Genomic DNA, 72,089 nt, shown 5'->3' on the forward strand with positions numbered 1-72,089 from the left:
CCTCCCAGTTTAAGTTGTGGATACCTGGGATGTAATCCAAAGGGATCTTACAGCATGGGGAAGACAGACAGTAAATGAACATGGAAACAGGAAAGAAAAATTGGCTTACCTTTCAATTGGTCTAACACTACTTTCATTCATACTCCCAAATTCTCCCACTACACAGATTGTTATAGGGGGATACATTGTTCCTTAATGTGCAAAGTTAGTGCTTGTTTGCACACAATGAATTAGCTCCAAAAGGGAAAAGTGACCAGAAACTATTTCATTTTCTCTATGCATCTCTGTTAATAAGAAGGTGTAATTCCTTAGAAAAAACATTGGTGAAAGAGAGTTCTGCTGCTGTGTTTGTGGCCCCCAATCAGGATAACAGTTGGAAACTGAAGCAGATAGTCTTAGAGTGAAATGCAAATCAAACACATGAATATACCCACATATATTCCCATACTATTTTCATCATTGATTAACCAGCCACATGACCTTTTCAGTAAGAGAAATAATTGGCAGTTTTAACAGACGAAAAATTGATCCCATTACTCAGGATAGAATTTTCCACCTTTTTCAAAAGAGATGCTTATTAAAGAGGTCAGGTTTTCTTTTTCCCCCTCAGGATCATGCATATGTAAGTAAGCATAGCTATTATGTGCCATCTATGAGAATGGACGGGTGAGCCATAAACACAAACATTCACATACAGCCAGGTCTCCATCGTTCCTGTTCACCAATTACAGTAATGCTGATGACATATCTAGTTTAATGCATATGGCATTAAAGTAGTCCCCCCTTTTCTAGGAAAATCTAATTACACCAAACCCAAGCACTCAATCAAACCTGTTATTCTGTGGCTAAACAGCCTGGCGTTAATGCAATTTGAGGAGATACAGGCCGTGACTAGAGACGTCATGTATTAACAATATCTAATGGGAGCTCCCGTAGGTAAATGAATATGCTAACAAGCAAGATCACTGCTAAATCTAATATCTTTAAGCTGTTTAATTCCAAACAGTCCCTTAATAAATCAATTGACCGGGAGAGCTGATGCCCCTATCAATTATTCAAGAGGGCAAATAAATATTTCAGATGATTTGATAGGAAGGCTGGTGCTGGTCTTATAGAAAGCTTTGCATTTCATTAGCCTCTTGCTAAAAGTTTTATAATGAGCAGAACACAGGTGGCATCCCCACTGCAGAAATGGAAAAGGGGGAAATAAGAGATTGGAGATCAAGACTTCCTTCATCTCTGCATTATTCTATTATCCAAACTTTTCTTTTGTAATGTGAAAATTGGAGTCAAGTCCCCCAAAGAATTATCATTCTCTGCAATCACAAAGGAAATTAAAATGATCAAAAGTATGTCATATTGCAAGAGTCTTAATTGTAATTCCTATTGGAAATGCAATTATCAGATACCAATATCATGAATATAATTTATGCGGTTCCACATCCAAATAGCCCTTCACCAAATATTTAATATTATCAATTCCATTTTCCAGAAGAAAAAACTGAGTTCCCCTAGTCATTTAGAAAGTGCTGACTAGGTCACCTGTGTTTGAAAGCAGGCACTTTTTTTATTCTTTGGAGACCATTATTCATATTGAAAGCATACATCCCTGTTTAACATGATATCTGTCTTATGAATAATCCACATTTAGGTTGTGATCCTTTGTACCAAGAAATAAAAGAAACGGAAAAGCATTAAAGTGATTGACATCATTTTTCTTAATGTGCATGTGAATGTTTGTGTGTTTCAAATGGACTTAGTAGAGAAAGATTCAAGAGGAAAAAATGAATGCAACTAAGTCACTTATCCCTGGAATGGTGGACACAAACAGTAACATTATTGCTTCTTGTTTCATACTGTGGAGGTGGTGAACCAGATGCTACTGGAAATGCTTGAAAACTACTGATGCCTTAAATAAGCATTTCCATATTATCTGTGAAAGAAAAGTATTTGTCTATTTTTTTCTTAAGCTCAGTTATTGATCAAACAACAACTTTATCAAATTTTGAGATTGCAGGCTGTGAAACAAAAACAGCGTGTCATCTCTTAACAGCATTTTACAGTTTACAAATGTACAATCTCTCCTAAATTACTGTAAGCATTATTGTTATGAGAAGTACTGTAGAAGATAAAAAGAATTTAGATTATCTGAAAAATAAAACTTAATTGTCAGAATGTTTGCATGTAAAAGCAGTTGACGACTATTTTTCTAAATAAAAAGATCCACATAAAAATCAGTGAATGAGTATTTTCTGTGCAGGCAGTTATACTCTACAAAATGCTCAATGAGCTATGAAAAAGACATCTCAGCTACAGAAAATCTAATTTAAATGTTAGGTTTGTTCATTTTCAGCTTCATGAATCAATAGAGTAAATCCTTTATATTATTCTGTAAGTAAAATCTGGTCATGTTTAAAATCAGATTTTGGGACTTCTACTCATCAGAAGTACCTTTTCATGGAGCCATTTAATTAAGTGTTTATTTCTTTAATATTCTCAACCCCACAGAAACCATCAAGAATTTAAACAAGATGACAGATGTAACATATCTGGCAATGTCCTCCTCCTCCCCTGCCTCAAATACCTAGTGATTACAGAAATTTATTGTTAAACTTATTTTACCTGAAAAAAAAAGAAATTCATATTGAATCAGAAATTTAAAAGATATACCTTAAAGACGGAAGGCATGTTAAATTGGACTTAAGAAGGGGACAAGAGCCAGAAATCTATCAGGAGAGAACTTTTATGGAAGGTAGAATTGTGTCCTGGGGTGCTCCAAAGAGACCTAGCAGAAAGGGCACCCCATGGGATGACACTTTGGATGCCATATCTGGAGGGTCTAAGCAACCAAGCCCTTTACAACTCTAAACTTTCTGAAGGGATCAGGAAACAGAGTATGGTGATACCCAGGCTGGAAATAAAGCTTTCATACTTAAAAGGTATTTTCTCTTCATCGCTGAGAAAGGCCTCTGTAATTAGATGCATAAACTAGTGCATATGAACAAGAAACACACACAATTGGACAAAGACAAGAAAGATCCCTATCTCCACAACTTTGGGAAACAGAGCAAACAGATCAATATATTAAAATAAGCACAGTTGGCCAGTCGCAGTGGCTCACGCCTGTAATCCCAGCACTTCGGGAGGCCGAGGCCAGTTGATCACCTGAGGTCAGGCATTTGAGACCAGCCGGGGCAACATGGTGAAACCCTGTCTCTACTAAATTGCAAAAATAACCCGAGGCATGCTGGCGCACACCTGTAGTCCCAGCTACTCAGGAGGCTGAGGCAAGAGAATTGCTTGAACTGAGGAGGCGGAGGTTTCAGTGAGCCGAGATCACACCACCGCACTCCAGCCTGGGCGACTGAGATAGACTCTGTCTCATAAATAAATACCACAGTTAAAACCCCAAAAGAGATGTAAGAAGCTAAGCAGTCCACTGCAAAGGCAATTACAGAGTTCAGAAATAAAATTATGGTTATAAAAATATTATTGATTATAATACTGATAAAAATGGTAATAAAATTTCAATCCAGTGAATGAATAGTGCAGTAAGCACAACTGAAGAATGCATTTAGTAAGCTGGAAGACTATCTAACATTTGTAGACTCCTGTCTGAATATTCAACAAGAAATTGATCTTACATTCACTCCTGCTGAAGACCGGCTTGAGACAGGAAATATTTCAGCGTGGTGGATGGAGGCACAAATTAGTCATCTCTCCTCCCCTCTAAGAACCCAAAGTTTTATCTTCAGATTAAAGTAAATCATCAAACCACAATTACCAGGGCAATAAAATCTTAACTTTTCAAAGCAATGTCTTCTTTGAGTTGAGATTTAACATTATATTCTCAGCCTTCATAGGAAGGTATTACAAGACCTTTCGAAGAATGTTCTGTATTTTCAGAAGATCAGAGTTGAAGACATTGCCCATCATATTACCTAATGTCCCATAGATGACGATCTATATGACACTGTTTGTGCTAGAAGTTTAGTACCAGAAAAATTATTTTTTCCCAGGAGGTTTCCTTTATATGATATAAAATCTATATTTCAATGTGTATCTCTTTTGTTTTGTTTGCCAGGAAGCCCCTAGCTAAATATATTAATTAACTAAATGATTCCAGATATGTGAAACATACATTTGTATATTCTTTATGTGGTTTTAAACCTGTCTTATTTTTTACATTTGACCTTAGGCTTTTATAGAAATAGGCAATTAAAATAAATAAAATTGACATTTTAAACTGCCTAAAGTGTTTTATAAACATCTACATTTATGTAATAAATAAATAATAAAACATAAATTGAGTAGGGTTCCACAGTTCATCTAGGAGAATGGCCTCTAAATAATGTTTGGAAACCTAAAGCACATTAGATTGAGTTCTGGCTTACTAAAATCAAAGCAACAGCTTCTAAACTCCAATTACCATCAAAACTATCCAAATCTTACCTTCAAACTTAACAACTCTTGAAGACTTTTCCCTCTTTCCTCTAACACATACACCACATTAACTTCCTTCTCCTCTAAAGTGGATGACATCATATCCGCCTTCTCAGAACAGTAAGCTTTACAAAGAAATGTTATCTTTGCCCCACTGCCAATCATACAAACCCACATACATCTTCCATCCCTATTCTTTCACGAATTGAGTTTGAAAGAATGGGGATGTGGCAGGGTATGTGGAATTGAATTGTATTTTTATTTTCTTATATTTTATACTAGCAATGCATAACAGAAAAGAGAACTTGAACAACACTATAAACAAATTAGATTTAACAGACAAATATACCCAACAAGAGCAGAATGCATATTTTTCTCAAGTACATATGGAATAGTCTCCAGTGTAGACCGTATCTTAGGCTACAAAACAAGTCTTAATCAATTTTAAAAGACTGAAATTATACAACTTTTTTAATCACTATGGAATGAAACTAAAAATAACAGAAGAAAAAATGGAAAATTCACACATATGTGATAAGAGAGAGAGCATTTCTCCATGATAACAGGAAGAACAAGGGATGGATAAGGATGAAAATGTAGGTAGATTTACATGATTGGCAGTAGGGAAGAGGACAGTTATTGATAGTGAAGTATAGAAGTCTCCAACTATTGTTGTAGAACTATTTCTCCTTACAGTTCTACCAATGTTTGCTTGATTGATGTTGGGGCTCTGTTACTTGGTGCATATATCTTTACAATTGGTGTCTTCATATTACCTTATCATTTTATCAATATATGATTTTCTTCTTTGTCTCTTAGAATAGTTTTTGACTTAAAATCTATTTTATCTGATAGTATCGCCCCCTCAGCTCTCCTCTGGTTACTATTTATGTGAAGTGTGTTTTTTCATTCTTCCAATTTTATCCTATTTATTCCTTTAGGTCTAAAGTGAGTATTTTGTAGGCAGCATATAGTTGGATAATGGTTTGTTTAATTGTGTTGTTATCCATTTTACCTATCTCTGCCTTTTGATTGGATAGTTTAACCCATTTATATTTAAGGTAATTCCTGATAATGGAAGACTTTTGCCTTTTTGTTATTTGCCATAATTTCCTCCATTACTGGCTTATTTTGTGTTCAGTTGAAATTTTGTGTGTGTAATGACATGTTTTGCTTCTCTTCTCATTTTCTTTTGTATATAGACTATAGATATTTCATTTGCAGTTACCCTGGGAATTATATATAACATCTTAAAATTAGTACACTCTCATTTCAACTGATGCCAAATTAACTATTATTGCAAGTATTAACTCTACAACTTTACTCTTTCTGCTCTCTTTTATGTTTCTGATGTCACAAAGTATATCTTTACACATTATGTGACCAATAATATTGATTTATAATAATTAATGTATTTGTCTTTTAAATCCTATAGTAAATACAAAGTAGAATTACAAACCAAAATTACTATAACAGTGGCTGTTTTTCTGTTTCTCCATGATATATTTACATTTATTGGAGATCGCTCTATGTTCATGAAGTTTTGAGTTACTGTGTAGCCTTTTTAAATGTCAACCTTAAAGACTCCCTTTGGCATTTCTTGTAGGGCAGGTCTAGTAGTAGTAAACCCCCACAAATTTAGCATATTATGGAATATCTTAATTTCTCCCCAAATCCTGAAGGACAGATTTTCTGGATCTGGTATGTGAAGGAGTCACATCTCTCTTGCTGCTTTCAAGATTCTTTGTCTTTTACAAGTTTGATTATAATGTATCTCTATGTGGGCTTATGAAGTTTACCTACTTGGAGTTTATTGAAATTCTTAGATTTGTAGATTCATTAATTTTATAAAGTTTGAGAAATATTCAGCCATTATTTCTTCAAATAATCTTTTTTTTTGTTCTTTTATTTCTCTCTTCCCCTTCTCAGAATCCCAAAATGCATATGTTGATCAGCTTGTGGGTGTCTTACAAGTCCATTAAGTTCTGTTCACTTTTCTTGATTTCTTTGTGTTTCTGCTCCTAAGACACAATAATTTTAGTTTTTCTCTTTTCAGACTCACAAGTTCTTTCTCTTCCTGTTCAAATCTGCTATTGTACTTCTGCAGTAAATTTTTACATTTCAACTATTGAACTTTTCAGCTCCAGATTTTTTGTTTCGTTAAAACAGTATGTTCTATCTTTTTGTTGACATTCTCATTTTGTTCATATTCCCTTTTTTTCATTAATTTTATTACCCGTGTCCATGCCTTCCTTTAACTCTTTGAACATACTGTAGACAATTGTTTAAAACACTTTGTCTAGTAATTTCAGTGTCTGGACTTCCTAGAAGATGATTTCTGTCAGTTAATTTTGTTTCTTGGAATGGGCCAAGTTTTTGTATTTCTTTGTATATCTTATGAATTTTGTTGTTGAAAATTAGAAATTTGATTATTATACCATGGTAACTCTAGAGACCAAAATCTCCTTTTCCCTAGGATTTTCCCTGCTTTGTTTGTTTATTTGTTTTTAATGGTTGGAGGCTATAATGGTCTATTTGTTTTGAGAATTTTCCAAATTATTTTTGCAAAGGCTCTTCCTTGTTGCATGTGATGATGGAAGTCTCTGTTCTTTTGGCTTGTGTTCAGCTTGTATTTTGATAAAATTTTCTTCAATTTCAGGAGCTTTCCCAGTCTTTGCAAACTGGTTCTGTTCTGGAAGAGCCAACACTTTAACAAAGGCCTATTCTGAGCCTAGAGATCAGCCTGAGGTGAAAGAGTAAGTTTTCACAGGATTTTTTTGAGCATACCTCTACCTGAACAGGTTCTTGGCCTTCTAAACGTCCCTGTAAATATGGCTGCTTCTGAACGTCCTAATTTTCCAAAGAGCCTCAGCCTGGTTTCTTCTCCAGAGTTTAGTTGGTCTATTGTATGTTCTACCTATAAACTCTTGGCCCAGGTGGCTGCAGGTCTGTAGTCACCTTGCACATTTTATGAGCAGTATCTGCCACTTTTCCACCTGAGTTGTGAATTAGACAAAACAAAGATGAGCACTTTGTGTCAATCCTTCGTGCATTTACCAGGCAGGTTAAAACAGATGGGCACAGTAATTTTCAGATAAGGTCTGCTCTGCTTCCTCTAGTTGAAGGGAAGGAACTGGAAACCAGGCTGCTGCTATCTCAAACTGAAGACCACTGTCATGCCCGGGAGAGGCAGGAGGAGGGTGATTTCAAACGCCACAAAATTTTTCTATTCTTTTAAGATGGGTTTTTCTTGATTGGGTGTTCACTTATTTGCTATAAACCTTTTGTTGTTTTCCAGCGCTCTGAAAATGTTGGTTTAGTTTCTGCATTTTTAAAAAATAATTCTTTTTGAACTATAAAAGTTTGGCAAGCCTTAGTCTACCATTTTGTTCTTTATATGCATTTTCAGATTGCCAAATTGCTGAAAACCTTAGAAATATTGGTGGAATAGCCAAAACATTAAATCAAATAAAACAAAAACAAGTTATAGTAGTTTGAAAGGGTGTTCAGATTTGAAAATGAAATCAATAGATTTTACTCAGGCTCAATTTAAGCAATTTGAGACTGACAAGCTTTCCTGTTGATGTGCCTCCATGTTTTTATTAAACGGAGTGTCTATATTTCTGTAATTAAAGATATTAGGGATAAAACAGGCATGAGCAACTAAAGGTACGTGAAGTTGATGGGAAGGTAAAGGCTTACTCATTTTTAGTTTTTTAAATGATTTCTAAAACTGTATGCAGCAACTTTTGCTTAGAGATAGTTTTCGGTAGATATTAGAGACAGATTATGTGAAAGATAGCTGAAAGTTGTCCATTTCAGGAAGTCAGGTTTATCTTCAGAAAAGACAAGGTGAACTTAATGCCAGCTGATATCACAGCAGAAGTTAAAGGTAATATCAGTATCCACTAACGGTGCTGATTATTAACATGTCATGGCAATAAGAGAAACGTCCTAGTACATCTAAATACACTACAATAAACAGCTGTTTGATGCCATAGCCCAATCTGATAGTCTTTAAATTATGCTGCAGATCCAGTGCTCAATCTCTCCCCACTTCCTCCCGGAATATTTCTCTCTCTTTTCTCTCTCTCTCTGATCTATGACTGGCTAGTTTATATTTAACAGAAACCCACCTGCAGCTTTATCCCATTGACCTTTACAGGCCTTCATGTTTAGGATGGTGTTCATCTGCCTTTCCCTTGAGTCTTCTCCAAGCCTGAGGGTAAATATGATATATTCCATGGTGGGCTGATATAAAGGAGGAATAAAATAATCTGTAACAAATGCTTAACACAGATCTGATACCTAATTAATAGTGATTGCTACTGATGTTCTCCTTCCTCTTTTCTAATGTTCTAGTTTATCTTTCTTCCTACCAAAAACTGGTACCCAGAGCTGTACAAGATATTTCCAGCTTTGCCTGATCACTTTGTAGTCCAGTGGGAGCATTTCAGATATAATCCTTTGTCGAGTCCTGAAAAAATGGTACCATTTGTATAATTTCACCTGTCTGAAGACTTAAATTTTTACTTTTAATTTAACTCATAAGGCATTTTTCTCTTTTACCTATAGAAAAAATGATAGATAGACATATAGATATACTTACTATTGCTAAACCATATTTTTCCCAACCTATTTTTCAGAATTTGGATTTCAAAAATCCAAATACAAGGCCTTACACTTTGAAATGTCCTCTTCTTAGACTTCATTCATTTTGGATATCAATTCAGCTATTGAATTTTTAATATCATTTAACTTCATGCATCAGAAAACTCAATGTGTTCTTTATCTTCCTACGTTATCGATAAAAATATTAAGAGAGATAACTATGTCTAGAGAGTCCTGCGGCATGCCAAAAATACTCCCCCAGCTAGAATCTGCCATTTAACACGTATTTACACAACATCGTGACATGGAAACAAAAGCTACCTTTGAGAAATTGTATAATTCGGTTTACAAACATTAACTCTTTCAAGCATTACAGAGATCTTGAAAATTGGATATCATCATCCCTATTTGTCTCCTAAGAAAACTGAGTCACAGAGAGGTCCACAAATATTCCCATGATCACTCAGATATCTCCCTTTTCTCTAACCCAGTGGGATTTGTTGCTAGGACCAAAATATCACTAAGCATCAGATGATAAATAAAGCAACCAAATGAGGCTGCCCTTAAGAGAATCACTTGCCATTTCTTACTCTCCACATTTTCAGTCTGGCATCATATTTTGAAAATTATAAAAAATTCAAAGCAGTTTAATAGAATAGTCTAAAATCAAAGTATAAATAATATCCTCTTCTAATTAGAAGTACCTATTTCCATGTGTTCAGTTTTTCACCATTTACCAAGATGACTTTCTGAGATTGTGTGATTTGCACGGTGGGTTTTGGAAAGACCGTCAAAGTTATTGGGTTTCCTCATTGATACATCAATGTAGGTGCATCAGAAGCACACCACACTCCATTCAACTTAAAACCCAATGATAATTTTACACATAATAGGGTGAGAGGTGTCATACAGATATTATTTTTATCAATATTTAGTATTTTAGAAATAATTTCTAAATGATATTTGAGGGAGTCCGGGAAGGAGATGTGAGAAATTTAATATATTTTAACTCGTGTCTTATTTCAGACATTGAGCCTCTTAGGAGATGAGTTAGTTATTTATCTACACATGCTTTTCTTCTCTTTTCATTAATTTAATTTAATTCCATTTATATGTAACCTGAGAGTACCATTCCCCTGCAGTATGCCCACTCCATTTGTAAACTGAATTGAAGTCATCATGCCTGCTTTAATGGCTGTGAAGGACTTAGAAATTAATAGCTCTCTCTTGAATTAGCAAATTATATTTTTCCAAAGAGAGAAAAGTGCCTCATAAAAATAAGTGACTAGAGTCACTTTTATTTTACTTTTATAACAAGTCTTTTTATGCTATAGTTTTAAACCCCCTTTACAATAACATCTTACATTTATATCATACTTTATACTTTTCAGAGCACTAGCATGCACATTATCCTATTTTTATCTCCACAACAACCTTCAGACTGAAGTAGAGAAGATGTCAGAGAAGGCCCGTGCTATAAACTGAAGCAGCAACACATTAAATGACTATTCACAAGTGAGTTCATGGGCCAATGCTAGGCCTCCTGGCTGCTAGTACTGGAATACTCAGTGTTACTCTAGGCAGATAGAAAAAGGGCTAATGGAGAAAGAGTTTCTTTTGCTTTTTCCCAGATAATTTATTTTTTATTCATGCCAGAATCTACAAGTCTACAAAGTCTAAGTTTCCCCAAATATATGATTATTCAATTCACCCACAAGTCTTTTTTCCATTTTTTCAAAAATACAATAATATTATTATTAGCTATAGTCACCATGTTGCACAATATCTCTCTTAAACTTACCCCTTCTGTGTAATGAAAAAATTGTACCTTTTGACTAATATCTCTTTAACAAGAAAGACTCTCTTGCTAGGATGCTTATACAATGATTAAAAAATAACAATAATATACTGCCAAATGTAGAAGGTTGAGAATAATAAAATAAGAATTGGAAGTAAATTTGTAAAAACATTTTTGGCCGAATTGAAGAAAATAATGTATACTTCACATTTTAAAATCTTTGTATGCATGCACACACACAAATATATATATTTCTTAATAGTATGAATAATGAAACAATCTTCCAATTTGAATAAGTAAGTCTAATTCAAAAAGTTAATTTTTTCAGACTCTATATTTTTAATTTTTTAGTTTTCTTAGAAAAAGAGCAGAAAACCCTAATCTATCTTATTGTCATCAGAAAACTTATTAAAAATGTATCCCTCCATTTTCAATAAATACTATATTTGCTGGTTATGTTGAACACCATATGCCATATATAGTTCTTAACATATATATGCTACTTCAAAATAATATACATTTATATATAGAGTTCAAGAAATCTCACATACACATAAATGAACTCCCAGTGATATTGCTGAGTTCAGTCATATAGAAACATATTTTGATGTTTTTGAGCACTTATTATGTCCCAGGCACCAACCTAAGTAATCGGGTTAAAAGGACAAATAGTACACAGACTGCCCAGTCTCTGACCTTGGGAGGGAAACACTTTAACCACTAACAAAAACATAATATATTATAAGGCAATATATAAAGTGCAGTGTGAGTACAAATAAGAAAATTGTCAATTCTTCCTGAATGATTTGGAAGACGTTGCAGAGGAGGGATTATTGAGTTTGAACTTGAGTAGGAGACTAACTGGAAGCTCTGGGAGCAGGCAATGTAGGTGTTTGAAAGAGTTGAGCAAAGGCAGAGATGCTGGAGCCCAAAAAGGAGGGTGAGAGAGGACTTGGGGTTGGTGTGTTCTTGAGTTGGGGAATAATGGATCTGAAAGAAGAGTCGAGAAGATGCTAGGGTTTTGCAACGTTTGTTAGAAAGTTATCAAACAAGAAAAAAAAAAGGCACCAAAGTTAAATTAAAATAGCAAAGTATTACCAATATGTTTTAAGACATTTCATTTGTATAAAGAATAGAAACTAACTTAAATTGACATAAATCTCATGACCTTTCTTCAAACACACACACGCACACACACATGCACACATATATCCAGGTCACAAATTTTTCCTACGGACCCAGGGCATGAAGCTGTCAGGAAGACTCACAAGCATCAAGGGAGAGAGCCTGGGAGGCTCTCAGGAACTGGGAGATTCCTGTTCCTTTCTCTCTTAGGAGCCTTTTGGATCTCTGTTCTTGAATTTATCTCCATCTGCCTTGTTCACTTTCTTCCCAGATTGTTTCCTTGACCATGGCAGATGATGAGGGCTCCACATTCCTGAGTTTGAATGTCCTCTCCATTTGAGTTCTGTGCAATCCAATTTTGTGGTGAGATAATGTGACAGAACCAGGCTGGAACTGCCTAACAAAATAGTGACACATGGCAGGGCCATCGTACCAGGTTATCTTCTGAAAGCTCTTGAAGGGGCCTTAATAGGCCCAGCATGTGCTAGATTCTGTTGGTTAAGGGCACAGATGTTAAATCTAAATTGTCTATGTTCAAATCCCAGCTTCAGCTTGTTTGTTACGTGGTCTTGGGCCATTTACTTAACCAGACATTATATACCACATCACCACCATTTTGCTTAGATAAGACCACCGAGGCACAGAGAAACTCAACCAGTTCAGTGCATACATGAGTCAGAGCATGGGTTTGCAGTCTGACCCTTGAACACAGTCTCTTAATTGCTAAGCTATTCTAATTGTAAGGAAACACATTTAGATACTTTATTTTCTTTGCTAAGACATTTAAAAATATTTCTTTGCTATGCAACAAGGACTTCTACTCAGGCCAGAAATTATTAATGATAGAGCAGTGAAGAGAGAAAAAAAAGAGTTGGAAAAGAAAGTACTTTGTGTTTATTTACCTAGGAAAACATAATTTCTTTGAAAGGAAATGGTATAATAAAATTTTATTGCATCACTTTAGATTTATTTAAAACATTTTTTCCAATACGTATATTTGTTGTTCCAGATGGATCTTTCTGTGAAAAATTGTCTTTAATATATTTTGGTAAACAACTTGGATAGCAAATTCTTCCTAATTCTTTTACTCTCCTCCACTCCAGAAGACTAGTTCATTGTCAAATTCTGGATCACTCTGAAAATATCTAGGCTGGTTTTATAATATTATTTATCTTTATTGCTGCAAACACAGCAGGTGAAGAAAAATGAAGACAATTTGGTAAATAATGGACGCAGAGATGACTTATTGTTTTTCTGCAATGAGAAATAAGCACAGTTTATTATGTGACCTTTTTTCAAGTGCCTGTCAAGAACTCAGAAGTAATAAAGCCTTACTTGCAAAGAGTGACTGATTAAAAAGAGATATACACTTAAAATGTTGTATCTTTTTATTAAGAGCTAATCTTTTATTTGTGTGTTCATAAAAATAATGATATTTATAATCCTCCCCTCAGAAAACCCGTGGCTGCCCCCATATAATGCACACAAACTCACCTACACTTGCTGATTACATTTTTGGATATATTTCAGTTTAAAATGTATTAAAAAAGATGTTTTATAACATATGCATGTGTTTTCTCCTTTATAGAAGATCGTTTTGGATTTTGATCATTCTTCCTCTTGCTGGCTTTGAAGGGAGAAAGATCTTTTGACTTGTAAGGATCTGTAGTGTGCAGCTCCAGGCTTTTATTTCTATGAATAAGTGAGATGTTACCAGCTTCTTTTCTAATATTGATTCTAGAATTTCACTTATTTGGAACATTTTGGACCTATAGGTATATAACTCAACACCTTAGAGTGTCCATGAATATCATACAATATCACTGTAGTGCAGCTTCAGTAGTGCAGCATTAAACAAATTGGCATATTGAAAAGATTTTGTTTCGTTTGCCTTCATGGTGTTCTAAATTTTTAAGATTATTCACAAAGAAGACAAGATGATTTGTGTTTGAAAGGCATAAACATTTAACACGTTTCCTTTGTGAAGCCAAGTTTTTATTAAGAATTTAAATGAAAGCTCTTTTTACATGAAGAGTTCTTAAGAGCAGAAATGCCCTCTGAAATAAAAACAAAATTAATAAAATTAATGAAAACACAAAAAATGTAACTCAAGTCACAATAGAAAAGTTTGCTTATTATAGCACATGGAAGGGGACTAGATAAAAAATTTATGACTGACTTTATAGAATACACTATTTAAAGAGTGTCTTTTCTGGTCTGTACTCTGCCCTGTAATTAGCAAGATGTTGAATTATCATCCTACACAAGAAAGAATGTATTTGGGTTCAGTGAATCAAATGATTGCTTGGCCAAACACACACACACACACACACACACACACACACAGACACACACACTCTCTCTCACGCCACACACTTAAGTAATAGTATATTTTTTAGTTTCTCAAAACATCAGAAAGGAAAGAAAGATTTCCTTTAAATTTCACAAACAATAATGTTATAAATTTTTAATTTTACTAGTAAAGCTCACATTATTAAAGAAGAAAAATTAGGAAAATATGAGTAATGCTTTAATAAACTATATTCTATCCCAAGTGTAGTTCTGTTTTGCTTTCATATTTTGATGCAATTGTTTGTCTTTAGGTTTTGAAAAGTTTTCTTAGAAATTGCATTTTTAAAAATTTGCTTAATACTAGGGCTATAGCTCTGAGTGAACAGAAAAAAAAAAAGAAAAAAGAAAAAAATCCAACTAATGAAACCATCTGGGTATAAGCTGTTAAATTATTTTTTTAAACAATGTATTTTCCATAGCTCTTTTCCCTCCTTAAAATTAGCAGGGTTTGAAAACCTTACTCAGTTTCTTTGATAAGAGATAAATTGCCTTATATTCACTCAGAAGAAAGCTTACCTTGCACTTTATTCATAAACTGACTTGAAATGTGAAAGAAATAATTCTAGGACATCCTGCCAGCAACTAAAAAACAACTCAAAATTTTCTTGTGTGCTCATGTATATTCCCAATTTTATGCATAGTGCTCAGTTGTCTTTTATTGCTCCCAGAGGAAATAAGCAAAACGTGTGTGTGTGTGCACGCACACGTGAGAGAAACAGAAAATGTGTATAAAGGTGCATATGCGTGTCTTGTGTTCACCTGGCATACTGGTAACTTACTTGGTTAGTCTGATGACCAACATGGTAGGAAAGTCATCTCGAACGCAACCAGAGAACAAAGGAATTTACCCAAGCAAGCTGATGATCAGGGACACGAAGGCTTATCTCTTCTCCAGTCATCTAGTCACAGAGTAGATGGCTTTGTGATACATTTTTAGACCTGATATTTTAGGATATTACAGTTCAAAGATTGAAAAAAAATGTTGAGTTTGCTTTTGTAAGTCTCCTACGGCGAAACAATGGAGTCTTTCAACAACATTCGTCTTGAGCACTTTCCCCGGCACTGTTAGAGTGATGTAAAATCAGAATTAACTAAAAATTTGTTGTCAATACGTACTGTTCCTTTCTCTATTTCCTTCACTCATTTGTTTCTCTACACCAGTCTTGAGATACACATACATACACACAAACACAATCTGACACCATAGAAATACGGGTAATTCATAGCTGTACAAGTTGTTTCTAAGTCTTTGCTTAATTCGCCCTTTCACATTAAACTATGATGGGTGAAATAGATGTACAATTGCATTTATACCATTACTCATCCGTGCATTCAGCCCACAATAAGAACTGATTTTTAAAATAAAGAACTTATAATTTAGAAACTTACAAGTTTGATGTTAGAGCAAACGAAACGTGTCCTGTGCCTTTAATATGTAAATCTATTGAAATCCAGTCCTTGACATTGTGAGGGTCTCCATGCTTATCACTTTATGACATTTCCAGACTGAAGGTGCAGGAGGGGGCTCACATTAATTTGCTTTATGTTTGACTAGAGAGCCTTCCCATAACTGTTAGAACCCACTTCAGGCCCACTTCATTTTAGAGTTGTTGTCAGTCATTTGAGAGTGATATGCCCTGTGGCTGGGAAGAATAAACACATCATATATTAGGTAAAGCTTTGATGTATGGAGGTTGCTGAATGCCAACACCTCTTTCTGAGGATAGGAAAAATCAGAATGTGGGAATGAGATTAGGATAGGAAGGAATATGACAGACAGGGGCCCAGCCAGCCTTCCTGGAACTTTCCAGCTCAGAATAAACTGAATGGGCAAAACCAGTATTTGTTTTGTTTTTGCTTTGTTGTGTTTTATGGAGGTTGTTCTGAAGAGCAGAATGAGATTCCGGAACATAATATTTGTTTCTCTTTGCCATTATCAAACTTTAAAATTAAACAAAACATTTAAGAGCTGATATTATACACTGGTCCAGAACACTTCAATCTCAACCATTTGTAACAACTGGCCAGAAACTAAGGGTCAGCATGTAAATCCCCATATTTTGTCTGCTTATACTCCCAAATGCTCCATTTTTACACCAGTTAAAAAGTAGACTTTTAAAATTCAATAAAAATATGGTTTTAGAGCATGGGAAAATAATAGTCTGTCCCAGAATCTACAAATATTTTTTTCACTTCTTTGGGTTACAGAATGAATTTATGACTGACTAGTGTATTTTCAAGTTGGGAAGTCAATGAATTAAAGCATTATTTAGTGAAAAGCTTCAAATTTCCAAAAAATCAAGTTTTACCCAGAGGAATGTGTTTTATTTTTGCACGTGCTCAGCATCAATTTGCTCTACCTTATCTGCACTTCATCTTGAAGCAACTGTGTGTTAGCCTGATTCGAACACAGGCGTTTCCACTCATGATGCAGCTGGTTTTCATGCTAGGCTACATGGTTCTTACTGAGAACTAATTATTTCGTGTAGCTTTTATACTGTTCAGAGTCTTGAGAATCTCAATGAACGATGATGGGCATATATTACTACCTCACAGATTATATTAAACAGGCATATCTCACATTCTAATTGTATTGCCACTCTTTAGCCCTTGCACTGGGTCCTGCACGTTCAGGAATGGTCTCCTCTCCTATTCTGTCATTTTGGTTAAAGAAAAAAAAATGTTGCCCTCTTTTTTACTGAGTGAATAAGCCAAGAAGTTCCATTTGTTAAAAGGATTAAAATAACAGATTTAAAATAACAGATTTCTCTCCCCAAGGCCACACATTTGAGTCTTTGGAAGCAAATTGGCCACCCCAGAGGTCCATCCCTCTTCTCTGTTGTTTGCCTTAAACAATCCAACAGCATGAGGACAATGGAGCAAGTTAAATGTAATGAAAGTGGCTTTACTATATGTATGCATATAAGAAAAGAAATATACATGTATATATTTCAAGCAAGGGGATGCATATTTCTATTCATTTTAAATAACCCCAAAATAACAGTGAGCCACGATGATGAATGTATTTTAGCAGTTAGGATAAATAAAGAGTAAAACAGTTTCTGTCCTAGAAAAAAGAAAAAAAAATGATAGTAGAGAACCCATATTTGCATTTAATTTCTAATTTTCTTGCAAGTGGACCGAGACTAATGGTTTCTCATCAGAAGCCTAGAATCTTGATGCATCACGATTAATAAACAAGTAAATATCACTCTTAATTTCCTTCTATGGATCTCTCCAAGTTGGTTAGTTAGGGTTATCTTGAAATATCTCAAAGGGATAAGATTAGACTACATACCTTAAAATATATAATATGTATATACTTATTTTTATAGCATTTATAACAATGGTCAACGTTTACCTATTGTTTAGGTTACATAATATGCACTTACGTATCGATAGCATTTATAACAATGGTTAACATTTATCTGTTGTTTAGATTATGCCAATCATGCTGCTTTGCTAAGGACTTTTGCTGCATTTCATAGCCTTAAGAACCTAGATGTAGTCACTTTTGGCAATATCCAGCTAGTCATTCAGTTTTGGAAAATTAGAAAAATAAAATAAAGATGGCCAAGAATCGCTCTCCATACTGACATATTCTTATCAACATTGCCAATAAGGTTTTATCAGCCTCAGGCATGAGGCAAATCTATCTTATTAGTGTGAAAACTAATGAAAGATCATCCTGACAATGATAATTAATTGCAGTTGTTGACAAGGACTCAGTTCCTTTACACTCCTTTGCTGTTGCTCTTTCTCGGTCTTTCAGCTCTCTTCTCTCAATTAGACATATGAAAAGTGCGGCCCTCCCCTTGGAGAAAGAAGCTTTTAGATTAATCATATTATCTTAAGGTTCCAAATCTCCATGCCTGCGTGACCTTTCTTCCCTTAGAATCCATTATCTTAAACTATCACAATAATCCTGGCTTTAGGGAGGGAGAGAGGGAAAAGGAATCAAACCTAATAGATGGCAAATAAGATTAATCTATGATCTAAGTGCCGATTACACTTGGCCCTGCCCTTGAACACCCAGGTGTAACCTTGAAATTCACATCCGCTAAGACACAGCAATTGGATTGAGTGTCCCTCAAGGCCTTAAGGGCAGCTGGCCAAACTTTACCCATTACTCCCCAGTGAGATCGTGGGCTGTCTCAACCTCCAACTCTTTTTACTTGTGGAATTTGGCAGCTGTGCTTTTTCATGTTTGTTTTGGGATAGTTCACATTTTTTAGATAAAATACTTATTTTGGGTCCTTGATTTTTGTTTGTCAGAAGCACCAGGCCATGGAGGGAATGAACTTTTACCTGGACCTCACAAGAGGAAAACAAATGATCCAGCTCCTCAGAATCTGATAGCTCCACCAAAATAAATTCAGTCTTTGCTTCTTTCAAAACACTGACATACTGATCCTTAAAGCTACATATGTTTAAGAATAACCAAGGGGAGAAAAAAAAATTCCCCCTTGTAACATTTGTCTTCTGAACTTTGAGCTGATTATTTTTCTTCCACATGGCCTGAGGTCTTAGAAAGGACACTCCTTTGGTAAGATGGAACATGACATCGGGAAGTCCCAGCTACTGGTGACACAGACAGGAAAAAGGATTATGTAGAGAAAACAATTTCAGCCAAAGAGAAGTATCACTGGGTCAGATAGAGAGAAGGGAAGTAAAATAAAAATGTATTCTCATTAAAAGTTGGCCCTGTCTGCAGAAATTCAAAGTTGACCAGATAGAATGTTCTCTCATTATGCTTCTGTGTTGTTCAGACCTCTAAATGTATTATAACCCTGGAAGATAGAATAAAATTAAGTCCAAAATAAGAGTAAGAGGGAAAGTTAGGTCTAAACAAGAAAAAAAATAAGTAGACTTTAAAAATATTAGAGGTAAAACTTGGTGGGTAGAAAATATGACCATGTATCCCAAAAAAGATAGCTAAATAAAAAATGTCAGGGATATCATTTAGGGACCTGACACTCACGCCATTCTTACAGTGTTACATGTATCTTGGGAGTGTCTCTCTGGCATACCCCCAGGCACAAGTTCTATCTAAAAACAGAACGACTCTTGCAGTGTTCACTTTGTGAAGGTTTTCTCAACTGTTTTCTTAACAAAAATTAACACATATTTGTTTTTAGTTCATACTGAGCTTTGTAGGACAAGGACCTCAGACCCACAGTTCCTGAGCAATTATTCTGTAATTTTTCTTGTCACTTTATAATTTAATTCCTAAAGTATTCGAAATAAATTCAATCTTATAGTAATCTCTATTTCCTTTTTTTTCTTTTAAAAGTAAATCATTAGCTTTTTTTCTTAGTAAGTGTAATGCAGTAGGTATAGAAACACCATTTTTCAGAGACCACCCTTTGGAAACTTAATTTTGAAGCTCATTTGTCAAGAAGACATGGCTGGTTACAAATTCCTGGGTGACACAAACTGCATGATCTAGAATTTGTCGTTTAACATGTCCGAATCTTGATTTGCACAAGGGTAAAAAGGAATATGGAAATAAGTCTACGTCAATCCAGGGCTGAAGATTCAATAATTCTATGTATAAAAGTGTCTGACAATAGCTGGCTGATTGGGTTGAATCCTAGCTCTGTTGCTTTTTAACTATGTGACCTTGGGTAAATCGCTCAACCACGTTGTACTTTAATTTCCTTATTTTGAGAGTAGGAATAAACAGTATTTACCTTATAGTGTTTTGTTGGGGTTTAAACGAGTTAAAAGAGGTAAATTGCTTAGAAGATGTTTAAGAAGTACTGTATAACTGTTTGCCATTATTGTCATCCTTGCTGTCATTATTAGAGTCTCAGTGAAAGTTACTCTATTTTTTTTTTTTTTGCGGTGAACTCAAGAACACTGGAAAACAACAATGCCACTGGTTTCTTAGATTTTTGCAAGCATCACAGCTGTAAAAACATCAAAGAAATGAAGGACTCTGGAAGCTCTGGTAAAAACACAAAGGGTTCTTCGGGGCTTCTTTTCTCTTGTGAGTTAGGACAGTGCCATTTTGACTGAGTATGGGAGCCCTTGTCAGCTGTCCTGGGAGGGTTAACTCACACCTAGGCGGGAGCCTAACGCCATTAAGTCAGGGAGAGTAATGAAATTTCATTTAATTTGTCAGGAAGAAAGTGCTAATGTTAAAAGGCATTTAATAAAAAAGGGAGAGATTCTTTGAAAGGGAGTCCTTAAGTAATTACTTCAAGTGTCTTATGCCTACTCACCAGAATATTTACATTAGTCTCTTACAGTGCCAGTGTGTAATTAAATTAGTGCAGCATTTACAGTCCCTGTTTTTTTTTTCTTTTAAGGAAGTGTGATTTTATTAATAATCCTCCTTTAAAAAAGAGAGAAAAAATAACTTGATGTAATCAAATCAAATGTTAGCATATTTTTGTTTTTGAAAATTTCTTACTAAGAGAATTGCTGAGTTAATGTTGCAGGCGTGTGCATGTGTTGGTAAGAAGCGCTGATTCCAGGGCAGAGTGGCTGTGCTCCTTCCTCATCTCCACTCACAAAAGTGCCATCTTTTATCTGCTCAGCCCTGACATGGAGATTCAGGTCAGCAGCCAGAGACTGTCAGCATATTGCAGTGGATACCCCTGCCTAGTCCAGGTTCTCTTTTCAACTTGTCTGCGAGGCAAGGAGGGATACAGATGTGCGAGTGAGGGGAAGTCCGCAGGAAGCCGGGTGAGGCAGGCTCATCCCTCATCACTCTGTGCGCACAGAGCAGCTCAGGCTCTCTCCGGCAATAGCAAGAGGAGTTCACTAATGTGTTGGGAGTGGGGGACGGCCCATGGGACCACGGCTGAATGCATTTGTACTTTTACACTCAGGTCACACTGAGGAAAATGATTCTTGAACATTTCTTTGGAAGTAACTGCTGCTGTTTTCCAGATCAATTTATGAACATCGTAATGAATGAGTCTGCACACTGATATCATACAAATGTTTTCCTTTTATCAGGTCTGTCTTCCAAGGGATATGGGCAAGAACATAGGCTGCTGATTGGAGACACAATAAATAAGATATTGAAAAGGAAGTATAGATTTATCTCATACAGGGGATTTGAATATTAAGAGAGATCAGGTTATCCAAAAAGTGTGTAAACTATAAAGTGTTAGTAATTCTAGCTACTATTATAACTATAGCTGGAGAGATCTTACTAAATTTCAGATGTGATTGTATCACTCTCCTTCTTACTATCTATCATTCAGTGGTTTTCCACAGCTTCAGTGAAAGCGTGAACTTTGCAGTAAACCATGCATCACCTCTGCTGATTTCCAGAAGTCACATCCTTCAAGAATCTGCTGTTTTTCAAAATATCAGGTCTTCAGAATGGAAGAATTCTCTTATCTCTAGACCTTTGCACGTGTTTTTCTCTCTGTCTAGAGCTGAGCTTTAGCCACTAGGCTCGTGTGGCTATTTAAATTTAAATTTGAAAAAAAATTAAAATGAATGAACATAATTTAGTTCCTCTCATGCATTAGGTATGTTTCAAGCCCTCCATAGCTGTTTGTGGCCGTGGCCACCATATTGGGAAGTGCAGCTATAGGCCATTCATTTATTGCAGGGGTTTCATTAAACACCTCAGGTTTATAGCCACCTTTTCTACCTTCTGAATTCATCTTTAATTTTTCAGCTTAGCTATCACTTCTGCCAGGAAGTCTTTTCAACCTCCATCTCATCCCTTCCATAAGAGTTGAGATGTCCTTTTTTTTAATATCCCACCCTATAGAAGTTGCCTATATGTTTATGTGAATTTTCTGATCTAAGATGAGGCCGATTTTCTGCTCAGCTCATGAGGTCAGGGTCTTGTCTTCTGACTTGATCAGCATTATATTGTCCACTTGGAAAGCAAATAATAGTGAAACCTGATGGAGTGTTTATTAGGCACTATTGTAAGCACTTTATATGTATGCTCTTACTTAATACATAAGTAGGTACTATTTATCTCCTTTAGTACATAACTGGCTGCTATTGTTATCCCAATATTGCAAACAAAGAATCTGAAGCACAGAGAGGTTAAACCACTTACAGACACCCAGAGGGAGAGGGAAGGGTGAGGCTAGGCAGCTGGGGCCAACTTAGACTCTGAACCTCCATGTCCTTGGCGTTCTAACAATTTCTGTTCAACAAATGTAGGCATACCTATGAATAGGCAATAAAGCAGACAGTAGTCACTCTTTCCTAACATCACTGTTTTATAAATTGTACTGATTTTCCCACCAGCCTGACTGTATAAAGTATCGTTTTCTTTTAGTAAGTGTTTTATGCTTTCTCCTTCAGTCCTCAACTGTAGGGTGAATAAAGAAGGCGTATTATACTCCCTCTACAAGTAAGAAACCTGACATCTAGAGAGGGTAAGCAAGATAAAAGGCTAGTGGGATGATACTATAAAGTCAAAGTAAGACACAGCCTTGGCAACTATTCAAGTGACATGATGCATATGGGCAATGAATCCAAGTCATCAACTTTGATTTTCTTTGGCATTAACGTCTTAGTTTTCTCACTGCTCAAGTCATATTAATTAGCAATATCATTTCTTTCTCATAACTGTGTGTGTTGCTAATGTTACTTATTAGAATGAAATAACTAGATATTGTTTTCAACAAATTAAAATGTCTATAAATAGGTCCCCAATCAGACATTAAGCCTCATGACTATTGTATCAGTACAGCTATTAATAAATCAATAATGTGGTTTTTGCCCATAGGCTATTTTTAGTATTTCAGATTGAATGTCGATCCCACAAAAAAGAGACTTTTTTAAGGCAAATTTATTTAATACCAAATTTTGGTTTAAGTGAGATTCTCATTACAGCTGACGCTTAAGACTGTATCTTTCCTAGGTTTTCTTGTAGGATTTTAATGGTTTTAGGTCTAACATATAAGTCTTTAATCCATCTTGAATTAATTTTTGTATAAGGTGATACCATTCAGGACATAGGCGTGGGCAAGGACTTCATGTCTAAAACACCAAAAGCAATGGCAACAAAAGCCAAAATCGACAAATGGGATCTCATTAAACTAAAGAGCTTCTGCACAGCAAAAGAAACTATCATCAGAGTGAACAGGCAACCTACACAATGGGAGAAAATTTTTGCAACCTACTCATCTGAAAAAGGGCTAATATCCAGAATCTACAATGAACTCAAACAAATTTACAAGAAAAAAACAAACAACCCCATCAAAAAGTGGGCAGAGGACATGAACAGACACTTCTCAAAAGAAGACATTTATGCAGCCAAAAAACACATGAAGAAATGCTCATCATCACTGGCCATCAGAGAAATGCAAATCAAAACCACAGTGAGATACCATCTCACACCAGTTAGAATGGCCATCATTAAAAAATCAGGAAACAACAGGTGCTGGAGAGGATGTGGAGAAATAGGAACACTTTTACACTGTTGGTGGGACTGTAAACTAGTTCAACCATTGTGGAAGTCAGTGTGGCGATTCCTCAGGGATCTCGAACTAGAAATACCATTTGACCCAGCCATCCCATTACTGGGTATATACCCAAAGGACTATAAATCATGCTGCTATAAAGACACATGCACACGTATGTTTATTGCGGCACTATTCACAATAGCAAAGAGTTGGAACCAACCCAAATGTCCAACAACGATAGACTGGATTAAGAAAATGTGGCACATATACACCATGGAATACTATGCAGCCATAAAAAATGATGAGTTCGTGTCCTTTGTAGGGACATGGATGAAACTGGAAAACATCATTCTCAGTAAACTATCGCAAGGACAAAAAACCAAACACCGCATGTTCTCACTCATAGGTGGGAATTGAACAATGAGAACTCATGGACACAGGAAGGGGAACATCACGCTCCGGGGACTGTTGTGGGGTGGGCGGAGGGGGGAGGGACAGCATTAGGAGATACACCTAATGCTAAATGACGAATTAATGGGTGCAGGAAATCAACATGGCACATGGATACATATGTAACAAACCTGCACATTGTGCACATGTACCCTAAAACCCTAAAGTATAATAAAAAAAAAAAAAAAACAAACAAAAAACAAACAAAACCAAAAAAAAAAAAAAAAGACTGTATCTTTCTGCAGGGTCCAAATACATTAGTAAATATGAAAATAGAGGGTTAATTGAATCTCTGTGGGACTATATTCCATTTTCTTGGAAAATCAAAGCATCAGCATGGATGAGTTGGTGTTCTGGATTTTGTATACTCAAAGTAATAGCTACCTAATGCTTTGAGGACTTAATATCGAGCAAGTGATAGTCTATGAACTTTACCTATATTGACCCCTGTATTCTTGGCAAGAAATCTATAAGGTTTTTGTCTTTTTTATGCAGATGAGAAAGCTGAGGCATAGTGCTATAATAACTTCCCCAAATCATACTGTCAGGGAGTGACCGACTGTGATTTGAAGTTATGTAATCTAATTTCAGAGCCCATTTTCTTAACCACTATTCTCCATATCCTCCCGATCAACAGGTCCAAACGCACATGCAAAATTTAAGAGTGTTTTAGAATAATTTTTCTTAAAAAGTGAGAATTATAAAGAACTTTCTGTGTTTTATTGGAGGGTGCCATCTAAAAGGAAAATTCTGTTTGGATTGTCAACGCAGTTTTAAAAAGAGAAAAACTACTAAATAGAAAACTACAAGAAGGGATTCCTGGTATAATTGAGCTCTTCAATTTGATTGAGGAATTTAGCTAGTTAGCTAAAGAAAACTATTAAGGAACAAATATTTTATAATCTATTTTTTACTTTTACTTTCTTACTTTTCAATATAATGTCACCTTTGTCCAATGGTAGCAAAAAGCTTCAGTTGGTTTTTAGATACTTTTTCTAAGTCGGTGACACTTAATAGTGCATATTGGCCACATGCGGTGGCTCACGCCTATAATCCCAGTACTTTGGGAGGCTGAGGTGGGCAGATCACGAGGTCAGGAGATCGAGACTATCCTGGCTAACACAGTGAAACTCCGTCTCTACTACAAATGCAAAAAATTAGCCGGGTGTGGTGGCAGGCACCTGTAGTCCCAGCTACTTGGGAGGCTGAGGCAGGAGAATCACTTGAACCCGGGAGGCAGAGGTTGCAGTGAGCCAAGATCATGACATTGCACTCCAGCCTGGGCAATGGAGCAAGACTCTGTCTCAAAAAAAAAAAAAAAGAAAAAGAAAAGAAATGGATATTGGTCTTTAAATAACCTTGTCTGGCTACTATCTAATATTGATCCATATAAAGCTAAATGTATCTTCTCTTTTCCCAAACCCAAAGGATAGAAAAAGTAAAAATAAGGTAGCTTAAAAATACATTCACAGTTCTTTATTAGCAACCGCTTCAGTCAAAACCCAGGTGTAATTTTTCTCCTAATCACAAAGCGTCACTAATGACATTTTACAAATATATCGACCGTATTTTCTTGAGAGCTGTTTATAAAGTGAATACAACGGTTCATCCTGGTGTTTGGCCACCTTTGTTACTTAGCAGGATTGACTGGAGATCGGATCTGCCCAGGTCTGCTGTAATCTGTCCTTTAGATGAGAGGGAATCGGAAAACCCGGACGCTACCAAAAATGTGAATTCAAGCGAAAAAAAAAAAAAAAACACGTCCTAGCTTTTGAAGACCCTGAAGTAGTTGAAAAAAGATGATGGGTGTTTTTGACTCTAAAGCTCATTCTAAAGCAGGGAAGGAAAAAAAAAACAGCAGATCACTTTGCTTTTCCAAAGAATGCTTTTGAGAAATGTGGCATTCCACAGAAGAACCCAAAACAGCTAAAGCTTTTAGATGGAATTAAAACAATTGCTGACATCATTTAGAGCTAAACTACAGGCAAAGAAAACAGTGAATGACCCAAAATCATGAATGTGGCATTAAAAAAAAAAAAAAAAAAAATATATATATATATATATATATATATATATATATATATTGAAATGGGCAAAACAGATTCAGAAGAAATGATTTGTAAGGATGTGGTTAGAACTATTTACATACTGGGTTCTATTTGTTTTACAGCTAGTGGTGCACGGACAGCATGAAAGGTTATCTTTGACAAGGTTTTAGCTATTATTTTCTTCCAGTGAAATGGTATTTCTTGAGAAAAAAAGGTCTTTGGAACAAAATAACAATAAATCCTGATTTAGATACATAAACCTGCCATTGATATCACATAATATCAGTGTTCTTTCTCACTCGATACAGGCGTTTTAAAGATAAATGGTAAAACTGAACTGGAAATCCATCTGGCCGGCTGCCTGCTCTAATGAATAACCCCACTTTGGCTCGTGCAATGTAAGCAGAAAGTTCTCTCCCGGCCTCTTTCGTCTGTCATGAATCTACAAGACAGCCAACATAATATCTGGGCGACAACGGTGCGCTAACAGTGCAGTGACTTCCATTTTCTTTGCTTTCTATTGATTTTCACTTAATAACTGGCGAAATACTAAACGTCCGCCCTGAGTACCTAATAAATCCTGCCTGAGCTTTTTATTGAGGAGAATTTAATAAAAACAACCATTGTGGCTGAGGGATTTTTCTTCTGGACAGAACATAGGGGTAGGGGACAGCGAGGTTGGGGCAAGAGGAAGCCATTTGATTTTTTTTTTTTCAAACAGGACTTCTTCCCTTTGGAAAGCAGTGCGGTGGCAGTGTCAAGGAAGCCTGTGTGTTTGCAGCAGGTTCCTTCCAGAAGCAGCTGTAAGTGCCACCTCCAGGCCATCTGGCCAATGTGAGGAAAGGAGGCTGCAAGGGCTTCGCAAAAAACAACTTTCTGTTCCTCTGGTATCCCCTGATAACTGATTTCAAGTTATGGTCGAGGACTGCCTTATCGCTATCAGTGGCTGTCAACAATTTATAAGTATATTCATTTCCCTGTTCAACTTAATTGGTATTTTGGATTTGACACTAGAAAAGCAAGTTTGACTTGCCTGTTGGAGTCCAAGGATACCTCCAACAAAATTCTAGACAATAAAAGAAAGGGTAAGTGTCTGAGGGGAGGGGGCACTCACAAGTTATTCTATTTAATGCTAATTCCAGGCTTCCAGATTCATTTTGGGGCAATCGAAGAGCAAGAGCTCTGTGCATGGCTTTTTAAAACACAAAGAAAATGGAGAAGCATGGGCTTCCCAATTTCCCTGCACATAAACTTCTAGAACAATTTCTATTGTTGATACTTTAAAAAAAAATCTTTTTATTTTCTGTGACGCGGTCTTTTAAACTCATAGCACAACTTATGGCTCCCTCTACTTCCTATATTTTAATTGATCTTGAGGTTATTTTCAAGTCACTGGGCTTAATGAACAAATATTTTAGAATTTCTTCCTTTATATACACTCATTCCTGTCTCCATAAAATGTCTAATCAAGAATTCACATGTGTAGAAAATAAAAAAATAGAAGTACATACCCTTAAAGTGAAGTTAGTTGTTTCTGTGATTTTATAAAATCCATGGACCTCAAGTTTGAGTATCATTGTTATAAAAAACACAGCCATTCAAGCCACGCATGGCACAGTTACTCATTAACTGGGCAGCTTTTCCTACAGAACATGGGAATATGGGGACAGAGGCCATGTGATAATGATGCAGGCTTCATGTCATGGACCAGTATCGACATCCTAGCTTCTCCTCCTCTGAAGTTGGGTTACTTTGTCCATGAAATGGGGATATTCTTGCCGAACTAGCGTGATTGACATCATCTCACCAAAATCTCAACAAACATATGGGTACCCAACAAATGCTGTTGATTTATTTCACTGGGGTACTTCAATGATGAGAAGTGGTTAATCAACTGGGTTAGGGTTCGAAATTGGCCAAAATCTCAGAAATCACCCTGATGCGACTTAACTCTTCTCTGCCTCACTTCCCTGATCTCTAAAATGGAACTAATATCAATGTTTTTAAAACTATGAAAAGAATTAATGCACATTAAGTCCTTAAGAGATTTCCTGATGTAAACTGTAGACCTGGGGTGACAACGCTGTGTGAGTGTAGGTGTATCAATTATAACAAAGGGGAGGGGGCTGGGCAGAGCAGGGGTGGTGGGGCAGCTGTGGGGGGGGGGGCAGGAGCTGTATAAGTAATCTCTGTCCCTTCTACTCAATTTTATTGTGAACCTAAAACTGTTCTAAAAGAAATTAAGTCTATTTTGAAAAGTTTCCCTGCACATAGAAATACTCCAAAAATGTTGGCTCTTATGATTTACAAATAGTGCTCAAAAATAACTGAAAGCAGTTTGTGACTCTTTACAAAGAAGAACTTGACCGTTAAGTCATTCTGATGACGGAGCTTTCATTTAATTCAGATAGCAATGCCTTTTTGTTAACCTCCGTTTTTCTTTTTGAGTATTATATCCTTTCCGTGTCCAATTCTTGCTGAAAGGGGAAATGGAAGTAAAAACCTTTAATGTTTTCCATTTTTTTCGATCATTTGGTTTCTTCTCTTTTTCAGAGCAGTCTCTTTTAGATTCTTGTGAAACCTCATCTGTTCTTCCCTGGTAAAAACATGTTGTTTTCATTGTGTTAGACAGGCTAACACTGGAGAAAATTCAGCAGATCACAGTGCACATCCCCAGGTTGCAATGTGGGGACGGACGGTTCAGACGTGGAACTCTCAGGTATTTGCCGGACTGGTCCGTGTAAGACCTCTCATCGGTTCGCATAAAGGTGTATTGCTATTCAGATAATGTCTTCCCCTGCTCAACAAAAGGTTGTTGTACTGAGCTGTGATTGTGACAAATGATTTACTATTAGGAACATTCTGTAATTATTGTTCGGTGGGACCGCAGACCGATACATCATTAACATGATAGACGGCCTTTTATATCAGCAAAAATAACTAAATTAATAAAAATGGCTTCATTCCAATCCCTGTCAGAAAGCCAATACTCAGAACAATCAAGTAGCGGTGATACCTGAGGAAGCCATAGTTTATATCCCCCAACAAATCAGGTTTTATGCATAAGCAATAAAATATTTGTATATATAATCTCTGTAATATGGATCTGTATAAGAGATTTTATGGAGATCAGCTCTAAACAAAAATATAGGATATATAAATATTTTCTTCCAAATGATTTAGATTTAAATTTATGCTTTTATGCAATTAGATTGCAGTTTTAGAATATTAGAATTTGCCTTTGACATCTTCTCTTTCAAGATGTCTTAAGCATTGAGAAACATTTTAATGTAGACTCTACAGACTAAAGTTTCGTTTTTCCTTTCTCTTATTTTCTTCTCTTTTTCCTTTCTCCCTTCCTTCCATCCTTTCTTTCCTTCTTTCAATCCTTTCCTCCTTTCTGTCTTTTCATCAACAAACCCCTAATTTATGCTTTAAATCCTTAGCCTCACATTTCTGACATTTCTACACAGAATGAGAGGAAAGAAAGATCTATTTCTGAGTACTCTGTTGAAATAGACTTATAGAAACAAAATGCAGGCTACAGGCATTGATAAAAAACCTTTAGAAATCACAATTAAATTTCTAGTTTTTTTTTGCACTTTAGTACTGAAAACAAATTTCAATTAAAAAAACGGACAATTATAATAATGGGGACCTGCATGGAAATCTAAGACTAGGAGCTCTCAAGAAATCCGAGAAAGGATAAAACAGAACGCAACTGTTTTCTATTATTTTCTTCCTTCCTTACTTTCTCTCTTTCAGCGTATTTTTGTCCACAATCTCATATCCAAAACTCTTGGGATGAGATGTGTCCTGTAATTCAGAACTGTTATGATTTTGGAAGATATCTTGGCCACAAAGCCGAATACTATCTGCCATCGCCAGGGGATCTAGGGTGGCACATATATATGCAACAGCACATATGAATACACACTAACTGGGATAAACAAAGATTGTCTCATCCACATAGGTGTGGGTCACATTTTGCTACAAATGAAATCAATTTAGGTCAAAAATAAATGTTGTGTAGAGACTTTTAGATTAAGGAATTGCAACTGAACTGTTCAAACCAACTCTAAGAATCCTGTTAATTTAAATATAATCTAAATTCACCTTGTGTGATTCCATTCACTTTGAACACTTTTTAAAATACTTTATTCTTTTAGAGGAGTTTTAGCCTTACAGTAAAATTGAGAGGAAGGAACAAAGATTCCCCATATACCCTTTTTTTTTTTTTTTTTTTTTTTGAGACAGGGTCTCACTCTGTCACCCAGTCTGGAGTACACCGGCATGATCTCAGCTTACTCTAACCTCCACATCCCAGGTTCAAGTGATTCTCCTGCCTCAGCCGCCTGAGTAGCTGGGATTACAGGTGTGAACCACCACACTCAGCTAATCTTTGTATTTTTAGTAGAGACAGGGTTTCACCATGTTGGCCAGGCTGGTCTCGAACTCCTGACTTCAGGTGATCCATCCATCTCGGCCTCCCAAAGTGCTGAGTGCTGGGATGACAGGCATGAGCCACCACGCCGGGCCTCATTTACCCTCACATTCTCACACGCAGTGCCTTCCTTCCATCTTCCACCAGAGAGGTGCCTTTGTTACAACTGACGAACCTACAGTGACACATCATCACCACCCGAAGTCCACAGTTTACCTTAGTGTTCATTCTTGGCGTACTTTCTGTGGATATTCCATTTCATTATACATTTGTCCTTTTGCACATTCTGACAGGGTTGTTCCACTCTTTTTTTTTTTTTTTTTTTTTTTTTTTTAATAAGAGACAGGGGTCTTGCCATGTTGCTCAACTAGTCTGGAACCCCTGGGTTCAAGCCATCCTCCTGCCTCAGCCTCCCAAAGTGTGGGGATTATAGGTGTGAGCCACCATGCCTGGCTTTTTCCGCTCTTTGCAGGAACTTGAAAATAATAGAAATCACCACTTTATGGATACTCAATAAACACACGTTATTGGCTGAGTAACTGGTATTGTAACATAGTAGCCTTTTAGAAATGTGCTCCTGTGACTTCATACTTCTACAGAAGTTGCAAGGATCTAAACGCTTCAAACTCTGATAAACTTTATTCACTGACAAATTTATTCTCAGAAATGTTCATACCTTTGTGGAAAAGGTATAAAAATAGTCTATAATTGTCTACATAGTAGATATTTTATTAAGTAAAGACATTGTTTTCAAAGCCAGATTTCTATCTAAAATGATTTTGAAAAACATTATCGTAGCTCAGTTCTTCCAGTGCCATTGGCATAAGTGAAATCACTGTCAGTGGCTGGCTATAAAGGGAAGAGTTGGACAGAACTGTAGCTCAAAGATGCTGAGATGATATGAAAAGTGATTTTAATTCTGAAACTAAAGAAGGGAAGAGTATTGTGCAAGGTGAGGGGAGGCATGCAGGTAAGGGATCCAGTGCAACCTTTCCTGGGTAGTCAGCGAGAGAATCATGCAATTGTTTTTATGGCTAAAGCTTGATTGAGACCTATTTTAAAACTCGTCTTTTCTGCTTTGGCCTTCTCTTAAAGGAAGACAGATGCCCTTGAAAAGGAGTCTTAAAAGTATGATTCACGGACTTGGGAAGAATTACAGGATGCAGACAGCCTAGAGTGGTGCCTCCTCCCCCCAAAGGAGTTCACATTTCCTTCCTCTTAATCTGAGTGAACCATTAAAAAGTTACTCAGTTCCCTGGAGGCTCTTCCCAAGGAATCTCCTAAAAGGAAATACCCTGCACTGGAAAGGTAATTTACCTAGACAGGATTTCAAAAACTAAGTACCAGTTCGGAGATAACCAGTGACTTTACATGGGCTGGTGTATTCCTCCTTGTAAGGATTCTCCCCTGAAGTCAGTTAACAAATCAAACAGGTAGGCAAAACAACATCAGGAAAGAACACACTACCCTTGCACATTTTATTTATTTATTTTTATATGAATTAAGTCCTCAAACGGATAGTTTCACTGCTGTTGTAATATCAAACTGTAAATATGCAATACATTGATTTTTTTTTTTTTCCTGAAAATAGGCTCGTATTCAAACCAGAAACATTTTGTGTTCTATTCTGAGAATGTTTTTAATTATTTTAGCTAGTGGGAAAACTCTTTTCTTCGGGATAGGGATGTGGGAGGGGAACAAAAATCTGTGCTCTGGACCTTAGGGAGTGCTGCGGTAATTCAGTTTCTGAGGTCTTCAGGAAGCCGGGCTTAGGAGTTGATTCCCTTTTATGGCTAAATAACTCTTATGAATTTGTCTTTTCAAAGTCCACTGGAAACTGGAAAGAGGAGCGTGATTACAGAAAGCTGCAGCTGTGAATATTTGCAAAGCAGCTTGGTTTCCCATCTCTATCCATTCCCTCTCCCCTGCCCCCACCTCCAGCAACTAATATCTTAGCATCTTATGGAGTAATATGATAGAACTTTCAAGAACGAATGAGGACTTTGGGACGTATTAATTCCCATCAACAAACTAATGTCTAATGTTTTGTAGGCTACAGATAAGAAGTTGACCACTGCATTACATTTGTCAATAATTTTTGCATTTTCTAGGGTTAGGTTCATGGAAGGAATTTGTCCTGATGGTCGTGAGAACGCTGTCAAGATTTTGTTGCTCAAATAAGATCCGAACATGCATTTGTCGTTTGCACAGTTTTTCCAGGAAGAAAATGGAGAGGAACTATAAACATGGAGAAACGTGGAAAAATGCAAATGCTGGAGTTGGAGGTGGCTTATATAGGGAAGTCTCTGTATATTGAAACAAATCAGGGAGACTGGGCCAGGCCAGGCAAGAGAGGACAGCACATTCTCATCTTTTACTTCTTCTGAAATTGGAAGTACAAGATTCTGAAATTCTGGTAGATTAAACGAGAACGACAAGCATCTTTTTGCCTCAAGGAACTTAATGTTTTGTAGCCATAGGGCGGGATTCTGATACCATACTTTATTATCACAAACTACAGTCAAAAAAGAAACCAGTTTTGAGAATGCCTGGATTTGTATGTTTTTGATACATAATACAACTCTTTCTGTGTGAAATGAAAGGCAGATCGTGGGAAAATGTATGATTCTATTTATAGTCAAATTCAAATTATCTGATTATAGGGCAAAATTAGGACAGACTTTAAACCTGCCCTTTTAGTGCCTAATTTGCCACAAAAAATAGTAAAACTACTCACATTTGATAAGCAATCTGTCTTGTTATTTCTTGTCCTGTGAACTATGAAAAAGAACTAAGAAAAATTCCCCTCTTTTTTTTTTCTTTTCATAAAACTCAATCCAAGGCCTGCATATTATATTCACATTTTTCTTGTGTGCTTCCTTTTGTATGTTTTGGCCACACTGGTGGAATTTTCTATGATAAGAGGACCACCAATCCAGTATGCGTGGTGTGGGGTTGGCCCGTTGAGTGGGCCCCACTGGGCCTCCGGGGAAGAGGGCCAGGAATTCACAGGGCTTGATTACCACCAGGGCTTTTTCTGCTTTTAAGTTAACTATGTTCTTCCTGGTAAATCAACGCCTCGACTTCGGAGATTTAACATCAGCTCTGTGATTGAGCAGGAACTCTGAAAAGAAGACGTCCCAGTAATGCCTACCTGACCTTTCTCCAAGCTTGTTATAAGGAAAATAAGATGTCCAGGGGAAAGGGAGTCGTTAGATGTGGAACTACTAGGGGGACTTAAATGTTTTTAAACCAGCTTCCATGGTGACATATGTAAACAAAAGTCAAAGTGTCTTCATGCATACAAGATAAACATTTATCATTTAGCTTTTCATTTTGTGTCCATAACACTTGCATCTGCCTGTCATGCATATTTTCTTTTTAAAAAAGCATAAAATTAAATTTACCAGGATGCTTCCATTTGTGATTTCTCTATTTACTTCCTGTGATCTAACACAACCTGGTAAATATTTATGGGACACATATGCCATTAAAGTGACTGGGTTATATGTTGGTGACATGAAGATAGAGTAGTTAATACTTGAGATTGGTCAAATGGCTCTGTTAGTATTCAGATTTTCTGTTCTTAATATGTTTGTTAGCATTCTCTTTTTGATAGGTTTGGTTTTATTATTGTGACCAATTTTTTATCTCTCCTTGTATCTATGGCCTATGATGTGTGATTTTCACATGTGACTTAAGGAGATAAGTATATGAACTTGTCCCCTGACTTAGGGTTACCCATATGACTTGCTGTGGCCAAAAGAATAAGGTAGAAATGACAGCATGCCCTAAGAGGCATTGCATGGTATTGCTTTCTTTCTTATGCTTATGCTTAGCCATGAGAACATACCTGGGCAGCACCGTTTGTCCCAAGGGGAAGATGAAGAACATAGAGAACAGAATCAGCTGAGCCATCCCAGCCAAGCTTAGCTATGATCAACTATGTCCCAACTGATCTCCAGATGCATGAGTGATCATAAGCCCTAGCTGTCTAAAGTCACTGCCTTTTGGAATGGTTTGTTATATAGCAGTCACAATAAGATTTATTTTTCCATTCATTTATTAATTTTCAAACATCAGTTGGACACTTCCTAAGCCCCAAGTTCCGTGGCAGAGGCCTGAGATACAAAGTGCAAATTTCCAGGGAAAACAGAAAATGGAGCAGTAAATAAAACAGATGCACAAAGTGCTGAGATAAAAGTGTGCCTTGGGTGCTATGGTGAATCCTTAATAGGATGGTATAAGAGGCATTCTGGAAGAGGGATAATGCCACACGAAATTTTAAAGAGTGAATAGGGATTAGGAAGGCACTAACATTGGATTTTGAAGAGAAAAAGAGTAGAAGGGCGTTCTAGACAGAGAAAAACACATCGCATTTGCAAATACCCTCATACTGAGAAGCAGCCTGGTGCTTTGAGGCCGTAGCAAGGAGCCTGACACAAGCAGGAACCATGCTCTGCGTTTTTTTTAACTCAACATGGTACTTAACTTAGCCAAGTCAAGTATGGTTAAGGGATGGCTTGGCAGTACTATTGGGCACTGTCTTCAGTAGAAACTAGAGACAATGTCTAAGAAAAGTCACCTTAGGGGTACCCAGCATCCTATGTGAATTCAGACCTAACTGCTTGAGAATGTCAAACTAAGGCAGGAAGTCTTTTGATTATCTGTGGTGTTTTTCTCTTCACTTCCTGCTTTGATCCTATAGCACAGGAACTAAAGTATTCTAAGGGAAACTACTTCCTTGGTATTTTTGGCGTGCCTCTTACCAGGAAATTGGTGGAAGTGTCAGGGGTACCCTTTTCAAGAGATTTCCACTTAAACCAAGGGTGGGGGTGGGGGAGGCATCCACTACCTAACCATTTAAGGCTTTAGGCGTTTGTGGTTTGCAGATTTTCACCATCATAAAACTTCGTTGAGAAACAGTTAGGAAGTCCTTAAAGGTCGTATCATCACTTTATCTTAGCTGCCAAGTTATAACTCTGCCATTTATATGAAACTATTCTTTAAGTAGAGAGATCTGAAACATAAGTATGTTCCAATTGGAAAGAGGCTCTGAGGTAGATCACCTGGCAGTTTTCCCCTCATTTACCAAGTTGGAAAGAAATGCTCTAAGGAAAAAAATACATACATTGGTTCAAGGTCCCATTAATTGAGGACAAAAATGGAATTATAGCCCTGGTTCCCAAGCTGGGGGTGCTTAGCACCACCCAGCTCATGGATTCTTGACTTTTTATGCTGCACACATTAAACCTGAATCATGGACAAAACTTAAACAGAGGAAAAAACAAAGTGTTTCAAATATCTTAGAGCAAGAAACAACAAATCAAAAAAGAAAATGGCAATTGGAATCTTTAAGAACTGAAGGAATTTGCTTTTCAGGTATCAGGCTAATTTTAGAATGAGTAAACAATTAGTAAATTTGACACGTAGGTGTATGAAGTAGGGAAAGATACGGAAGGGGAAGAAGAGGAAAGAAGACACCACATCTTTAAATTGAATTGAATGTTCTGTGACTTTAAATGAAAGCTCTTCTGTTGTTGGGCAAATAAATTTAAACCACTTAACATGGCAGAGAAGGTCAGGCAAGCTTATTATAGTGATCATAGCGTTACAGCTATTGCGATTGACCGCTGCTCTCTGGAATCACCAATAATCAGAGACCGCAAGCTGTGTTTGCAGAGAAAGGTCATCATTCATTTTTTTCAAAGCATTAATATCTTTTGTTTGTTTGGCTCAACATGAAACAGGAATCGATAGAGGTAATTCACAGAGCAATTAGCCCCTCATCTGTCAAACGGCATCTGGGTGTATTTAACAAAAAGACCTTTGGAAAGGTTTAAAAAGGAAGAAAGTGCCTGTACGATCAACAATTTATATTTTCTACATGACACGTTGTGTATGTATCTGTAAAAAGGGGGGCCTTGGGAGTAAGAAAATATACATAAAGCATGCTATAAATCTACACTTCAGCGTTACGATGTTGCAGTGTAGAGATAGACCCTAAAAAGCTTAGATTACATCCTCATCCCGTTCCCAGGAAGACAGCAAGCAAGTGGCATTTGGGGTCTTTATATCATGTTTGAACACAGCCATGGTACATAGATTTCTCTGAATAAAAGACTTCCAGGAAAAAACTTACTGTGGACACTGTAACAAATTGGAGAGGGTCAAGCGTCAGGAACAAATGTTCCCTTTTGGCTTCAAAGCCTGTGATTTTTGTGCTGGGCTAGACTGCTTCCGAGACAGGTCACAGCCTTCCTGTGCCACCCATCAGCCAGCTTGGGAAGAAGTCACTGATGGAGACGTCTTTCTCACTGCTCACCAGTGGCCACACCACTCTTGTGTTAGCCCTCTCTCTACATCTAATTTGCCAATATTGGAATGAAAAGCAAAATGCAAAATTAAGTTAAAAGACTTTTTGTACTCTCAAAAATGAATTGTGATCTGGATCTGTTTTTCTTTACTGAATTTCAAATGTGTGTACCATGGAATGATTGCGATACATATCAAAGACGTGGACTTTTAAAAAAATCAGCTTAGGGACTTGTCTACACGTTTACACGAATGCTGTTACTCTCAGCAGGACCAGATGTATTTTTGAAATGTATTTGCTTTTCAATTCTGGCTTTTTTTTTTCCCTTGGGTTTTTTTTTTTTTTTAAATTTTCTTTCTTTCTCTCCCCGCACACTCCCACCCCAGCCTTCTGCCTTCCCTTTTATTTGGGTCTTCTCCCAGGCCATAAAATGATGGCTAAAAAAGAAGTCATGAGATATAAAAGAAAGAGACAAAAGTTTTGCTTACCTTGTGACATGTTTTTGGTTTTGAATTTAATTTTTTTCTTAATATCAGATCATTCCAACAGGCTCCTTATCAATCTCTAGGGCTCTTTCTAGATAACTGTGTCTTACCTGAAAATTATGTAACATAGTTAATTTAAAAAGCAAGCAGGCCAGGCACAGTGGCTCACAGCCTGTAATCCCAGCACTTTGGGAGGCTGAGGCAGGCAGATCACCTGAGGTCAGGAGTTCAAGACCAGCCTGGCCAACATGGTGAAATCCTGTCTTCACTAAAAAGACAAAAATTAGCCAGGCATGGTGGCACGTGACTGTAGTCACAGCTACTTGGGAGGCTGAGGCAGGAGAATCACTTGAACCTGGGAGGCAGAGGCTGCAGTGAGCCGAGATCACGCCACTGCACTCCAGCCTGGGCAACAGAGACTCTGTCTCAAAAACAAAAACACAACAACAACAACAACAACAACAACAAACCAAGCAGCTACAATTAACTTTGAGTAGAGTCACACTATGAAGAAAATATCAAAGCAAAAGACTGAAAGAAAATCCTCAAGTAATGTTGTCTTGCAGTGGAGGGATTATGGAGGTTATTTTTGTTTCATTCAATTTCCCTATTTTCAAAATTTTCTTTCTTTTTTTTTTTTTGAGATGGACTTTTGCTATTGTTGCCCATGCTGGAGTGTAATGGCACGGCCTCGGCTCATCGCAACCTCCACTTCCCTGGTTCAAGCAATCCTCCTGCCTCAGCCTCCCTAGTAGCTGGGATTACAGGCATGTGCCACCATGCCTGGCTAATTTTGTGTTTTCAGTAGAGACGGGGTTTCTCCATGTTGGTCAGGCTGGTCTGGAACTCCTGACCTCAGGTGATCCGCCTGCCTCAGCCTACCAATGTGCTGGGATTACAGGCATGAGCCATCATGCCTGGCCTTAAAATTTTCTATAATAAACATATTACTTTTTAATTGGAAAAAATAAAACATTACTTAAAATTAACGCATTAACACAAATAAGACAATCATGTTTTTGTACATGCATTATATTTTATACTGACCCCAGATGACCACATTTTTACTTTTTATAAACACTGCCAAACACTCTATAGATTTCTGTAGACATCTTATAGAATTTTTCTGGGCAAAATTAAAATCAGTTCTTAGAGTCTCATGAAATTGTACAGAGGATGTAAAACTGAAGTTGAGTAGAATAGCCAGAAGTATCATAGCTCATGGTAAATCTAATTTTCTGAAATTACGACATTCTGTTATAAGAGAATTTCATTGTCAAATATATGGGTTCATCTTATTTTTCTGAAGTTGGAATTTAATCCTGGAGACTTTTTGACACAGTATTTTCTTCCTTCCAACTTCTTTTTATTCTGTTTATGTGAGCTGTGTTAGAAGTTTCCATACATTCACTACATGGCTTCCTTTAATTAGATGGATTCTCCGTAACCCACAAACACTAGCTAATAATTGTTTTCCAGACTTCCAGTTACTAAAGCAGTCAGCAGTTGCCTGGGTTCTATTTTGCTTTCATGAAAATGCTATAATATACTTCAACAACAGTCCAAATCATCCCACCTTCCAAGTGGTTATTCACAAGCAGGGGTCATTATTTCCTTGTTAGACTGTCTTAGGGGTGGGTCTGGTTTCCACGGGCTTTGCACATTCTTCTGATTTGTAAATCAAACCTGAGTTACAAAGATGGACTGCCACCTCCTCTGGGCTCTGCTTAGTGTCACAGGGGTACAGTTCATCAGACAAACACCTCATAAGCATCAGTTCTGGCTGCCTTCCAGGGAAAACCATGTCATGCCATTGAATAACACTTAGGACCCAATCTTTCATCCTCCTCCTCCATAACTAAATAAATTGGGTAAAGGTCTTGCCCTGTCTCAAGATAACAAGAAGTTTAAAGAACTTACTAGTGTTTCATGTTGCAGACACTATGCTTTAGAGGAGTGAACAAAAACAAGATGGCGGCTTCCCTGAAGTTCAAAGGCAGTTCTGATAGCAAATGAATACTGACAGTCCTTCGTGTTTCCCTCATGGGTACAAATAATCCTGCTGAAAACAGAAAGGGGATTTGGATTGAGGGCTGAAAGAAAATGAGCATAGACTTTTCTATCGCTATCCTACTCAGAACCTCATTATATAGAGCAGGGGTCAGCAAACTTTGTCTGTAAAAGACCAGAGGGTAAATATTTTATCCTTTGTGGGCTACACCACTTTCTTCACATCCACTCAACTCCGCTGTTCCAGTGTGACAAAGGAGCCATTGATAATCTGTAAACAAAAAAAAATGTTGATCGGGCTCTAAGAAAACTCTGAAATACGAATTTCATATAATTTTCATGTGTTACAAAATAATATTCTTAAGATTTTTTTTTTAACCAAACATTTCCAAGTGTAAAATTCATTCTTGGCTCACAGGTGATACCAAAGCAACCATGGGCTGAATTTGCTTCTCCAGTCACAGTTTGCTCACTCTTGCTCTAGAATTCAGAAGTTCCAGTGCACGCTTGTGAATCAGATTTTACAGAACCAAGGGTCCTTCTTGGCTCTCTCTCAGTGTAGTGACAGCTGCTGTTACCATGTAACTATCGTCTCATGTGAATAAAGGTGTTTTTCTTTCATTTGAATCTTATCTTTTGTTATTTGAGAAAAGGCTCATTAAACTTCTTAAACTCATTGAATTTAGAAGAGAGTCTTAATTATGTGTGACTCAGGCATTAGGGGAGAATATGCATAACCCGACCAAATTAAACTGCACAAAATCATGTCTTTCTATTTTAAAAATAGATATTTTGTTTTCAGGTAAAATCCAAGATAGTCTACAAAGGCAATAGAACTTTAAATGACTGTTTATTCAGGCAATGAATATATAAATAATTGGTAAATGATTTTGAAAACTATTTGGTGACAAAAGAAAACGTCCCTTTCTAATGCAAGTTGGAATAAATCAGAGTACAAACTCTACATTTATGTGTGTATATATTTTATATAATAGAAAGATAAGAATTAAAATGTTAACAACATTTATGGAGATGGTGGAATTACTTCTTTGTGCTTTTTTCCTGCTTTTCAAATATTTTGCAATATGGTTACTGCTTGTATTTAGGAAAAAAAAAAAGCAACTAATGTTACAAGAATATCTTTTGCTCCCAATTTTTAAAAGTGTTTTCATGAAGAGACCTATGCCTCTGCAGCAATCTTGGACAAGGGATCATGAAATAATCTGCATGATTCATTGACCGCTGGAAGGCTTTGTGATAGCATTGAAGATAACCTTCTCTGTGAGCTCATAAAAATAATTACCTGAAAGTTGTACAAATTCAGCATTTTTATGACATGCAAATAAAGAAAAGGAAGGAAGAACGTGAGATAACACAAAGTAAGATCTCATAAAAGGGACAGCAATAACTATATGTAAAAAAGAAATAATGGATGTTACTAAGTTCTGTAAAATTTTGGCAGGTCAATAGAATTAAATGAGAAAGAGCTAACAAACCTCCCTCCTTTGCTATTCAAATGATGAACAAAGCACCAATTACTCTCTGGCATGCAAATCTTATTTATATTTATGACCAAAGGTGTTTTTAAAAAGCTTGCCTTCATCTTCATTTGTAAGTTTCTTAAAAAATTGACTGAAGCCAAACAATGAGACTTTCATTCATGAGAACAATGTAACAACAACAAAAAATTCTTCCATGCATTGTTTAGTGGATTTTTTATTTCAAAATTTTTTAAAAAGCAGATCTCAACCCACAGCCTAACCCATAATTCCTACTTATGTATTTATTCCTAGTATATTCCAGACACCACCAGGAAGGGATACACAGGATAGTTTATGTTTTTCTTAATTTAAAGAAAAAGATCTTGAAAGAAGCTATGAGAAAAAAATGTTATATTAAAGATATTGCTAAGTGTCTAGTTTTAAAAGATCGAATATCAAAATATATTTATTTATGTGGTTCACAACTTCAAGATAAGCAAGTGTATGAGAATAAAAGAGCCAGTGGCTTCTCAGAAGTGAAATAATGACATTTTAGGCATGTGATACCTTTTGGCCTGAAAGCTTCAGACTTGGTCATTAGATGTGGCATGTCAATAATTTTAGAATAAGGATACTAATAGAAATATAACTGAGAGAGGCGTTACTGGGTGTATCTTCCCTTCTCTCTCTTCCCCTGCTTCTATTCCATAGAAACCCAGTTTCCTAGTAATCTACTTGACTGATGGACTTGTAAGGGAGAAGAAATTATAGCTGCAGGACCCGTCCACTTTGCTTCACCTTATCAAATGTACTCACCAATTTATGTTCTTAGCACTTTTCCACAGTCTGACAAGAATCAGGACCATTCCAGGGCTTTTTGAGCACTCCTGTCTCTTGGGATGGTGACCTTCTATCTTGACAATTCAGATCAAGTCACCAGTACCACCCACAGGCCACTGATAGATTTTCAGCCTGCTCTAGGTGAATGAAGAGGGAACGTGATTGCAGACTTTAGTTTTTTTTCTCCTCTACACTCTGATTCAAAAATGTACTTTAACATTCGAAACTCATCTGCAAAAGATTCAACTCCCCATCATTAGCTGCTGATTAAAAGTTTATAATAAATGAGGGAGATGGATGCTATGCGTGGATGATGTGCGCCTGTTGCTTCTAGTTGGGGGCATACCAATGGACTCACTAAATTTATGAAGCTATGTATGAGCGCTAAGTGAGTTCTATAGAAAATGTTCTTAAAAACTGAAGACTTCATAATTTGGCAGAGAGAGTCATGGAAGACTTTGTAAAGGAACTAAAATGTGAGTCAGACCTTAAGGATGAGTAAATTTGGATGGGTACACAGAAGGAGAAGCAAGAGAAAGTAATGACCTGTGTTGATGATTACTATCACATTGTATCTGAGGGCCTCTGTGGGTTCTGCAAATGCTGTCCCATTCCATTCTCATTAGATGAGGAAGTTGAAACTCAAAGAATATACGATTTTCCAAAGATCGCACAGCTAAGAAATGTGGAAAGACGGACTCTAGCTCAGATTTTCCTCATTCTGAATCTTACGTTCTTTTCGGTGCACTGAACCGTATCAGAATGTTTTTTAGAATGCAGACTGACAGGAGAAAGAGTGAGGAGGTGTGAATAAACAAAAGCTTCAGGATGACAGAGCTTCCTTCCTGGAGACAATGGTTGGGATGAAGCAGCGAAAAAAATTTTTTTTCTAGGAAGAATTTCAAAATGAGATTCCAGCTGCTTAACAAGCATTTGTCAAACCTGAAATTATTTTCTGATTGCAAAAGTATTCCATGTTAATTGTAGAAAATTAGAAAACTGTAGAATCACCAGCTAGAATCAACCAGAACTAGCTATTGTTAATGTTCTAGCGTATCATCTTCCAATCTTTTCATAATTTTTCTCCAAATATTACATATTTATGTATATATTAGTTTTATAAAATTAAAATTTTGCTTTTTTTGTATTTTGATGTCTGAATTAGTAATATATCACAACCAGACTCCATGTCTTCTATATTCTTTGGAACCATTTTAAATAAATATAGAATATGGCATCCTATGAGTTACCATAGTTTATTAAACTTCTATTATTGAATGTTGACATTATTTCTAGTTTTTCTTAATTATAAATAATGTCTATTTTATCTTATAAATCATTTATCTCTGATTTTTCCTGAAAAAACAATTTTTAAACAAAATTCCAGCTTGGCTTATTTCCCCTTATATAGTAAATTTAAATCAAAATTTAAATTGTATGTTATCCTAGGAACCGAAGCTCAGGTCAGACTCTTGAGGGGATAAACCAACATCCTAGCAGAGGCTTGACCCAATTATCGTCATCACTTTAGGAAGTTAAACTTTTCCATATCAGAAACAGGAGCGGAGGGAGAGAGGTTAAAGGAGAGACTGAAGAAGAGGGGACAGAATAAGAAACAGAGAAACACTGGTTTTCTTCCCTCAGGAATCAGATACCTGTTCTCCAGGTAGGCCAATTTTATTTTATTTTATTTTCAAAAAGATCAGACTCCATGGTGGTCCTGAGGTGGGGTAGAAAAAACTCTTTAGACTGTGTCCAAGTGGCTATTTTCCTTTTTAAAGCCTAGTAACATCACAATGATGGATTTCTCCATTTGGGACCATCACACAGTGAAGGAAACCACCCGGGCTTACATCCCAGTTACTCAGTTTCACAGCTCTGTGGCTTTAGACACGGCCTTTAATGTCTCTCAATCTCAGCATCCACAGGGTAAAAGGAGACAGGGATGCCAACTAAAAATCTTTGGATCCTGACAATTAAATCAGATTACATAGCATCAGGCAATCACAAACAACTAGCTCTTTCCTCCTCCCTTTCTTCCACCCTTCTGCTCATTGAGAGCAATAACTTTTTTTCTTTTCTTTAGATTTCTTCATTGTAAAAAGCAGAGTTCATTCATTCCAAAAAATTTTAAATCTCTTGGCACTGAGAATTCAAAGCATTGTCCACGCCCTTACAGAAATCACAGTCTAGTGAAAACTACAGGAAAGCTAACATAAATTACAAGGTCAAGAGAGAGAGACGCTGGTACAAAGTCGTGTGTTCCCAAATAAAGGAGGGCCAAATTTATTGGTGAAAGGGGATCAGGGAAGTAACCCTTGATGAGGTCTTACAAGATGAGCACTTGCTCGCCAAGCTGGGGAAGGAAAGTGAGCATTCTTGGCATGGGGTAGCTCTTACCCTGTGGTAGTGAGGAGAGGGTTACTGGTCAGCAGAAGGGCCTTTAACAGAAGCTAGAAGTTGTTAAGAAATGCCACTTCCTCTGCAGAACCCTTTCTGGTTCCTTATACAGGAAACCCTCTACCGCCTTAGCACTTTAATTGCACCACATCTGTGGATTTCTTTGACATTTACTACTTCCTGCTTTGCATTGGAGATATTTGTGTACATATTTTACTTTCATTATACCACTAGAGAAACAAGAGACTGTTTTATCCTTTAATCCTGGTATTACCTGTAGTACCTTCAACTTTATATATATATATATATATATTTATAATACAATTTATTTATTTTAAAATTTCCTGAAGTGTTCCCATTTAGGGGGTCACATTAGACACTTTGTCCCTCAGCCTTTGGGTTTAAACCCCCTTCAGTCAATAAGTAAAATTTTATTTTACTTATTTTATTTTTTTGGAGACAGAGTCTCTCTTTGTCACCCAGGCTGGAGAACAGTGGTAGCTCAAGGTAAACTTGAGCACCTGGAATCATGTGATCCTCCTGCCTCAGCCTCCCAACTGGAGTAATGAGGACTACATGTAAGAACCATCACGCCCTGTTTTTATTATTTTCTTTTTTCAGAGATGACATCTTTCTACGTTGCCCAGGTTGGTCTTGATCGCCTGGCCTACAGTGATACTCCTGCCTTGGCCTCTCAAAATGCTAGGATTACAGGGGTGAGCCATCATGCCACGTCTATATAGACCAGGCATGGTGGCTCACCCCTGTAATTTTATATCTATCTATCTATCTATCTATCTATCTATCTATCTATCTATGTATCTCTATATATATATATATAGAGAGAGAGAGAGAGAGAGATTTTATTTATAAAATCACCCGTGTAATTTCTTAAGAAAGCCTATATGTTTCATATTCATTCCCTTCATTATAGTGGGGCTCTTGGTCTTTTTACTTACAAAATTCATGTTGGGGAAGTTTGCTTTTGAACTTCATACTGGGGAATACTTTACATATGAACTTCATATTGGATACCTCTGAACTTCAAGATGAACTTCATATTGAAATGCAATGCATTTGTGTTACAAAACATTGCATCCCAACCATTGGCAGGTATGTAACACCTCCTTCTTCATTCATGAAAACCAACTGAACAGATTTTGATCTTGCTATCAAAGAAATGGATTTCTCCTAATATCATAGATTCTTCAAGAGTAGACAATTTACCCCCCATTCAATTTAGAGTTCCTTGGGCAGAGTCTATGGCCTGACAAGGAACTCCAGGAGATTGTGATTTGCTAAGTTCCCAGCAGGGATGGAGAGTGGCTGGGGTCCTTTATGGTTGTGTGGCCAATTTAGGGACACTTTGTCCCTCAGCCTTTGGGTTTAACACCCTTCAATCAATGGACTGTAGTTGGTTTCAAGTCAAATCTGCCAAGAAGACTGTTAATATTCACCTTATGATCTTGGTTATTATGGGTAGTAATATAAGCAATACTATATTACAATAATATCATCTATAATGGCTTACATTTATTGAACATTTACCATAGCCAGGCACTTTGTAAACACTTTGTCAATACTAACTGAATTAACACTCAAAGTAATTCAATGACATGGTTACTATTAGCATTCTCATTTAATAGATGATAAATTGGAGGAGAGAGAAGTTAAGTATTTGTTACTTGCCCACAGATTACACCTGGAAAGTGAGGGACCCTGAATTCAGACCACAAACAATGTTGCTGTGGAATCTGGGCATGTATTCTTTATGCCATTTCATTACTCCTTGAAATGACCCAATCAGGAAGACATTATTGCTCCCATTTTATAAACAAAGTGCAGAGAGTTTAAGTGACTTGCCCAAGTCCACACATTGAAAATTGGAAGAACTAGGCAGGGTGTGGTGGCTCACGCCTGTAATTCCAGCACTTTGGGAAGCCGTGGCAGGCAGATCACCTAAGGTCAGGAGTTTGAGACCAGCCTGGCCAACATGGCGAAACCCCATCTCTACTAAAAAAATACCAAAAATTAGCCAGGCGTAGTGGTGGGCACCTGTAATCCCAGCTACTCAGGAGGCTGAGACAGGAGAATCACTTGAACCTGGGAGGCGGAGGTTGCAGTAAACCGAGATCATGCCACTACACTCCAGCCTAGGCAACAAGAGAAAAACTCCATCTCAAAAAAAATAATAATAATAAAATAAGAAAAGAAATGAAAATTGGTAGAACTAGGATTTAGAGCTCAATCTGTCCAACTCTAAAGCCCAAGTGTGGGACTCTAGGCTCCCTATTCCTGTTTAAGGTTTAAACACCTGCTGGTTGTAAGTGTATGGTATCTTCCACATACCTATGGGCATTATCAGGCGATAGTTTTCTAGGATTAGGGAGAAGTAAATAACGTGGTATCCTAACACTAGTATTTTATTCATTGAGACCAACTGAAGCAGGATTTGATGACTGTATGAGTGAATTAATTTCAGGTTATTTGAGATATTAGGAACATTTCTTACTGATCCACTGCTCTGCCGTGAAAACCATAGTCACTTTATCATATTTAGTTATGGTCCATTCTTGAGGCTATGGTTTAGGGACAGAAGGGGTCAAGAACACGGGTAAAATAATGAGAAGGAAAGGTTCTAAAGGAGTACAGATCTAGGGTGCAGTGGGTAAGAGCATGATCTTCTTTTGGAATACTGAATTGATATAAGTCAAAGACTAGGAACACCAAATATGCCTTCATGTTCAGAATCCAGGTTGGTGTGGGAGCCAGAGCCCACAGGCCAAGGCAATTAGACCCCTCCTCGGGTTTGGCAGGAAGTGGAGATGTAAGTAGCTCCTGGTTACGACCTCAGGGTTTGTGTTCAATAGGAAATATGTGATAAATGAGTGTCAACGAATTGATACCAGTGAATTCATTGCATAGAGACACCTAAGTGGACAGCTTCTTGTTTGGTTATGATGGTGATCACGTTTATACTCCACCAAATGTCTTGGAGTTTTGAAAATGGCCTGATGAATTTGCTGACCACAGCAAACTTCTGCTAATTAACCTGAAGTATCTATCTCATGTTTCTCTTTCCTTCAATTAAATAGTCATACATCACTTAATGTCAGGGATATATTCTGAGAAGCATATCGTTAGGCTATTTTGTCGATGTGCGAACATCATAGAATGTCCTTACACGAACGTAGATGGCATAGCTGACTACACACCTAGGCTGTATGGTATGGCCTTTTGTTCCTAGGCTATAAACATGTGCCGCACTATATGCAATTGTAACACAATGGTAAGTATTTGTGTAGCTAAACATATCTAAACACAGAAAAGGTACAGTAAAAATCTAGTCTTATAATCTTATATGACCACTGTTGTTTATGCAATCCATTGTTGACTGAAATGTTGTTATGCAGCCCATGACTGTATATGATAAAATTGTCAAGTTATCATTTTATTCCCTGAGGTACCAAAAGAGACTTAGCAGAATGCATAATGCAAGGTATGATTCCTTATCTATTTTGAGGATGAAACCAGTGATGTGTGTTTATTTATAGGTTGTTCTTACAATTGTCCCTCTTAAATGAAACCTGACAATTGGAAGGACCTGCGAGAAATGATAATGAGTGCTCCTAAATAAATAAGGTTGTATGGAAGCAAGGGACTTTCTTCCCAAGTATATAACTGAAATTGACAAAGCAGTCACACTTTGCTTTGTAACCATCAACAACTAGTTATACAGCAAATAATCCCTTAACAACCTAATTATATATTCCTGTTGCTTATATTAAATTATTGAACAATTCAGAAGGCAGTTATTTTGTTTAGATTGGCAGGTAGGGTAGTTAAACTGTTAAACCTGTAACTGGTTTATTAAGTTAAAATTGGATATGAAACAAAGCAGGTTCTATTTTGTTGATTGTGATTTTATTTCATTTTCCAATCCTGACTTTCAACCGTGTTATGTCGGAATCCCGTTTCACATAAAAAAAAAAAAAATACCTTGGCACTATCCTACAGCTTTCCAGTCCCTCACAGATATAAAACTAAATTTAGCCTATTTTTAAATTAACATCTCATATTGGTTTTAAATTTCTTCTACTCCTTTCCACCAATAGCTTCTATAACAGACTAGACCCTGGCTGCTTGGGTTAGAAAAGGGAGAAAAGAGTTTTCCTCTACCATCTCATTCTTCTCCCTGTTCTTGGTCAAGTTCTTCTGGCGCTCCTGGTCTGACTGGGACCAGGAAGAATTGAAAGCACATTTGGCTTCCCCTGTCCTTGCATGACCTTCTAGTGTTGAAGGGAGGATGTCAAGCACGAGGGAGAAAGAGGAAGGATTTATCTAAATTGCTAGGTCAGATTGGGGCAGAGTCTTTGGCTTCACTGATTCTCTTCAGCAACTATCACTCATGATGTAGCCTTTCTCCCTGAGTTGGTGTAGCTTAACCACCAAAACCTTTTTCTGAAGATCTGCGCATTCCTTTGACGTCTCCAGAAGTTTTTATCCCCCTCCGGATTAGCCTAGCAGACTTCTGACCCATTTAATCTCCCTACTTTCTCAGGTGGAAACACAAGAACCACTGAGTCCTCTTTGCACACTCTGAGGGCCAAGAAAACCACTGAGGGTTAAAGAGAAAAGATTCCTCCATCATCTTCCCAGATACATTTCACACCACAGCCGCAGCAGCCCCACCCTCACAGGCTGATCTGAATGGCTTCCCAGTAGATTTCTTATGTCTGATGACCTCTTTTGACCAATCTTGGGCACAGTCTTAATGGACACTTCACTTAGAAACTCAAGTAGGCACATGTTAAGTCTTGCAAAATTCCCCCTCATCACGATCCTCTTCTCTGTCATGGCAACACTGGAATGTGCTGTAGCTTCTTGGCTCAAGCAAGCACCTAGAGGGACAGCAAGAAGTCAGTCTCCCTTTATCAAAGGGGCCCCCAAGCTCTACATGTTATTTTTCTTGAAGTCCCCATTCTGGCCTTCCATTAACTTTGGAATGAACAGGAATTAGTCTCTTCCCATGAACGCGCATTCCTCAAAGAGCTGAGAGAGTTAATTCACCATGATACCCTCTGTTGGTAGACCAGAAATAAGATATGAAGCTGAGAATGGGTGATCAATGGCCACAGATCTCTACTCACATCACTTGGGGAAAGTGTCTGGGCCCACCTATAGGTGGCTCATTGGTGTCTTGAGACAGACTATAAGGTTTCAGTGATTCTTCTTTCTTATAGATTCTGATTGTTGATTTCAGGGAAATCTAAAAAGTTAAGACTCACTATGTATATACAGGAGCTAACCAGGATGTGTTTTGTTTGCAGGGGCCAAATGGATACCATATCACTCCCACTTCTCCTTTCCACCGCATCATCTGTCATCTGAAAAGGGAATACATTTAGAATCTCCAAAATCAGAAAGTTGGTGCCAGAAAGGAGTTGCCAGCAATCCTCCACCAATTAGTAGTAGAACTGGAACACTTTTCCTCCTTGTTTTAGCCTGAGTTCTTTCCAGTTGCAGTCATGCCTTTAACCACAATATCCATTTGTGATCTTGGATTTGTCTTGTTTCTAATATTTGAGGGACAGAGGCGGGGAAAGAAGCAAATGAGGTTACCAGAGCTGGTTTTGTTTTCAAGGGTCAAATGGGTACCATGTCACTTTTACTTCTTCTGCCCACTCCATCCCTACTTCCGGAAGAGCCAGTGTATTTTCTCCTTCTTCCCCTCAAGTGTCCTCTAGAGTTTTCCACACTGCTTCTTAATACACACAGCTCTGCTCCTTGCTCCTTACTGGAAATAGGCTCAGTGCTGACTGGATCTGACCTATTGGTGGGTGGAGGGGAATGAAAGGTCAAAGCTGCATTTGACCCTTTGTTCCACAGACTTACTTCATAGCCGAGCAGTCACATTTTGATTTAAACTTCTTTTTTTCTAGGCCCTAGATCAGTTCCTTACCTTGGAGCATGCCCCCTTTGCTGATCTCATACATTTTTATTTTATTTGATGCTTGATGTTATGCTTGGATTATAGAACTTCCATTCGCTAAAGGTTCTGTAACAAATTGTTCTTTTGTACAATTGCCAGATATCTCAGACTAAAAACATATTGGGGGGAAAAAGCCAGATAAAAAATTAAATGAAGGCAAAATTAGAGGCCCGCTAATAAAATAAGATTTTCTTGACACTTTTAGTCAATGCAAAAATAATTGTGGGAATATAAAAGGTTTTTTATGGTCAATTATTCTTGTCTTAGTAAGTATCTATAATCATAACCCCTCAGAATATGTAATAATCCTCTGCAGAGGGAAGTGAGACTTCCCCACAGAACCATAAGGAAAGTAAAACGTTATCATATGAATGCATAAAATATATCAATATTGAAATGTGCTGGCTGTAAGGTCAGGTAGGGAGATAGCTTTTTTTCCACCCTGAAAAAAAAAAAAAAAATATATATATATATACTATCTGACTTTATTGGGCTGCTGACATCCAATTGATCTGCATTATTCTTAGCTGGCAAGAGCCTATATACCTAAATGCCTCAGATAATAGGTATTACAGTATTAGGTAAAAAGCCTCCATGCAGTCTATAGCAAATATCAAAAAGGTAGAAAGTGTAAAATAAGGGAGATTAAGATGACACCAGAAAGCGTTGAATGAGGTGTCATTTTGCATTTAGAAAGACAACCAGGAAAGTTAAGACAGAAGAAAAAAATGCCCCTTTCTCACTAGCTGCCCTTAAAGGTTTACAAATGATCTGTTAACAGAAATGAGTTTCTCTTGGGCTTCAGACACCATTTATTACGCTGGGAGAGAGACAAAAAAGGAGATGGAAAAGACTGGCAAATTATGCTTATTTGAAGGCAAAATGCTTCCCATCAGCAACATGATGAAAATGTACCAAAGGTGTCAGCCAGATGTTGACATGTTAATATTTTTCATGAGGTCTTTCACCGAGGAATGAGTACAAAGAACTTTTTGGGTGTTCTTTAGAATATGAATTGAAATGCATTGTTATGCTAGCTGCCTTGCCTGGGAAATCATGATCGTATTTGATGATGAAGAGGAAGAGGAAGTGTGTCCTAAATAGGGGGCTTGAACCTCGATTCCCTGGCTGCCTCCCAGATGTCTTGTGCTACGAATGGGCTCATCTGATCTCTCCTAGTCAATTTCATTCTGGAAAGTAGCCAGTGGGCCTAGTTCATGACCCAGTGATGTCATTATAATTCATTCTCCCTCACCACAAAGACTTCGGAACTTTCCAATTTACAATGGGTCTTTTTAATAAAGAAGAGTGTCATGTACAGAATTTTTAAGTGTTTCTAATGATTTATCTTTTTTTTCTTGTTATAGCCTCAAAAAGGCCTATCTTCTTTGTATGAATGGACTATCAAAATCATTTAAAGAATTTTATATCTTTGTTAAAGTACACGATGTGTTTCATAGGCTGAAAGAGGATAACTGAAGCTTATTGTAAGAGAACATTGTGTCCGAACAGAGAAACTTTACATTTTATGCATAAAGAATAGAGGATCTAAAATTTCATACGACTTAGGCCATGCTTCATCATGAACACTCACAAAGTAATTCTAAGTAGGAAATATGCCATTTTTAGGGATGTATTCCGTGTTTTGAGACTGGATTTATAAGATAAGGGAGGGGCTGGGGGCTGAGAGAGACATATGTAAGTCATTTCAGAGCACAGGCTATATCATCCCTGTGTTCTCTCAACACCTCTCATGGGCTGTAAGGAAATATTCACTGATGAAGATTACATATGAATTGAACTCAGCATTGGAGAGTTAGGGCTGTCTCCCAGATCCTCACCTCCTTGCACTTGGTTAACCCTCCTTGCTAAAATAAACTTTGCTGGATGACATCACTTATCCTTGGCATGGATCTTTAAAACCCTGGGTAGTACAAGCCTAGAGGATGATCAATGCATTTGTGGCCTGCACTGTAATTTAACTTGCTCTGTCTGACAGGAGATGTGGAATAGCTAAAGAGAGGCTTTACTTGTAATCTTCTTATCACCTTATCCTGGAGTGTTTGTGAAGAGCAAGGCCTTCCCTACACTAACTCCCAGTTGAGGGTTAAGGCTAAGAAAGAGAAATTGCCCTGTTATGTGTCTGATGGTGTGACCTGACAAAGCCCTCTCTGGATACCTTGTGAACCCTAGCCTTTCACGGCCAAATGCACCTTGCCTCTCCTGAACCACTTGTGTGTGTTCAATGAGCTAATTAACAGAAATAACTTGCTATAATTATGATGTGCTGGGAGAGAAAAAAAATTGTACGCTTTTCTTATCGTTTCTTTTTTTTTTTAATTTTCTTTCTCTCTATTTTTTTTTTTTTTTTTTTTTTTTTGAGACAGAATCTCGCTCTGTCACCCAGGCTGGAGTGCAGTGGTGCGATCTTGGTTCACTACACCCTCTGCTTCCCAGGTTCAAGCGATTCTCATGCCTCAGCTTCCTGAGTAGCTGGGACTACAGGTGTGCACCACCACACCCAGTGATCCTGTTTCTTTTCTAAAGCATAGAATTCTAAACTAGGTCATCACCCTTAGACTACTACTAGCAAGAGACCGTGAGTGAGCAGAGGGAGGTGGCCAGACCAGTGCAGGCTGGACAGGAGACAGGGAACACCTTACCATGGAAATGGTATAGAAACGGACAAGACTGACAGAAAGAGTGGGGGGTAGAGGAATATAAAAAGAATAAAAAAAAGAAAAGGAGGCAGAGTGAGAGAAGGAGAGAGAGGGAGAGAGAGGGTCTTAATGAGAAATACACACAAGTGGAGGAGCTCAGGAGAAAAGCAGCTCAGGGTGTGGCAAAATGAAGGAGGGTGTCATGCAGACAGAGGGCTTCCTGGAGAGGCGGGCACTCACCTTTCCACAAGGCAGTTTTCCTGTTTTTACAGAAAGCTGAGCAAGAGTAGACAGCTTGTCTGTCTCAGGTGCTCCAGGGCCAGCTAATTCACACTTTTCGTGATGACTTTGAGGAACATAAAACTCTTTAGTGTAAGCACTCTGCGATTCTGATCGAGGGAAACACTCTTGCCACTTTCCTTCCAGGGATCAGATTCTGGCTATGTTAGTGGGACGGTTAGTTACACAAGCTAGCAGTCACAACCAAGGAGAAAATGCTTTATCACGGCCATAAATAGGAAGAGCTGGGAAGATCCAGAAGGGACATGTGACAAGCTTTATGGAGGAGATATACAGTGATGAGTATTATTATGTACTAATTACAAGAAAGGAAACGATTTCTGTGACAAAATTAATAAGAGTTGCTGCTATTTTTTGTAAGCCCCTTTGTGGGCACATGCCTTCTGTAAATATGTTTGGATGCATATGGATCTGTAAATATATGTGTATGTGTGTAGGTATGAAAATATGTATGGTCCAATAAATGTCGAATGCTCACAGAATCCCTCAAGGAAAATATTATTATTCCAATTTTATAGCTGAGAATATTTCTAAAGCTTAGAGAGCTTGCAAAACGTATCCAAGAATACATGCCCACATATTTATAAAGTTTGATAATGATAGATTGGATTAAAAATTTGCAACTATTATCTATAGGTTACGTGATATATATGGCCAGAATGAGAAAGAAGGAAAAAAAGGTGTTAAGTGAAGGGAGATACGATTGGAAGATCTGTTGGAAACTAGCTCAGTAAATACTTCATATGCTTTTTATAGAAAACTATATTCTATCTTATAACAGCTAGAAAAATAGGGGAGGTTTCTGGCCAGGAAGTAATATGATTAGATCTATATTTGTCAAAAGTAAAAGGTAATTGATTAGTGAGGGGATGAGAATTCAGATAGGATGTTGATGGTAACAGGCCAAGCAAAGCGTGATATGAACTGAATAACCCATAGCAACAAATGTGGTGGCTATGAACTTAAACAAATATGGGTATAGTATTTTTTATAAAAATACAATTAACCAACTACTTTCTATGTATAAGGGTATTTATATTTCCCTTTTTATTTCTACACTATGCCTTATTTTTCAGGAAAACAAAGGTTAGATTGGGCATTTTTAAGATGATTATTCTGTATCTTCTTCCAAGTTTCAAGGACAGCAAATCTTTCTCTCACCACTTATCTACAGAAATTTACATGTACAACAGAGAATGTTTGAACATAAAGTTATACTGAGGCTTAGACACAATTTATTTCATGCTCCATATAAATTTATTTCACCAAATTGAGAGCCTTAGAAAGGAAAAGGCCATGCACTTTTGTCCCTCCCATTACCAGGACCTTTCCAAGAGCTAACGTCCGCTATATCCATCTCTTGGCTTTGACGGTAGGTGTTTTAAGCTGGCAGGAGGATTAAGAACAACACTTAATAAAAAGCACTTAAGAATATGCCTTTAGAGTTAAGCAAATATTGGACCGAGGCCTGATTTTGCCACTAATTAAGTAACTTTGGTCAACTTACCTGACTTTCTAAATCTGGGGGTTCCTATTCAGAAAATGTGGATAAATGTGGTTCCTACCATATCAGGTTGTAGTGAGAGTTAAATTAGATTCATACAAGCCTCTTTCTGCAGTACCTGGCAAGCAATACGTGTTCAATACTTGCATCCAATAACATGTACACACTGAACACTGAATGTACACAAAACACACTGATGAGAGAATGGAAGGCAAAAAAGTGGAGACAATAGAAATGAAAAATTATTTCAAGATTGACCATGAGGAGGTGCAGAGAGAAGTAGTAACTAAAAGGGAGGCATCAATGCAAGCCTTTATTTTTTAAGATGGGGAAAATGAAGCAACTTTTTATGCTGATGGAAATGATTAAATAAAGAGGGGGAAATTGTAAATGTAAGACAGAAGAGTGATAATCAGAAGAGAAGTTCTTGCTACCAGGAGGAGGAATTTGTCTTTTGTAGGCATAGACACAGCCCCCATGCTCACACACTTTATAATAAGAGAGGAGAAGAAAAGCTTGAGTGAAGACAGGCATAAATTGCACTCGCTTGTTGGTAGGTGAGAGAATGCCCAGAAAACGAGAATGTTTCCTCAATGAAGTGTGAGGTGAGGTCATCAACTAAGAGTCAGGTTGAACAGAGGTAGGAAGATTTTTTTTGGTTTTTTTTTTTTTTTTTTTGAGACTAAGTCTTCCTCTGTCTCCCAGAGTGGAGTGCAGTGGAGCGATTTCAGCTTACTGTAACCTCTGCCTCCCAGGTTCAAGCCATTCTCCTGCCTCAGCCTCACGAGTAGCTGGGATTACAGGCACACACCACCACGCCCAGCTTATTTTTTGTATTTTTAGTAAAGAGGGAGTTTCATTATGTTGGCCACACTGGTCCTGAATTCCTGACCTCAAGTGATCTGCCTGCCTCAGCCTCCCAAAGCGTTGGGATTGTAGGCGCAAGCCACCACGCCCAGCAAGGTAGGAGTTTTAAGGAGAAAGAAAAGAAATGAAGTAGTCATTCAGAGAAGAGGAAGAGCCAGATAAATGCAGAAAAGGCCTGAGCAGTGCCCAGTGCCTGGCTGAATTTTGTGATCGTGTACTTAACTGGCAGCCATTCAAGCTATTTGTGAAATTTCCTCCAGGAAAATCTCCTTAAACGGGTTGAAAGAAAGAAAAAGGGGCTTCCTGGTTGGTTTACCTAGAACCGAGATTCTACTACTTGACTGAGAGAATAGGAGAGAGGAGAGAGGGAAATAGTGATATTTGCAAGGAGGCGATTACACTCGAAGGCCATGGAATGCAAGATAAAATAAAACAAGAAGAGTTGATGGATCAGTAGTGCAAGACCACTGAATCAGAGGTCTTAGGGATGTGGGAAAATTATAGTGCTGGAGATTGCTGTGCAAAGTCAACTGGAAAAACACAATTTGTGTTTGGAGAGCAAGATTTTTGAATTTGAGATTTAGGAGGTGGAATAGGACCTGCTGATACTGAGGCTTAGGGTGTGACCCTGAGATTAGCCAACTGTGACAAATTAGAGGAAAAGGTGAACTGGCGATTAAGAGACCAAGAAACCAAGAACCTTTGGAGCTAGATGGGTTTATTCTCATGGATATAAAAATTGCCAGGAATACTAAGTAGCACATATAAGGTGTTTATTACGCATCAATGTTCTGAGAGTTTTATCTGTACTCTTTGATTCCTAGCATTTAAGGCTGCTACTCCTAGTATCATCTCTACTTTATAGCAAAGAGAGTTTAAATAATTTTCCCATGGCAACACAGTTAGCAGTGATAGAAGTGGGCTGAAACAGAGGCTCCAGAACGTGTTCTTGTATTGACCACACTGAATTTTCTAGAATTATAATGATAGTAGGGATTTGGAAAGTGAAATTATAATCTAGGTTCCAAAATTTTTAGTGAATTAGGGCGCAAGGTCAGGATATCTGTAGGAAAAAAAAAAAAAAAGAGAGGGTAAAGAGCCAGTTCCGGAAATTTTAGAAGAGCCTGGGGGGATGATGGTAAAAAGAAGAGTGACCACAATTCTGCCACTGAAGAATTTGAAAATCAGAAGAAAAAAATCTTTTTTTTTCTTTAAGAGAATGCAGAGGGGACAGTGTCCTCAAGATCCATTCTGTTTCTACAAACCTGACTTAATTGGGTGGATGGAAACTACAGGACATTGGCATTTATTTCAATCTCTCCCTATGAGTTTAATGTGCATGCTTATTTGGGAATAACTGAAAAAAGTGAAGGAAAGAAGAGAATTTTCTGAAAAACAGAAGATAAAGAATTTTCTGGTCATAAAATGAGAATTCCAGTATGATAAATGGAAATGTTTGAGAAACAAGGAAAGGCAGTCATTAATGTTATTGGTGCCATTGGTATGTGTATCTTTGAATAACTTCCTTTTCCATTCCTTGATTTTATTTTTACTTGACAACAATGGTTCAGTCTGATGGCATTATTCTTTCATTGTGAGCATCTAAAACTATATTTGGTAGGAAAGGAATGGGATGTAAATATTTTAAAAAGTAATAAGAAGATTAGGAAATATAGTTTATTGTTAACTGGTGTCAAGAGGGCGAGTTTTAATCTATTTAGGCAGTGGCTTGGGCTGAGTTTACAATGTCATGTGCCGGCACCTTTCTTTGAGTTTTCCTCTCTCGGATGCTTATTGTCCCATATAACTATAAAAACTGACTTTACTTAAGAAAGATTTAGAGAAAAAAATGAAGGAAGAAGAAAAAGAAGGAAGGAAAGGAAGGATGGAAGGAAGGAAGGGTGGGAGGGAGGAAGGAAGGAAGGAAGGAAGGAAGGAAGGAAGGAAGGAAGGAAGGAAAGAAGGAAGGAAGGAAAGAAGGGGGAAAAGTGAAAAGGCAGTAATCAAAAGAAGAAATTGAGCAAATCCTTACATGGCAAGACCAAATTGAATGAATTGAATGGCAAGTACAGGCATAGGAAGAAGGATAGTCCAAGATTACTCATTGGCCTAATAGGAAAAAATAAGAAGTGAAATCAAGTTGTTTTCTGAAACATGAGTGTGTAGATATCATCAAACGATGATATCATTTTATATGTAGTTTCTGAACATTGATGATCCTTAAAGAAATAGTTGGAGGCCGGGTGCGGTGGCTCACGCTTGTAATCCCAGCACTTTGGGAGGCCGAGGCGGGCGGATCATGAGGTCAGGAGATCGAGACCATGGTGAAACCCCATCTCTACTAAAAATACAAAAAATTAGCCGGGCATGGTAGCGGGCGCCTGTAGTCCCAGCTACTCGGAGAGGCTGAGGCAGGAGAATGGCGTGAACCCAGGAGGCGGAGCTTGCAGTGAGCCGAGATTGAGCCACTGCACTCCAGCCTGGGTGAAAAAGCGAGACTCTGTCTCAAAAAAAAAAAAAAAAAAAGAAATAGTTGGAATTAAAATCCTTTTCAAAAATCTATTAAGATATACTTTTGTGGTCTCTATTATGAAATGCCAGTTCATACACTTATTTTTGATTATTTTTGAGGAATTAATTGTATTGTAAGAATAGGGAAATTATAACATCTTGGAAATAGTCACTTACTACAGATGCCGAGTTTGTTGGCCAAATATAAATTCTACATCTGGGTTTAAAACCTCAGTTGCCCAAAAATAGCATGATTTGACTTCTAAGTAGTGTATATGTCAGCTGGATAACTATATAAGTAAGCAAAGGGGACTTGGCCACATAATAGATGACCCAGAGGAAGAAGGAGTATAATCATGCCTATCCGTGGGCTCTTCCAATCGCACGCGTATAAGAGGGCTCTATTCAGAACTTTGGGGTTCGTTGATGAGCTTGGGCACACAGAAGATGACCATCGTAAATTTTTTTCTTGGTTAGAAGACAATTTAAATAAATATAATAATAATCTTCAAAATGTTGGATGTCTGTCGTATGCCATCCTAGAAAGGATTGTTAACAATTATTTTGAGAAGGGCAACTTTTAGCTGTCTGTTTGGAAGAAGGTTCAAATAACTGGAACTTTCCAAAGATAAAATGGACCATTATAGCAGATAATGCATTCCCTTTAACAGGAAATACTTATCTTAACTGTAGGTAACCACTTAGACCCACAGACAAAGAGATTTGGGTATCAGTTGGGAAGAAATAAATAACAGCTGGTAATTGCTGAGTAATTACTAAATGCCAGGCACTGCTATCTGTACCGTCTCATCTATCTCAATAATCAATCATCCTTTGAGGTTGATTATATTCTTCGTGTCTTATGGATACAAACCATAAAGCCAAGAAAATTGCTAGTAAATGACACAGACAGGATTGAACTCCAAACTTTTAATAACCATCCTATACTGCTTCTTAAGGAAGTTGCAGTGGGAGACTTCCAAGGTCAGTTTAAACTCTAATGATCATTGATTTTGGAAGTCACACTTTAAGGGTTTAGAGTAGTGGTCTGGAATTAGATCAGGGTTCAAATCTGGACTGAGTTTACAATGTCATGTGCCAACACTTTTCTTTTGACTTTTCCTCTCTCAGATGCTAACTACAAAAACGGACTTTATTTAAACCAAGATTTACAGAAAAAAAAATGACGGAGGAAGAAAGGAAGGGGAAAAAGAAAGACATTAATCAATAGCAGAAACTGAACAAATCCTTACATGGCAAGAACAAATGGAATGAAATGAATGGCAAGTACAGGTATAGGAAGAAAGATAGTTCAAGATTATTCATGATTATTTGTTATTCCTAGTTATCAATGACTAACCTTGAGTGATGTACTTGAACTCTCTGAAGTTTATTGTCTTCAACTGTAAACTTGAGGTCACAATGTTTCATTCACAGGATTGTAAGAATTAAATAAGATAATGCATACAGCTTTTAAGCACAATGCCTAGCACTAGTTATAACCTTGACAAATAGTAGCTATTTTTAAGTGTTCCAAGACATAAGATATTATTAGAATGGTATTTTGCACTACATGTTGCAATCCTAAATTTTAGCATTAGAATATGTTTTAAAAATTTTATTGGGTTTAGGCCAGGTTTAAATCCTCTGTGAGAAAAACCATTTGATTTCATCCTTCAACTTTTTCTTCAGTAAGATACCAACTAAAAACTAGTGACAATTTTGGAAAAAAATGATAATATGTATCAAAAATATTTAGTATCAAGAATGAATGAAGACAACTAACTAAAATAGGCAAAGAACAGGTAGTTCACAGAAAAAGAGACACAAATGGTGAATAGATAGGAAATCATGCTCAAACACGTTTTTATTTCTTTCCCAACCCACTAGAAAAATTATTATCATCATCCTCATAATTGTAATATCTAACTCCCTCTTTTATTTCTCCTTGGCCTCGTATCTTCCTGCAATTACCACTGGGTTTCTCTCTTCCCATTACAGCAAACTCCTCAAAAGATTTATTCATACTCACTGTTTCACTTCTTAACCTCTCTCTTGCTTTTGAATCAATTCAAACGCAGTATTCTCTCTGCCTTTTTCTCAGGGTAAAAGAAAAAGTATGTTTCCCCCAGAGTTGCTGACTGCCATTTTGAAATCATGGATAGAGCTGATTCTACAGAAATCTGAGCAGAAAGGTAAGAGGAAAACTAAGTGCTTAATGACATCATTGGAGAATTCAATCTGACTAACTTTGAAGCCCACCCACTTCTAGACATTTCTGTGATCATTTAACCAGTTTGAATTGGGCTTTGTGTTTCCAAAAACACACATGGATGACTAAGTTACCCCCTCTGACAGGGTCTATGGATGAAAATAAATTCCTGTAGAGGAAGACTACGTCTGGCAGCCCCTAAGGAGAAAATTTCTAGAGACAAATGTATTTTGGCATCTCAGAATACCAGTTAGTATTCAGTCCACATAATTCCTGCAGATTTGTACTTAAAGAGCACAGGATAATTCCCATATGAGCCAAGACAACTCACTGAGAGATTCAACCAAGATCAGAAAAGGGTTGTGAAAAGTTGAGTGATAGGCTTCCAAAAACATCAGGAAATGTTTTGAATTAAAATATATGATTTCTTTGCTCTAGAATTCAGACTAAAGCAATTTTAAGTCCAAGTCGTTAATTTGTAATTGATTTATCAAAAAGTTCTTTATAATTGATTTATCAAAAAGTTCTTGCCTTCTACTTTTTCTCCTGGTTAATTTAGCCAGTATTTAGCCATGACTTGTGTGAGGTGCTGGAGACACAATTATGAATAATTGTCCTTATGCATTATTGCACAATATAATCGGAAGACAAACACAACAAATATGACTTTTATTTATTTTCAGCGAGGTGAATTAATTTTGGGAGATTGATTTGCAAAACCCTAATTAAAGTTCTTTAACCTTCTTCAGAAGAAGATACTGTAAGGCAAATTAATTAAGACAGTTGGCTTCTTTAAGTTACTTATGAATTATTTTTCTCTTGGCTCTTGTTGACCGGGAGATCCAAAGGGAGAGAGACAGAGGTGAGGGAATGGTGACATAAGGCAGCCTCTATGGGGACCAATCAGAGCTGGGGAAACGGGACTACAGGAGGGGATGAGCAGAAACAGAGCCTGGTGAATCTTTAGAGTCAGAGCCGAGCTATGAGACCACTCCACCTTAAGGTGGTTTAAAAAGACTTGTATTCAGGACATGAAAAGTAATCAGCAGAAGCCTGGATAACAAATTCTGTCAGAAACCTTGCCAGAGTGCCCATCCTAGGCCATAACCTTGCCTGTGGGTTGACTGAAGCCATTTTCTCTGCATGCTGCCCCCTCTGTTGTGATAAATAATTTTTACTCAGCATTTATATATAATTTTTCTTTACGTACTCTTTCTAAACAAATGATGCTTTACATTTCTCAAATAATGCTTATATAATTGTACATTTTAGAAATGTAAGTTATTGTTCTAGTTTGTAGTCATCACTCATGAACATCGATTCTCACAAAAAAATATGTTCATGGTAGTTCTGAAGTGGAAGAACAATCATTACAATTTAACAGATACTAAAAGGACAGGCATCTGAGAAGCAGAGATTTGCTTTCAGAGGAAGACACATTGAACTCTGTTTTAAATATTTTTTTAAATTTCTCATCACTGAAAATTTTCTTAATGTGTCTTACAATGATGATGAAGTTACTTGAATTGAATTCGGTTCTTTCATGATAACTGAATGCTCTTATTTACCATAATCTGTAAATTCTTAAAGCCTATACTAAACTTTGTGCCCAACACAGAATAAAACAAATGGTCATAGCACATAAGGTTATCAATACATTTGAGTATATTTATGTTTGGCAGAGTCTGACATCCTGACTTTATGTTTATAGATACTGATGTTTATGTTAACATAATGTATACACAGTAAGTGTATGTGTATTTGGAGAGAGCTTCATTACATTTATTGTACCAAAGAAGATTGATTATGTGGAAAAGACAACTTCCTATCTCTTATTTTCTACCATTCCAAAGAAGAAAATTATTGTCATCCTTATGTTCACTATTATCTTCCAATAAACTCACTGGTGGCCACTCTACTGGTTTTTGAGCTGTGATGAAATTTTAAAAATAAAACAACACCAACAAGCAAAATTATAGTCCTTACATTCAAGGAAGGACTCCTCTTAGACAGAAGCTCTTAATATGCATGTATTGCGTACAGAAAAGAACAACTAACCACACAGTCTTTGAAATCCCACAGGAGTGAATGAGACCATGTCAGAAGAGGAAGAGGTCATCTGAGTTGGGCATGTGCGTGTATTTGTGAGAAAGAATCTCACGGAGGGAAGAATCTTAAAGTTGTCTTTAGAGGATTGGTAGACTTTGGACTATGGAAAGATGGGGTGTGGGAAATAAATATATAGGAAAGAAGGAAGGAAGGAAAAAAAGGAAGGAAGGACCAATGAAAGAAAGAAGGAAGGAAGGAAGGAAGGAAGGAAGGAAGGAAGGAAGGAAGGAAGGAAGGAAAATAAAGGAAGGAAGGAAGGACCAAGGAAAGAAGCAAGGATGGAAAGAAGGAGGGAAGGAAGGAAGGAAGGAAGGAGAATACTAGAGCCTTTCACCTAGGATATAGAAGGAAATGAAGACTTTAATTTCCAATGAAATATCTCACAAGTTGAACAAGAACACAAAAATCTTACTTTTCTTTAATGCCATCAGAATCTGTGGACACAAAGAAATTCAAAAGAACTATACTTCAGAAAGACAAGCCTTTTCTAAGTAAGTAAAAAATACAGGACACATTCAAAGCCAGTGGTCAGTTGTGAAAAGTTGGGGACAGGTGGGCTGATGAGCAAAGCTGTTAGAAAAGAACAGTCTGTGCTTAGACTAGAAGAAACAAACCAGACATTCTGATGAATTCATGGGATGCCTTGGCAGTGGATCTGCAGGAGCCCCAAAGTCAAAGAGAATCCTCTCAGTGAAGTCACTTACAGGGGAATTTAAATGATTATGCAGAGGCTGGGAGTAGAGGGAGAAAGATTTCACAGCCTCACAGTCCCAGGGTTGTCAGAATCTCAGTGTACTGATATCTCACTGGGATCACACCATCACACAGCTTCACTGTCTGTGGTTTCATAGGCCTCTGGGCCTCGAGAAAATGGTAAACATAGACTGTTTTCTTTATTTTCTTAAACTTTTAAAAGTCAAAACTTATTCAAAAGATTGGTTAAAGAAAAAAATCATAAAGTATTATGGGGCTTATAATATGCATAAGTAAATGGTACAATAAAATAGTACAAAAGGTGGGAGAAAATGTAAATGAAATTATACTATTATAAGGTTATTTCATTGCATACAGAATAGTATTAAGCTAAGTCAAGAAAGACTGTGATAAATTGAAATGTACACTACACTGTAATCTCTAGAGCAACCACCAAAGTAATAATGCAAAGAGATATGGTTAAAAAGGCAGTAGATGAGATAGAATGGAATATTGAAAATTACTCTATCGACCTCAAAAGAAAACAAGAGGAAAAAAGAAAACACAACAGAAAAATAGAACAAAGAAGAAACCAGTAGCAAAATATTATACTTACATAAGTATAGATAATTAAATGTAAATGGGTGAAACAGATTCCATGTAAAAATTTGAGGATTTTCAGAACGAATGTTTTTTAAAGACTCAGAGATATATCCTCTATAAGAGAGATGCACTTTAAATATAAAACAACATGTAGATTGAAAAAAAATTTTCATGGGAAAAAATATACCATGGAGCCTATAGTCCCAGCACTTTGGGAGGCCGAGGCAGCCAGATCACTTTATGTCAGGAGTTTGAGACCAACTTGGCCAACACGGTGAAACCCCATCTCTACTAAAAATATAAAAATTAGCCAGGCGTGTTGGTGGGTGCCTGTAATCTCAGCTACTCAGGAGGCTGAGGCAGGAGAATCATTTGAACCTGGGAGGCGGAGATTGCAGTGAGCCAATATTGTGCCACTGCACTCCAGCCTGGGTGACAGAGCATGTTGGCCAGGCTGATCTCGAACTCCTGACTTCAGGTGATCTGGCTGCCTCAGCTTCCCAAAGTGTTGGGATTACAGGCATAAGCCACCGCATCTGGCCTCTTAACAAATTTTAACTACACAATACATTATTATTATCTATTATGGATAGTCACATGCCATACATTAGTTTCCCAGAACTTATTTATCTTTACACTAATGTTTGTACCCTTTCACTAACATCTCCCTTTTCCCTATTCCCCAGCTCCAACCACCTTTCTACTCTCTGTTATTATAAATTTAACATTTTTTAGATTCCTCACATAAAAAAGATCATGCAGTATTTGTTTTTCTGTGTCTGGCATATTTCACTTAGCATAATGTTCTCCAGATTCATCTGAGTTGTCATAATGGAAGATTTTTTTTCCTTTTTAAGGCTGAATAATATTTTACTCTGTGTGTGTGTGTATGTGTCATATTATTTATGTGGCATGTGTTTGTGTTTGTCTGCTGATACCAAGTTATTCCTTGCTATCAGCAGAAGATTGGTTCTAGAACTCCCTGAAGATACCAAAATCCACAAATGCACAAGTTCTTTACATAAAATGATGTAGGTATTTGGATATAAACCTATGCACATTCTCATATACTTTATATCATCTTTACATTACTCATAATACCTAATACAATGTAAATGCTATGCAAATAATTGTCCTACTGCATTTTTATTTGTATTTTTTTATTGCCATATTATTTTATTATTTTGATCTGTTGTTGATTGAATTTGTAGATGCAGAACCTGAGGATACCATAGCTAATTGTGTATATTTATTATGTATTCTTATCTATTCATCTGTTCATGGACACTTACATTGTTTTCATATCTTTCCTATTGTAAATAATGTGAATAAAGGATTATGGATACCTCTTTGAAGTAGTAGTTTTATTTCCATTAGATATACACCCAGAAGTAGAATTGCTGGATTATGTGGTCATTCCATTTTTAATATTTTGAGGAACCAATTTTGTTTATGGTGAGGGCTCTCTTCTTCGTTCTTAGATGACTAGTTTCTTGCTGTGTCCTCACATGGACTTTTCTCCAGCATGTGTGTGTATATGGGGGATAGATGGGAGGTTAAAGAGCTCTCTAGTTTCCCTTCTTATAATCCTAAGGGGTCAGGGCCCACTCTTCTGACCTCATTTAACTTAGGGGTGCCATCTCCAAAGATAGTCAGCCTAGGGATTAGGTCTTCAATGTGTAAACTTTGGGGAGGATACAAATATTCAGTTAGTATAATAACACCCTCTCTATATTAAAATGTTAAATATAAAATGAAAATATCTATCTATCTATCTATCTATCTATCTTGTTCCTCCTATCCTGAAAACCAACCAACCAACCAACAGAACAAACAAAAATCCTCTCAGGCCCTATGAATTTAATGGTGAGTACTTTGAAATATTTAAAAGAGAATAAATACCAATATCACATAATATCTTTCATAAAATAGGAAAGAAAGAAAACATACTTATTTGATATGCGAGTTTAGCATAACCCTAACTCCAGAATATTAGGAAATAAAATAAACCAATATATAAAAATGATAATATATTATGTCCACACATGATTTGTCCCAGGAATGCAAGGTTGGTTCAACATTCATAAGTTAAATTCACCATATTAATAAAATAAAAGTGAAAACAATGTGATTATCATAAGAGAGACAGAAAACATTATTTGACAAAAACCAAATTTTTGCCCATTTATGATAAAAACTCTCAGAAAAGTAGGAGTATTCTCAATCTAATAAACAAGATAGCTACAAAAAAATTTCACTTAGTGTTTAGTGTTTCCATCTAAGATCAGAAACAAGATGAGAAACTTTTTATTTTATTTTTTCTAAAAATTCACCTGCGTAACAAAAAAAAATGGCATATAGATTTTTTTAAAGTAAGGCTATCATTATTCACAAAAAACAAGACTTTTCCATAAGGAATTCTAAGGAAACTATCCTCTCCCACAACAAACAATACATAGAATTAATTAGAGAAGGAATATAGCAATATTATAATATACAAGGTCAGTATATAAAAATTAATTACTTTTCTATATAACAGTAACAAATAATTGGGAAGTGAAATGTTCAGATGCTGCTATGTATAATAGTTTCAAAAGAAACTGAAATATTTAGGGGTAAATTTGAAAAAAGATGCACAAGATCTGTATAGTGAAAACTATAAAATATTGCAGAGAATTAAAAAAGATGTAAATAAACTTAATGACAAATCAACTGAGATAACTAAATAAAGATAGAGACATATCTCATGTCAACAGATAGGATGATGCAATATTTTTAACATGACAGATTTCTTCCAACTTAAAGTATACATGCAATGCAACATGAATTAATGTCCCACAGAATTCAGAAATAACTATTATCAAGCTAATTCTAAAATTTCTATTAAAATGCAAAGCCAAAATATTTTAAAAATGAAGAAAATCTAGTCCAATTTTATAACTTAATTTCAAGACTTAGTATAAGGGTATAACAAAAATTAAAACAACCTGGTGTCGTGACCCACAACTGTAATCCCAGTACTTTGAGAGGCCAAGGCTGGTGGATCAATTGAGCCCAAGAATTTGAGACCAGCCTGGGAAACATGACAAACCCTCATCTCTGTAAAAAATACAAAAGATAGCCAGGAGTGGTGGCATGTGCCTGTACTTGGCAGGTTGAGGAGGGAGGATCATCTGAGCCAATAAGGTTGAGGCTGCAGTGAGTCATGATCATGACATTGCAGTCCAGCCTGAGCGACAGAGTGAGATCCTGTCTCAGAAAAAAAAAAAAAAAGACATGTAGGTCAATGGAACAGATTAGACAATCCAGAACAGAGAATATAGATCCACATTTATACAATCAGCTAATTTACCACCAACTTGCGAAGATCATTTAAGGTAGAAAAGGATACTCTATACAACAAAATGTGCTAGAGCAATTGCACATACACATATATATACATATATACACATATGTATATGTATATATGTATATATACATATAAGTATATACGTATATGTATATATGCATATATGTATATATACATATAAATATGTATATATGTATGTATATATACATATAAATATGTATGTATGTATATGTATATATACATATAAATATGTATATATGTATGTATATATGGGAGGTTATTTATTATGTGTGTATATATCTATATATCTATATCTATCTATCTATCTATCTATCCTACTAGTTCTGTCCCTCTAGAGAACCCTAACACTGGTGGTATATTTGTTTCAATTCATCAACCTACATTAACACATCACTATTACCCAAAGTCCATAGTTGAAATTAGGGCTCACTCTTGGTTAGGTACATTCTATGGGTTTTGACAAATGTATGATGACATGCATCCACCATTGTAGTATCATATGAATAATTTTATCACTCTAAAAATCCTCTGTGCTAGGCTTATTCATCTAGCCCTCCTCCCAGCCTCTAGCAACCACTGATCCTTCTACTTTCTGCATAGTTTTGCCTTTTCCACAATGTCATATACTTGGAATTATATAGCCTGTACCCTTTTCACATTGACTTTTTTCACTTAGTAATATGCACTTAAGCTTCCTCCATGTCTTTACATCCCTTGATAGTTCATTTCTTTTTAGCACTGAATAGTATTCCATTGTTTAGATGTGCCAAGATTTATTTATCCATCCTACCTCTTGAAGAACATTTTGGTTGCTTCCAAGTTCTGGCAATTATGAATAAAGCTGTTATAAACATCTATGTGCAAGTTTTTTTTCTTTGACATAAGTTTTCAATTCATTTGAGTAAATACGAAGGATTATAATTGCTGAATCATATGGTAACAGTATGTTTAGTTTTGTAGGAAACTGTAAAATTGTCTTCCAAAAGAGCTGTACAATTTTGCATTTCCACCAGTAATAAATGCAGGTTTTTGTTGCTCTACATCCTCACTAGCATTTGGTGTTATCAGTGTTTTAGATTTTGGTCCTTCTAATAGGTGTATTGACTAGATGTTTTTAACTTTCATTTCCTTTCATTTTTATATCATCAAAATATACTTTAAATTAGATTATATTTTCTAGTTATTGTAATAACTCATGAAATCACGATAGTACCAATATGGTTTGGCTGTGTCCCCCCCCAAGTCTCATCTTGAATTCCCACCTGTTGTGGGAGGGACCAGGTGGGAGGTAATTGATTCATGGGGACACGTCTTTCCCTTGCTGTTCTCATGATAGTGAGTAAGTCTCATGATATCTGATGGTTTGAAAAAGAGGAATTCCCCTGCACAACCTCTCTCTTTGCCTGCTGCCATCCACGTAAGATGTGACTTGCTCTTCCTTGCCTTCCGCCACGATTTTGAGGCTTCCCCAGCCATGTGGAACTGTAAGTCCAATTAAATCACTTTCTTTTGTAAATTGCCCAGTCTCAGGTAAGTTTTTATCAGCAGCATGAAAAATAACTAATACAGTAAATTTGTACCAGCAGAGTGGGGCGTTACTGAAAAGATATCCGAAAATGTGAAAGCGACTTTGGAACTGGGTAAAAAGCAGAGGTTGGAACAGTTTGCAGGAATCAGAAGAAGAGAGGAAAATGTGGGAAAGTTTGGAACTTCCTAGAGACTTGTTGAATGGCTTTGACAAAAATGCTGATAGTGATATGAACAATAAGGTCCAGGCTGAGGTGGTCTCAGATGAGATGAGGAACTTGTTGGAAACTGGAGGAAAGATGACTCTTGTTACATTTTAGCAAAGAGACTGGTGGCATTTTGCCCCTGTCCTAGAGACTTGTGGAACTTTGAACTTGAGAGAGATGATTTAGGGTATCTGATGGAAGAAATTTCTAAGCAGCAAAGCATTCAAGAGCTGACTTGGGTGCTGTTAAAAGTGTTCAGTTTAAAAAGGGAAATAGAACATAAAAGTTCAGAAAATTTGCAGCCTGACAAGGCAATAGAAGAGAAAATCCCATTTTCTGAGGAGAAATACAAGCCGGCTGCAGAAATTTGCATAAGTATTGAGGATCCCAATGTTAATCCCAAAGACAATGGGGAATATGTCTCCAGGTCATGTCAGAGGTCTTCATGGCAGCCCCTCCCATACAGGCCCAAAGGTCTAGAAGGAAAAAGTGGTTTCGTGGGCCAGGCCCAGTGTCCCTGTACTGTGTGCAGCCTAGGGACTTGGTGCCCTGCATCCCAGCTGCTCCAGCCGTGGCTGAAAGGGCCAACATAGAGCTCCGGCCACAGCTTGAGGGTGCAAGCCTCAAGCCTTAGCAGCTTCCATGTTGTGTTGAGTCAGTGAGTGCACTGAAGTCAAGACCTGAGGTTTGGGAACCTCTGCCTAGATTTCAGAAAATGTATGGAAAGTCCTGGATGTCCAGGTAGAAGTTTGCTGCAGGGGCAGGGCTTTCATGAAGAACCTGTGCTAGGGCAGTGTGGAAGGGAAATGTGGGGTTGGAGCCCCCACACAGAGTTCCTACTGGAGCACTGCCTAGTGGAGCCATAAGAAGAGGGCCAATGTCCTCCAGACTCCAGAATGCCAGATCCACTGACAGCTTGCATTGTGTGCCTGGAGAAGCTGCAGACACTGAACACCAGCCTGTGAAAACAGCTGGAAAGGAGGCTGCACCCTCAAAGCCACAGGGACAGAGCTGTCTAAGACCATGGGAACCCATCTCTTGCATCAGCATGACCTGGATGTGAGACATGGAGTCAAAGGAGATAATTTGGGAGCTTTAAGATTTGACTGCCCCGCTGGATTTCAGACTTCTGTGGGGCCAGTAGCACCTTTGTTTTGGCCAATTTATCCCATTGGGAATGGCTGTATTTACCCAATGCCTGTACTCCCACTGTATCCATAAAACAACTAACCTGCTTTTAATTTTACAGGCTGATAGGGGGAAGGGACTTGCCTTGTCTCCATTGAGACTTTGGACTGCCGACTTTTGAGTTAATGCTAAAATGAGTTAAGACTTTGGGGGACTGTTTGCTGGGAAGGCATGATTGATTTTGAAATGTGAGGTTGTGAGATTTGGGAGGAGACAGGAGGAATGATATGGTTTGGCTCTGTCCCCACCCAAATCTCATCTTGTATTCCCACTTGTTGTGGGAGGGACCAGGTGTGAGGTGACTAAATCATGGGGGCAAGTCTTTACCTTGCTGTTCTCATGATAGTGAATAAGTCTCATGAGATATGATGGTTTTAAAAAGAGGAATTCCCCTGCACAAGGTCTCTCTCATTCCCTGTTGCCATCCATGTAAGACATGACTTGCTCTTCCTTGCCTTCCGCCATATTGTGAGGCTTCCTCAGCCACATGGAACTGTAAGTCCAATTAAACCTCTTTTTTTCTTGTAAACTTCCCAGTCTTGGGTATGTCTTTATCAGCAGCATGAAAATGGACAAATACAAGTACCATATATAATCATTTCCAAATACGTGCATCTTTGACATTTACCTTTTCTACATTTTGAAATTAAATACAATCTCCCTTCTAATGATCTCTTCCCAAATCTTTTTTTTCCTTCTTCAACCTCAAAGAAACCAGGTTTTCCTCATCTCATTTCTGTAACTCAATTTTTCAGCCTTCAGTCTTTTCTTCTCTTGATGCTGCCTTCAATTTCCAAAGCAAAGCAATTTGTCCTTGTTCTATCTACTCAAAATGTGCGAATCCCCATCTCACTGTGAAGTCATCAAAAGCCATGACAGTCTCATTCTGACTCATCGTTAATTATACCCATAAGTGGACAAGTTTTGTTAAACTTGAAGCTTCAACAATTTGGGGACTCTTCTTAAAAAATAATATAGCATCAGATATGAAGTAAAATATTTATTTTTAATGAGAAAAAAAGTCACAACAAACTGTATACTTATAAAGTTAAATGCCACAAACAACACAAACAAAAATTACCATAATAAATTTCAAGTTAGGAGTCTGTCATCTCTAGAACACTTTAGTGCCTCTTCATATGACAATTTTACATCTCTTTCTACGGAGAAACTCAAAAAATAATTTAGTTTTTCTTTTCAATGTGGTGAAAAATAGTGCTTTTACATTATTGAATATTTAAAACATATTTTTAAACTCCCCAACTCGCATGATTAGCAATTTTATATTAAAGCTTAGAATTATTGTCAAACTTAGGGAAACTTCTCTTATTTCTTTTCATTTATGAGCTATGAGATTACAGGGAATTTCAATTTTTCTGGAGGAGTGAAATATTCTTTGACATCACTCATTAGCAAGGAGTTTGCCTCCAAGGGAAGTGAAGCATCACTCATAGCTTTTTCAACATGAATGTTTTATGTCAAATCCCCAAATATAGAATTTTTTCCAATGTATTGATGTGGTTCGCCACTTTAGGTTACTTGTAAGAGCATACTTGAAGCCATTCTTACCCTGGGATTGCTAACAATAAATTAACCAGGCATAGAAGTAACAGCGAACCATATGACTTATCCCATAAAGCCGGACTAAACCAGACTAAATGAATTCGCAAGGAATCTTCTATGATATCTTCAAAATGCTGAGGGTATTCCAGTGTGTTATTTACATGAGGAAAAATGTGAAAAGGGCACGATCAGAGAGGAAAGCAACAAAAGTTTTAACTCATTACATTTAACATATCTTTTGCAAATTTTGCAAAATCAGATGCAAACACATGCTGGGGCCCCTCTCTGGGCTTTCTAAACCTTAAACAAGCGAGAGGTCCTAAGGCTTAAGCTTTATCAGTTTCCCATGAATCAGCCTCTGGTTTTTGCCTGTATCTGTTTTCATCTACATTGTCATCTATACACATACTAAAAAAAAATCTATATTTTCATCCATATTTATGTTCCGTAAATCGTCTCCTAACCAGCACAGTGCCCTTATGCCTAAAATAGTTTCTGACTTATGGTAAGCACAAGATAGGAGCTTTTAGAATTAGTTGGATTGGACTGAATTTAATTGACAACGTGTAAAAAATTTAATTGG

The 72,089-nt window shown here is 37.0% G+C and overlaps 1 long non-coding RNA gene across 2 annotated transcripts; it reads left to right on the forward strand.

Annotated features, from left to right (window-relative positions):
* The first annotated feature begins 19,386 nt into the window (after nt 1-19,386).
* Nucleotides 19,387-27,748, forward strand: LOC134736760 (uncharacterized). Of its 2 annotated transcripts, none has more exons than XR_010120989.1 (4): nt 19,387-19,621; nt 20,188-20,321; nt 26,534-26,623; nt 26,947-27,748. It is a non-coding gene; the product is annotated as an uncharacterized lncRNA (long non-coding RNA). The 2 variants fall into 2 exon arrangements; XR_010120990.1 differs by having other exon boundaries at nt 20,188-20,282.
* The last annotated feature ends 44,341 nt before the right edge of the window (nt 27,749-72,089 follow it).

Source organism: Symphalangus syndactylus, chromosome 5 (assembly GCF_028878055.3).
Source record: "Symphalangus syndactylus isolate Jambi chromosome 5, NHGRI_mSymSyn1-v2.1_pri, whole genome shotgun sequence".
NCBI lineage: Eukaryota > Metazoa > Chordata > Mammalia > Primates > Hylobatidae > Symphalangus > Symphalangus syndactylus.